Consider the following 72,089-nt stretch of genomic DNA (forward strand, 5'->3'; position numbering starts at 1 on the left):
ACACGCACACCACGGCAGGAAAGATACACGGGTACATACAGAACGAATTACAACACTGCACTACGAGCGAGGACAAGCTTGCAGGAGTGCAGACCGCCGCTGTTCGACACCAAGGACACCGACCGGAGGCACGGCGAGGCACTGCCCGGAGCAGAATTGTAGTCTTGATTCCGAGGAGAACAGCCAGGACTCCGAGCACCAGAAGCACCAACCTGTTCTCATGCCGAAGAGGGCCCCTGCCCACTCGCCTAGTTCGAAGGCGTCGGACCATCGGACATGAGAGAGGCTCACCCTAGAGCCGCAGAGGTGTTGGGCTCCGGACCCGACGCCACCCTGGAGAAGACTACCTTGACAAGGATCACACCATACCGGCCGCACTGCCGAGCACTTGGACATCCACCAACGACGAGAAATCCGCCAGGAGCACCTGCAGAGGATGGGGCAGACTGCCCACGACGCACGCATACGGGCTAGAGATCACCGCAGCTGCACAGGACCGACATTGCCCAAAGCTGCAACCTTCAGCTCTGCCAACCTACCGAAACCTCCCCAGGCGGCGCCTCCAAGAAGGTCACGACGCCAACAGCGCGTCGCCGCCGCCCAATCAACAAGATTTGGACTTTCGTCCGGGAGGTGGGGGGAAGGTGAGCAGGAGCCCAGGATAGCAGCTACAACCTCAGAACCGACGTGAACCGTAGCTCAACGCCGCAGACGCTGCCCGCCGCCGCCTCACATCCCGAAGGAGTCGAGGACGCCGGACCGAGGCACCCACCACGATGCCCGCCGTAGGACATCGGGGGAGACGAACCAGCGCCCTCGCTGCTCGCCGACCAGGCGCATCGAGGCCGCCCACCCGAGGCAGCCCTGATGAGGCCCAGACCTAGGCCCGCTGGCCCAGATCTGGGCCCGCCGCCGCCACCCATGGCTACGGCGCGCCGTCGCAGGGCCGCGCCGGCCCGCCGAGGCCGAGCCGCGCCGCCACCCCGCCGGAGAATCGCCTTCACCACGCCGTGGTCAAGCCACCGCGCCGCCGCGCCGTACGCCAAGCACGGCGCCCCCACCGACCGCGCCGCCACCGCGCCACCGCAGCCACGCGGGGGAGAGAGAAGCCCCGCCGGCGCCGGCGCCCCGGGGCTTTGCCCGGCAACGCCCTCTGGCGGCGGCGAGGGAGGGACGGGGGGGAGGGGCTGGAGTTGGGGAGGGCTAGGGTTTCGCCCTGCGCTCGCGGGAGCGGCAGGACGAAACGGGGATGTGAGTTAATTAATTAGCGGAAATAAAATCTAGGGAGAGATAGTGCAAGTCAAAGCATATGTTATGGTTATAGATGGCAGGCAGGATTCTCACATAAAGGTTGAGGAGTACATCTTGTTCAAGCTGATATTTTGTGCGTGCCCGGATCGATCTGCCTAACTTTAGTCCATCATTTATTCTTCCCCAGAAAGGCCCCTTCAAATGTAGCAGTACGTTGCTGGTGGCCTAGCTCGTTTCTCTTCTCGCGCGACGGGGCCCTCGTGTTTATTTGCAGCGACGTACCACGAAAGCTACTGGCATCAGTACTAGCTGGCTAGTTGCCACACATTATTTGCAAAGTGTTGCCCACGTACGTAGCCACCGCTGCAGACAAACTTGTTTTTTTTTTCAGAGATTAATTGCAGGTATGACAAGGAAATAGTATAGTTTTGTTTGGTAACTTGGGTTAAAAGTTATATAACACATGAGATAAACCGGTCTCCATAATCTATTCCCGTCCCTTTCAAAAAATAATCTATTCTCGTCGGCAAAAATCCTTATCCCGAGCATGAAATGAGGAAAAAACTGAGTGTAGCTTTCAGAGGGGAAAAGCATGTGCGAGTTCTGTGTTCGCGTGTATCAATCACGTGTCAGGTGGAGAGAGATTGGCACAACTAGCAGCGCACCTATTTTATATTCATACAAACCATCCACATGTACATTTGTCTAACTTACTAAAAAATAGCAACATTTAGTAGACTAAATTAGTATCGCTAAATTTATCTTGTAATGTACTTTCATAATATACCATTTTTCGATAAAGTCAAAATATACCATTTGATATCATATATGTCGTTATTTTGTAAAATTGACCAAATTTAAGAAAATTTGACTTAATAAAAAATTAAAGTACACTTCTTTATTAATAAAGGGATTATTTCAAGAATTAATTCATCTAAACTAACAAATGCTTCTAGCAGAGTATTATCGTCAGACTGGTTCCAATTAGTCTTTACATGCAGCTGTGATTGAGCAACTACTTCCTATGAACCAAATTAATTAACGCAGCTTGAACATATATTTTTATAGGACATAGTCTATGGGTGCACCAATTAATTTAAGTCGAATGGAGTATATAGCTTCTACGAGTAGTGCGTGCATATATACCGCCTCACCAGTCACCACATGACATAACCATGCACATTGTACCTGTGATGAGTACTACTTTGAACAAGATTCGAGGCCCCATCAGTCGGCGTGCGAATCTCCAAGTGATAATTAAGCATATCTGCTAGCTGGTACTACTAGCGGCACTTGTTGGGCAGTTAATCAAGTGTGCATGTGCAAACTTAAGGACAACACTGACAGTATCGTTTAGGGCATCTTCAGGCGACAGACATATTTCAAACACACAATGTGTCTGTTTTGGTTTGTTTGGTTTTCATTCGCCTTTAATTTTGCCTCTTCTCCGAAATGGCTTGTGATGCCCTAGTGGGGACGCTCTTTTTTTTTTGTTTATAGTCAGTGACCGACAAGGTATTAACTTGTCAATGCCTACAAGTTGTAGACTAGGGTTTTCGTGGAAGTAGAGGGCAAGTAGATCTCGAAGGTTTCAGCCGGAAAAGTACTCGACTGGTAGAAAACTAGGGTTGTGTTGACAATGAAATCGATCCCCTCTTTCTCCCTCGGCTCCACTTTATATAGGAGGCGGAGCCGAGGGTTTCGTGATGTACAAGTTTACAAAGATCGGGAGACTCTTTGAGTTCGTCCCGTAATAGTTACAAGCTATTATTCCTAATACAACTCTATTTTTCCAAATCGATATTTAATTGGGTTTCCGGGCTTCATATTCTTCGAGCTATGGGCCTTCAGTAAACCCCGGGTACCTTCTTCGGCAGGTCCATTGGGATGCCTATGTCAGTAGCCCCCGAGATTTTGCTTGGATCGGAGAATCAAGCAAAATCTCCATTATTACAATTAACACATGACTTCTTCGAGTCACTAAATAATTGTCATAAAATAATCATATGTTGTACAGGGATAATGGTAGATGGGGCTGGTTCATCTGACGGATCAGGTACCAGTTAACTGCTCTCGTGGCAATCCCACAAAAACCTACTTCAAGATCAAGTCCCTGGACATGATCCCGGTATACTGGCGTAATTCGACATGTGCCGCTTAAGGTCTTACCATATGCCGAACTCCAGTCATATTTTATCGGGTACCTAACGTATCCGTTAGGATTTTTCTTCGCATCTGTTGATACGGAAAAAAGTAGCAGAGCGCATTCATGTGCGTTACCACGCCACACATGACGGATCCCGGGGTCTTACCTTCGTAAAGTATTACGGTATTCAGAGATTTAACCGCGACTGAGGCGCTCTGAGAATATATTGTCGAGTGCCTTTTTCGGCTGTTGGAATAGCACATTTATTCGAGTAATATGATACTTTTTTATCTTGACCTCTCGATGGGAGTATATGAAGAGTTATAGAATAACTCGAAATATACTCACTTTGACTCCTTCAGTTTCATCGGGTACGCGATCAGCGTTTTCGATGGGAGTAGCCCCCGAGGCTATAGCCAAGTGCTTGTACTTGGTTGTAGGCTCACCTTTTTATCATCTTGTCGCTATATTGTCAACTCTCCTACTTTTTCCATCTTTATCGGGTGCGCGACCAGCGCTCCCGATGGGAGTAGCCCCCGAGCGTTTGAACAAATATAATTATTTGATCAAAAGCTCTCGAGGTTTCTCTTATTTGAATCCTCAACAATTCTTCTGCCGCTGTTTCGAAATACTTATTCGAGGTTTTCCAATGATTACGTCAACACTGACGACAGCCACGAACTCTGTGTTGGGAAGGTGCGAGCCCTGTCACTTCGCTGACATATGGACCCGAAACTCTGCGTCGTTGGACACGTTATGCAAGTGGGGAACACACGTCCTCCGCTTTTTCCGGCACGCGCGCTGCGGCGCTTGTCCAGTAACTTCTCAGTAAATATACGATTATACCCTCTATAACACGTGTAAGGCATCGGATTTATTTCCTTTTAGCCAACGGTGCGACGGATCGCTTTCTTGGTATAAATACTCTCATTCCTCCTCAATCTTTCCCTTCGCTGCGCCGCTCAACTTTTCCCCCTCTCTGCGAAAACTCCATTGTCGTCCCCCAAGCTCGTTGCGCTTCTTCTCATCTCCACTTTCCTCCACCACTTGTTTGAATGTCACCGCGCACCAAACTCCTCAGACACACCGCTCCGGGAACCAATATGGCGACAGAAGATTTTGAGATCTCTGGATGGGAGAGATCCAAGATCTCAAACCAAGACGTGAGCATGCTCAAGAAACTTGGGCTGATGAAGAAGGAGGAAGGGCTGATCTTCCCTGAGGATGAAAGTTTCCCTACCCTTCGCATCGGATACCGGGTAACATTCATCGACCACCTCATCCGCGGCCTTTCCACCCCCATCCACGAATTCCTCCGTGGATTGCTTTTTGTCTATGGGCTTCAGCTACACCAGCTGAATCCCAACTCCATCCTCCACATCTCCATCTTTATCACCTTGTGTGAATGCTTTCTCGGGACCCATCCTAATTGGGGCCTGTGGAAACGCATCTTCTATCTTCGCCGCAACAGCTCCCGCAACATTGCCTACAATGTAGGTGGTGTTGTTATCTGTGTCCGACCCGAAGTTGACTACTTCGACGTCAAATTCCCTGACTCTATTCAAGGATGGCACCGGAGATGGTTATACATTCAAGAGGAGCATGTCGACTTGTAGTAATACAATATCGCTCCTTTCGATGGTGCCGCGAAAATCTTTCGGCACCGGTCGTGGGACGCCGAAGCTTCCGAGGAAGAAAAAACGGCGACAAATGCACTGATGAAGCGCATCCACGAGCTTCAGAACACCCGCGGTAAAGAACTGTCGGGTGTTCAAATCACTGTCCACTTCCTTAGGATTAGGGTGCAGCCTCTGCAGGCTCACAAAAACCCCCTCTGGATGTATGTTAGCGAAGAAGATGTCGACCGCGTATCCAAGGACCTTTCTATGAAGGACTTGGAGAAGCTTGTCCGACGTTTTTCGTCTCTAAGCAAGAAAGACAAGGTTCCAACCTCTTGTCGCGTGGAGCCATACAGCAGCACCAACGCCCTCCCCAAAGTAAGTAACTTGTCTATCGAGTTTCTATTTTTTCGACTGCTGTCTTTCTTAACTTTCCCTTGGTATTGATTTACCTTCTACAGAACCATCAAGTCCTGTCTTCTCTGCCTCCCCTACCTGAGGATAGAGAGGTCGACGAACGAGCCGTCGTCACCGTCGATTCGCAGGGAACTTCTCGACCTGAGAGTGAAGTCGCGGGATCTCACAAATCCGTGGCTTCCTCCGAAAAAGAGATGGAATCTGAAGCTTCTGAATTAGTGCGCTCTCCTCCTTCCGCTGTTTCTCCAAAGAACAAAAGGAAAAGGGATGAAGTCGAAGATTCTGGCGCCTCCAAACCCATTGGGTCACCTGCCGAGGAAACTTGTCCCGAGGAAGAGGGTGGCTTCTGCCCTTACGAAGATGTTATCATTAGCTCGTAAGTGTCGCTGTTTCTTTCTTATTTTTTTGTGCATATTTCTCATAAATATCCTCATGTTTCTTTCTTGACAGTGGCGAAGAAGAAGAAGAACCCGCTGCTAATGTGACGGCTCCAACGAGCACGTCGAATACCTTGGTTCTTTCGGAAGCACGTCGTGCTGCTGAGAAACCTTCGCCTTCTCGCCATCAAGATATGGAAACGTCGACTCCTGTCGCCAGCCCCCGAGTGCCTTCACCGAAAAGGCCAAGGGTTGAACTTGGTAAAAACTACGACTTGTTGGCTGGAAGTTCAACGACTCCTCCCTTGGATGACGTAAGTATTCCTTTTGGCTATCTTGATTTTGTCAATCTCATTTTGTACCATTTGTCGATTTTTTTCCTTCTGACCCTGTCTCTCGACTCTCTTTGTAGCCTCTGATGAAACATTTCATCAGTCTCGGTACCCAATTTATTGGGTATCGTGATACTATCGAAGATTTGAAAGGTAAACCTTGCTTTCTGCGGATATGATATTTTGTTTTTCCTTGACTGGATTACGTTGTATTTTGATTTCAAATTCCTGCAACATCTCCTTCCTCCAGAGGCTCTCGCCAAAGCCAACAAACGTGCTGATGATCTTGCTGTCAAGCTTGATCAAAGCGAGAAGGCTCGCAAAAAGGCTGAGCAAGACGATGCCTCTGTTGAAGATCTTCGGAAGAAGCTCCATCATGCTGAGAATGCTTTGAGCGAGAAGACGACTCAACAGATTGCGCGTGAAGAGGCCATCATAGGCCGCTTAGAGTCGCAAAATCGGCGCTTTGTCAGTAAGTTCTTTGATCACTTTTCTCAAGCTTCTTCTAGGATTGGCTCTCCGCATATTTCTTGATAAACCCGAATTTTGTTTCAGCAGGAAAAATGGGTGAAGATTTTGCCCTTTAGGAAGCTGAGGAAGATCGTCTTCTCGATGCCCTCTCCATCCTTGAACTTCATGGGGATCTGGCGCGCAGCAGTATTGTCGATGCGCGGACCGCGTTCACGCGCCTCTTCCCCTACTTCTTCCCCAAGCAAACACAACCAACTACCTTCTCTGAGCTTGCCAGGCGCTTCCTTCCCCAGGAAGATCTTGGATTGGCTTTTCGGCAGGAGAATTTGAAGGTTGGGGTCAAAGGAACCATAGCCCTGGTTGCCGAGAGTCATCAACATGTCGACTGGGTGAAGGCTGGTGAGACGAAGGGAATAAACAAAGAGAAGTGGAAGTCCTTGGTGAAGGCTGCCAAGCCACACTCTAAGAAGATCCTCTCCTTCCTGGGATACAAACCAGCTGCTTCCTCCAGTTCCGCCAAGCCGGAGGTCAAGTAGACCAACTTATTCCTCCATTCTTTTCTTTTTCTTTTGGTAGTTGTCGATATCTTCATGATGTACGACTACTTTTGTCGACTCACTAGGAGTCGACCTTTTGTAATGGATCCCGACTTATGTAAATATCCCAATTTATGAATGAAAAGGAGGGAATCCTTCTGTGGTAATTGATGTCGACTTTTTTCTTTTCTTTCAGTTGGTGTTTGATAATTACTCTAAGACCTCTAGACCGTCATCTGCTTCCCCTGCCACTTCTCGCTCTAAACGGATAGCTGACGATGTTTTGCTGGATGATTCCTCATCTTTGAACCTGGATCGACTAGAATTAGCTGAACTTCGACAACAACTCCAAGCCATGAGGAAGCAATCCATTATTGTCATGGACCAATCCCAGAAATCTTCCGAACGGGAGAAAATAGCTATTCAATAGGCTCAAGAAGCCTTAGACTTGAAAGAATCTGCGGTTGCCGAAGCTTTACTGGCTACTTCTCGAGAAAATTATATGCTTGAGCTGTTGAATGACGCAAGCCTGGATATGGCGGGTAAGTTTCATCTCTTGTATCCTTCTGTTTGTTATCTGAAACCACTTTTTTGCAAACCTAATTGTATCCTTTGACATGGTTAGGCTCCTTTTTGGATGCTGCTGCCGAAGATCAACGTGTTGATGCGAGGTCGAAGGTTCTTATTCAACTTGCTCTGCAGAACAACGCCAATTTTTGGGCTACCCCGGACTGAACCCGACAAATTGTGCGATTTCAGGATCGTGCTTCTCAGGTTCGGGAGTATCTGGACTTCTGCACAAAGACACTGGCCATGGTTTATAATGCCATGTTTCCTCGGAATCCTCAGCCTAAAACTCTTCCTGACTTGATGGACAAATTCAAGAATGTTCATCGAATCCATGGATTTGTGAAGGCGCAGTTAATGGCTGGTGCTAGGTTCTCTATGATCATGCTCCAAATCTACTACCCGAAATTGGATATGTCCAATGTTGTTGATCTTTGCCACGCCCGATTAAGAAAACGAAGGAGGAACGTCGACAAGATCAACGATGTGGTGACACCCGTAGCCAAAAAGATGATTGAAGATCTTCTTCGGATGGATACTGCGTACTTCACAGAGAACCATTATGCTGATTCCATGGGTGCTTCTGCGGAAGATGAAAGGGTCAATATAGATGACCTGATAAAAGATACTTGAAAACCTTTTCCCTGCTGTCGGATTTTTCCTGAAATCAAAGAGAGATCTTGTGTATATTGCGAGAACTATGTATAGTCAAAACTAGTTGTATTTATTTTTTCTCCTCCTTTAGCCCCCGAGTGTTTCGGTGGGCGTATGTATGTTATTTGCGAGGTGTTTAGACCAAAGCAAATAAATTGAGTTTATATTGTAAGGATCGAGTATATATTGTTCAATTTGCGGGTTGCAAGCCCCCGAGCCTGTCGAAGAAAAAGATGTATATCACCAATATCTTTACTATATTGCAGCATCGTGAGCCCGCCTCATTAAAAACCTTCCAGCCCCACTCGGTGCCCTGAAAGGAAAAGAGTGCGTCTGAAAACTCGCGAGCTTTTCAGTACATTGTATGTTTACATGCATATCTCTATTTTGACTTCTATGCGTAAAAACGCCGAAGCTGTGCCACGTTCCATGGATTTGGCTCTGCGACCCCTGTCTTCTTGTCCTTTATTCTATACGCTCCTCCTGCGATCACTTCTATGATGATGTATGGTCCTACCCATGGTGACTCGAATTTTTCGTGGCTGTCCTGGGTAAGTCGAAGAACGAGGTCGCCAACTTGAAAAGACCTTGGACGCAAACGTCGACTATGATAGTTTTTCAGGTCTTGCTGGTACTTGGTAACTCTTGACAGCACCTCATCTCTAGCTTCGTCAAGTGCATCGACGTTATCCTCTAGTGCCTTTCTTGAAGTTTCTTCATCATATTCCGCCACTCTCGGGAAATTGTGTTCTATTTCTATCGGGAGCACTGCCTCGGCCCCATGGACTAAAAAGAACGGAGTTTCCTGTGTTGCTGTATTGGGTGTTGTCCGTATACTCCACAACACGCTAGGCAACTCTCCTGGCCAAGTGTGTCGAGCTTTCTCCAAAGGTGTTAACAATCGTTTCTTGATATCATTGCAGATGATACCGTTTGCTTTCTCGACTTGACCATTGGTTTGCGGGTGCGCCACTGATGCAAAGTGTAGTTTGATGCATACTTCTGCGCAATATGCCTTGAATTCCTTGGAGGTGAAATTGCTGCCGTTGTCCGTGACAATGCTGTGAGGGGCACCAAATCGAAAGACGATGCCCTTAACGAAGCTTACCACCGATGCTGCATCTGGCGAAGTTATTGGTTTTGCCTCAATCTACTTAGTAAACTTGTCAACAGCCACGAGCATATATACGTATCTTCCTGGCCACGCCTTATGTAATTTTCCCACCATATCGAGACCCCATTGTGCGAAAGGCCACGACAAAGGTATTGGCATCAGCTCTGCTGCCGGAGAATGAGGTTTTGCCGCAAATCTTTGGCACGCATCACAAGTGCGCACTATGTCCTTCGCATCTTCTATTGTAGTTAACCAGTAGAATCCTGCCCTGAAGATCTTGGCTGCTATTGCTCGACTGCTTGCGTGGTGTCCGCACACTCCCTCGTGTACATCCTTCAGGATAACTCTTCCTTCTTCGGGTGTAACGCATCTCTTCAATACTCCCGATATACTTCGCTTGTACAGCTCTCCTTTGACCACAGTAAAAGCTTTGGATCGTCAAATAACTCGCCTTGCTGCTACCGGATCTTCGGGTATCTCTTTCCTTAGGATATATGCTACGTAAACCTGCATCCAAGGAACTTGCACCATCATCACCTCATGTGATTCCTCTTCCTCTCCCGATGTATTTGCTTCTGATTCTGCTAGAGCCCCTGAGTCTTTCTCAAGCTTCTTCTTCTTTGGCTGTTTCGATGTTTTCTTCGCCTTAGTTGATCTTTCGCTTATCTCCTCCCAAAATACGCCAGGTGGTATTGCTAAGCATTGCGATCCGATGTTTGCCAAAACATCGGCTTCATCGTTGCTGAGTCTACTAATATGGTTCACTTCACACCCATCAAAGAGTTTCTCGAGTTCATTGTATACTTCCTTGTATGCTATCATGCTATCATTGACTGCATCGCACTGATTCATCACCTGTTGAGCCACCAACTGGGAGTCACCGAAATTTTTTAGTCGAGTAGCTCCACACGCCTTCACCATCTTCATCCCATATATGAGCGCTTCATATTCTGCCTCATTATTAGATGCATTGGGGAACGTCATCCGCAGTACGTATTTTATCTTATCTCCTTGGGGTGACACTAATATCACGCCTGCTCCAGCTCCTTTTAATCTCTTGGACCCATCGAAGTTCATGGTCCAAGTACTCGACAAATCTGGGGGTCCCGTGTTTTCCAGCTCCATCCACTCTGCGACAAAGTCCGGCAGGATTTGCGACTTTATTGCCTTTCTTTTTTCATACGTGATGTCCCGAGGGGAAAGCTCTATTCCCCAAAGGGAGACACGGCCTGTAGCTTCTGGATTGTTTAAGATGTTTGATAAAGACGCCTCATTGACCACTATTATCGGATGCGCCGAAAAATAGTGTCGCAATTTTCTTGCGGTTGTAAACACTCCATACGCTAACTTCTGATACTGCGGGTACCGTTGTTTTGAAGGCGATAAAACTTCACTGATGAAATATACCGGCCTTTGGACTCCATGAAGTTTCCCTTCTTCTTCTCTTTCTACCACAAGTACCGTGCTGACCACCTGAGGTGTGGCCGCGATATATAACAGGAGAGGTTCCTTTTCCTTGGGCGCCACCAGTATTGGAGGTATCGAGATTGTGCGCTTGAGGTGCTCAAACGCCCTATCTGCTTCTTCGTTCCACTCGAACTTTTCTCCTTGTTTGATGAGCACATAAAAGGGCAGCGCTTTTTCTCCTAGCCTGGCGACAAATCTGCTCAGAGCCGCGACACGTCCTGTCAACTGCTGTATCTCCTTAAGCTTCGTCGGCTTTCTCATTGTCACAATTGCTTGTATCTTCTCAGGATTCACCTCAATTCCTCTGGCTGATACCAAGTATCCAAGGAGCTCTCCCACAGGAACGCCAAAGGAACACTTCGTCGGGTTTAGCTTGAGGCGAAACTTGTCGAGGTTGTCGAAAGTTTCTTTGAGATCATCGATTAAAGATAACCCCTGCTCTGTTGTAATTACGATATCATCGATATATACTTGAACGTTCCTGCCGATCGGTGTGGCAAGACACTTTTGCATCATCCTTTGATAAGTAGCTCCCGCGTTTTTCAACCCGAAAGGCATCGTTTTATAGCAGAACACACCGTAATGAAAGCTATGTTCATCTTCCTTCCTGGACGCGTATTCTGGTTACATCTAGATCCGCTTAAAAGAAGAGGATGAAAGCTGTTTTGACCTCATCCTCTTCTTTTAAGCGGATCTGGTTGTAACCAGAATACGCGTCCAAGAAGGAAAGATGTTCGCATCCCGCTGTGGAGTCGATAATTTGATCGATCCTCGGGAGGGGAAAGTGATCCTTTGGATAATGTTTATTGAGACACGTGAAGTCGACGCACATGCGAAGGATGTCAGTGTTTTTCTTCAGGACCAGGACTGGGTTAGCAAACCATGTGACTTCTGTATGCAGCTCCTTGATGAAGTTTGCCTCTCGAAGTCGATTAATTTCCGACAGCATAGCTTTGCGGTTTGGTTCCGAAAAATGCCGCAAAGGTTGTTTAATTGGCCTAGCCATTGGATCCACATTAAGAGGGTGCTCGGCAAGTTCCCTGGGTACTCCTGGCATGTCATCTGGACACCATGCGAAGATTTCCCAGCGCTCACGGAGGAACTCGACGAGCGCGCTTTCCTATGCGATATCCATGTTTGTTGCGATAGCTGTCGTCTTCTTGGGATCTGTCGGGTGAATCTGTACTTCCTTCGAGTTTTTGGTGGTATCAAAGGTTGGCTCCTTCAGTGGCCTCCCTCCGTCAGGTAGTACATCATAATCAGTTGTTAGCTTTGACGCCATATATTCTGCTTGCATCCCGAAAGTCTCTGACAGCCGATGAAAATCCTTGTCGCACTTATCTGCCAGCGCGAAACTGCCTTTTACTGTGATTGGGCCCTTGGGTCCAGGGAGCCTCCACAATAAGTATGTGTAATGTGGTACCGCCATAAATCTGGCATAAGCGGGTCGTCCTAGCAGAGCATGATACTGTGACGGGAAGTCCACAACTTCGAACTCTAGTTTCTCTCTTCTGTAATTCTCTCGTGTTCCAAACTGAACGTCGAGACTGATCTTTCCGAATGGATAACTTGGCTTCTCCGGGGTGATACCATGGAAACGCGTGTCAGTTGGTATTAAATTCGCCAAAGATATGTTCATCTTCCTCAATGTATCTGCATACATGAGGTTTAAGCTGCTGCCTCCATCTATGAACACCCGTGAAACGTCAAACCCTGCAATCACCGCCGGCAGGATCAAAGCTGATTGCCCTGGTCATGGAGCTTGCTGCGGGTGGTCCGCTATGGTGAAGCCGATGTCCTGCCCCGACCAATTCAGGTACTCAATCGTTGGTGGAGGCATCTTCTCTGCCATATAAACTTGCCGCGAAATCACCTTTTGGGTCCTATTCGAATGTCTACCCTTTTGAATCATCGACACTGCTCCCGTTGTGTCAATATAAGGGTCATTGTTGGCTGGGGTTACCGCCAATTGCAATTGATGTCTGTTTTCATCGGTAATTGCGGGTGGAGGTGGAAGGTGAATCTCACTCCTTGGCCCCTGAGGGTTCCTGCCTGCTGCCTGTGCATTGGCATGTCCCGCATATCTATGCAATGCTAGGAAAGTTCGGCAGTCCTTCTGAAGATGACCCGACTGTCTTTTCCCAGTATTATTGAGAAAGAAATGCATCTGGCACGGTCCATTCAAAAGGTCCTCGGGTGATACATATGGTCTTTGGAACCTTGGTCCACTATTTTGTATGTTAGAACGGGGAGCATCCCTGTAGTCGCTGCGCTATTCATTACCCCTTTGATAGTCATCTCGATGATTTTCTCCATTATTTCCTCGGAAGCCAGCCGATATTTGGCCAGAACCATCATAATCTGAGAACTGTCGAGAAAAGCGTCGTCTATTTTGATTATTTCGGTTGCGGTCATCCTCAGGCGACCTATGCCGTTTGTTTTGAACAACATCTTCTCTGTATGCCCAGCGATTCGCTATTTCCATGAGCGCTGCTATTGTTTTCGGATTGGTCCTTCCCAAATCCTCGATTAGGTCCTTCCTTCTGATACCAGCAACAAACACATCTATTGCTCTTTCGTCAGATATGTTCTCTGCCGAATTTTTGATGATGTTCCATCTCTGGATATACGTCCTCATTGGCTCATTGTACTTCTGTCTGCAGGCCCTTAACTGCTCTATTGATGCGGGTTTCTTGCATGTGGATATGAAGTTCTTCACAAACATGTCCTCGAAAGTTTCCCAGCTGTCGATGGATCCAGGTGGTAACTTTTTTATCCATAACCTCGCTGCTCCACCTAGGTGTACCTAAATACTCTGCATGGCAGTTGCTTTGGTTCCACCCGTCAATTTTACTGTCTCCAGGTAGTCGACAAACCAGTCCTCGGGATCTTGCAGACCATCGAACTTCTTGTAGTTGTCAGGTAATTTAAACCCAGATGGGACCCGAGTTTTACGAACTCGTCGAGTGAAGCAAGGGAGCCCGCACATATCTTCCTCATCTACTTCTGGTGAGTGCCGACATTCTCTCCTTTCTTGCCGCGCTCTATCGATCCACGCTTGTGTCGCTGTATTTCTCGCATCACCCGTTGACATAGGCATCCCCAATGGGCCTGCCGAAGATGGTACCCGGGGTTTACTGAAGGCCCACGACTCGATGAATATGAAGATTCGGAAGCCCAAGTTAGTATTAAGGAAAGCTAGAAAAACATACTTGTAATCTTACGGGATGAGTTAGAAACTTTCCCGGACTTTGTAATGTGTGTACTACGAATCCCTCGACTCCACCTCCTATATAAAGGGGAGTCGAGGGACAAAGAAAGGATCGATTCATTGTCTCGCGGAACCCTAGTTTTTACATCGTCGAGTACTTTTCGGCTGAAACCTTCGAGATCTACTTGCCCTCTACTTCCGCTAAAACCCTAGTCTACAATCCGTAGGCATTGACAAGTTAATCCCTTGTCAATTGGCGCCGTCTGTGGGAATTGGAGGTGTCAAGGATCTGATCTCGATGGCACGTTCAAGATCGTCGACTTCGTCAACTAAATTTTACCTCAAGCTAAATCCGACGAAGTGTTCTTTCGGCGTCCCTGCGGGAGAACTTCTCGGGTTCCTAGTCTCAGCAAGAGGGATTGAAGCCAATCCAGAGAAAATTCAAGCTATCGTAACAATGAGGAAGCCAACAAAGTTAAAAGAAGTACAACAGTTAACTGGGCGAGTTGCAGCTTTAAGCAGATTCGTCGCCAGACTAGGAGAAAAAGCGTTACCGTTCTATGCTCTAATCAAGCAAGGAGGGAAATTCCAGTGGAACGAAGAGGCCGACAGAGCTTTCGAGGATCTCAAACGCACAATGTCGACACCACCAATCTTGGTGGCACCCAAGGAGAAGGAACCCCTCTTGTTATACATTGCAGCCACGCCTCAGGTGGTCAGCACAGTACTTGTAGTTGAAAGAGAGGAAGAAGGAAAACTCCATCGAGTACAGAGGCCAGTATACTTCATCAGTGAAGTTTTATCTCCCTCAAAACAGCGATATCCGCAATACCAAAAGCTAGCATATGGAGTGTTTACCACCGCAAGAAAATTGCGGCACTATTTTTCGGCACACCCGATAATAGTAGTCAATGAGGCGCCCTTGTCCAATATACTAAACAATCCAGAAGCTACGGGTCGTGTCTCCCTTTGGGGAATAGAGCTTTCCCCTCGGGACATCACGTATGAAAAAAGAAAAGCAATAAAGTCGCAAATTCTACCAGACTTCATCGCAGAGTGGATGGAATTACAAAATACGGGACCCCCGGATTTATCGAGAACCTGGACTATGAATTTCGACGGGTCTAAGAGATTAGAGGGAGCTGGAGCAGGCGTGATACTAATATCACCTGAAGGCGACAAATTGAAGTATGTCTTACGAATGACGTTTCCAAACGCATCTAATAATGAGGCAGAGTACGAAGCCCTCATACACGGAATGAAGATGGCGAAGGCTTGTGGTGCAACTCGATTAAAAATCTTTGGCGACTCACGGTTGGTGGCTCAGCAAGTCATGAATCAATGTGATGCAGTCAACGATAGTATGATAGCATACAAGGAAGTTTACAACGAGCTGGAGAAGCTGTTTGATGGGTGCGAAGTAAAACACATCAGCAGATTAAGCAATGATGAAGCCGACGTTCTGGCAAACACTGGGTCGCAGTGTCTCGCGATTCCACCAGGCGTATTCTGGGAAGAGATAGCCGAGAGATCTACAAAGTCGAAGAAACCAAAGAAGAAGGAGAAGGATGAGAAACCCTCGGGGGCTATAAAAGCGACACTGGAAGAAGAGGAGGAACATGACCTAGTTATGATGGTACAAATTCCATGGATGCAAGTATACATATCATACATCCTAAGGAAACAAATACCCGACTATCCAGTTGAAGCAAGGCGAGTTATTAGGCGGTCCAAGGCCTTTACTGTGGTCAAAGGGGAGTTGTACAAGCGAAGTATTTCGGGAGTGTTACAAAGGTGCGTTACACCTGTAGAAGGAAGAATAATTTTGAAGGATGTACACGAAGGAATATGCGGTCATCATGCAAGCAGTCGAGCTATAGCAGCCAAGGTTTTCAGAGCAGGATTTTATTGGTTGACAGCAATAGAGGACGCGAAAGAAATAGTTCGTACTTGTGACGCGTGTCAGATATTTGCCGCAAAACCTCATTCTCCGGCAGCAGAGTTGATGCCAATACCGTTGTCTTGGCCCTTTGCTCAGTGGGGTCTCGATATGGTGGGAAAATTACACAAGGCTTCGCCAGGAGGATACGAGTATATGCTCGTCGCTGTCGATAAATTCACTAAGTGGATAGAAGCAAAGCCGATAAATTCGCCAGACGGAGCGTCAGCAATCAAGTTCGTGAAAAGCATCGTTTTTCGGTTTGGAGTACCTCATAGCATCGTCACAGGCAATGGTAGTAACTTTACATCAAAGGAATTCAAGGCATATTGTGCAGAGGTAGGTATCAAACTACACTTTGCATCAGTTGCGCACCCGCAGACCAATGGCCAAGTCGAAAAAGCCAATGGAATTATTTGCAATGGTATCAAGAAGCGTTTGCTAGCGCCATTGCAAAAAGCTCGACATACCTGGCCTGAAGAGTTGCCCAGTGTGTTATGGAGTATTCGAACAACACCAAATACGGCGACACAGGAAACCCCGTTTTTTCTGGTCCATGGAGCTGAAGCAGTATTGCCGATAGAAATAGAGCATGATTCTCCAAGAGTTACAGAGTACGACGAAGAGGCCTCAAGAAAAGCATTGGAGGATGATGTCGACGCACTAGATGAAGCTCGAGACGAAGTATTATCACGAGTCACTAAATACCAGCAAGACCTGAAAAACTACCACAGTCGACGTTTGCGCCCGAGATCCTTTCAGGTCGGTGACTTAGTTCTTCGGCTCACTCAAAAAAGCCATGAAAAACTCGAGTCGCCATGGCTTGGCCCTTACATCATCATAGAAGTAATCGAAGGAGGAGCATACAGGATAAAGGACAAGAAGACAGGGGTTGCAGAGCCAAATCCCTGGAACGTGGCGCAACTCAGGCGGTTTTACGCTTAGAGTCGAAATATAGTCCTCCTTTGTAAAAATACAATGTACTGAAACGCCCGCGAGCTTTCAGACGCACTCTTTTCCTTTTCAAGGCACCGAGTGGGGCTGGAAAGGTTTTTAATGAGGCGGACTCGCGGTGCTGCAATATAGAAAAGATATTGGTGATATACATCTTCTTTATTGACGCGCTCGGGGGCTTGCACCCAGCAGATACTATATATGAACTACCGACAAAATAGAACTTGCAGAACAATAAATTTCGCTTTGGTGCAACACACCTCGCAAAACAATATAGAGACACAGGAAGAACCAATAAAAGGCTCGGGGGCTCGTTGAAACAAAAATAGTTCGAAATATTTGACAACATATATGTTATTTAGAATATACAGGTGTTCTTCGACAGAGAAAAAACAACAAAGAAATTCTTCAATCAGCATTCAATATAGCGTCTATATTGATTCCCGCATTATCTGCATCACCAGTCTTATGTTCAGCATATCTACCCTTCACGAAGAATTCTGCGTCCATCCGAAGCAGTTCGTCCATCATCTTTTCTGCCACAGGGCGCACAACGTCGTCAATCTTGTCAACGTTCCTTCTCCGCTTCGCTTGCTTGGCCAGACACTTGGCGACAATTTGAGTCAGATCAAACTTTGGATAGCAGATTTGTATCATAATCATGGCGAATCTTGCCCCAGCTGCTAGTTGAGCTCGCACAAATTGATGAATACGAGGAGCATCTCGAAATTTCTCCATCAAAGCAGGAAGGGTGTCTGGGATTTCGTTGCGAGGAAACATGGTGCTATAGACTAAAGACAAAGTTTTCGTACAGAAGTCGAGAAAATCGCGGACCTGACTCGCGCGATCTTGAAATCTGACTATTTGGCGAGTTCGCTCAGGAGTGACCCAAAAATTGGCACCGTGCTCACGAGCAAGCCTGACAAGCACATTGGTTCGGGCTTCAACACGCTGATCTTCGGCAGCAGTATCCAAGAAAGAACCTGTTCCACCGAAAACTTCAGCAAGGAGTAAAAAATAGTAAGGTTAAACTAACATATGACCAAGTTTTGCGGAGCATACCCGCCATATCCAAGCTAGCATCATTCATCAGCTCAAGCATATGATTCTCTCGGCGTGTAGCTTCGGCAGCCTCAGCAACTGCAGTTTCCTTCAACGCCATGGCTTCTTGAGCTTGCTGAACAGCTCGTTTCTCATTCTCAGATGATCTTCGAGACTGTTCCATGATCACGAGAATTTGTTTTTTCTTCGACTATAGTTCTTGACGGAGTTCGTCCAAGTCCTCATTTTGTGCAGCACTCGATAAACCTCCAATATATTCGACAGCGGAGGACCTTTTAGAGCAAGACGCCGCAGGCAGGGCAGCCGAGGAATGAGGCCCAGTGGTATAGTTGTCAAAAATCAACTGGAGAGAAAATAATTCGACATCAATACCTCGGCAACATAGCTTTTTCATTAATAAGGACAGGTATTTACATGGCTATTACAAAGAAAGGTTCCTACTGAACTAATGGGGTAGTTGTCGCCAGAGCTACTATGGCGACAGCATCAAAAGAAAAGCACAGCGAAAAAAGAAAGACAAAGTGGTCTACTTGACCTCCGGCTTCGACGAACTAGGAGCCGGAGTTGGCTTGAATCCAAGGAAAGAAAGGATTTTCTTCGAGTTTGGCTTGGCGGCCTTGATCAAATATTGCCATTTCTTCGTCTCCATATCCTTCACATCGCCAACTTTGGCCCAGTCGACATCCTGATGGCTGTTAGCAACCAAAGCTATGGTGCCTTCAACTCCAATCTTCAGGCCTTCTTGTCGAAGACTGGGTCCAAGATCTTCTTTCGACTTGAAGTACTGGGCAAGGGCAGTAAAAGACTCGGGTTCTTCTTTCTTCGCGAAGTAGAAGGGAAAAAGCCGAGACAGAACTGTTCTCGCGTCAGTAAGACCTTGGCGTGCTTCGTCTCCATGGATCTCAAGAAGGGAGAGCGCGTCGAGGAGGCGATCACCTTCAGGATTCTCTAGATCGTAATCTTGCTGCGTTCTCCCTAATAAGGCAAAAATATAGCTCGTCAGAAAACAAGCAAAGGAATCATATGGTTACCCGAGGAAATCATGTTGATCCAAGTACTTACGGACAAAACGTCGACTCTGCGACTCCAAGCGAGTGACGATTTTTTCTTCACGAGCAGATTGCTGAGTAATGTGTTCGCTTAAGGAATTTTCCGCGTCATGAAGCCTTTTTCGAAGACCTTCGACAGCGGCAGCATCTGATTCAGCCTTCTCGCGAGCTTTTTCGCTTTGCTCCAATTTAAGAGCAAGAGCATCAGCACGTTTGTTAGCTTCCGCAAGATTGGCTGGCAAAACAATCGACAATAAACAAGTGTCATGACAAAAAATGAAGGATAATTTATTTAGCAGGAGAAGCAGTAAAAAAAAAAGAAAAAAAGTATAGTACCTTCAAGCTCTTTAGCATGGTCACGATACCCGACGAATTGGGTACCGAGACGAATAAACTCCTTCATCAAAGGCTGCAAAAGAAAAGTAGAGAAAGAAAAATCAATATAGGAACTGAAAAGTGCGACAGTAACAAGCAAAAGAAGCAAAAAAAAAAGGGGAGTCAACAGAAGTGAAAAACTTACATCATCCAGTGAAGGAGTTGTGGAACTACCAATTTGCAAGGTAGGCTCTTTGGCCGGTTCGACCCTAGCCCTCTTGGGTGAAGGGGCACGGGGGCTTGCAATTGGAGTTGGATGCTCAATGTCCTGCTGAGGAGGCGAAGTTTCCTCTCCATCAGGCTGAGCTTCGGAGACAACTAAAGTATGTGACGTACCCGTTCGAGCAGTCGCGTCAATGGGTGGATTTTCATCCTCGTCACCACTACAATAAAAGGCGACAAAATAAGAAACAACATAGACAAAATATCGAGAGTAAGCAACAAAGAGCAGCAAGAACTTACGAGCTGACAAGGGCATCCTCGTAAGGATTGAAAGTTGTTCTTCCTTCAGTAGGAACAACTTCTTCGGCAGGAGGTGCGCCGGCTTTGGAGGTGCCAGAATCGGCAACTTCGTCCCTTTTTCTCTTGTTCCTTGGAGAAACAGCGGAGGGGAGGGAGTGTGTCGATGCGGTAGCCTCAGAATCTTCTCTTTCAGAAGAAGCCACGGATTTCTGAGAACCCGCGACTTCACTCTCAGGGCGAGAAGTACCCTGGTTGTCGTCAGTGACAACAGCCTGTTCTTCGACTTCTCCATCTTCAGGAAGAGGAGGAAGAGAAGCTAGAACTGGATGATTCTACAAGTACAAAAAATGTCGACAAGAAAGTTATGCAGGGGAAATCAGCAAAAGTAACAGTCGACAAATAGTAAAATAATCGGGAAGACAAAAAAGTGGAGAGGACAAAACACTAGTTGGAGAAAATACCTTGGGGAGTGGGTTGGAGACACTATATGGCTCCACACGGCAAGAAGATGGAATAGGATCTTTCTTGCTGAGTGATGAAATTCTTCGGATAAGTTTCTCCAAGTCCTTTACAGAAAGGTCCTTGGAGAGCCTGTTAGCATCTTTTTCGCCAGCATACGTCCAAAGGGGATTTTTGCGAGCCTGTAGAGGCTGCACCCTAATCCTAAGGAAGTAAGCTGTGATTTGGATACCCGACAATTCCTTGCCGCGGGTATTCTGAAGCTCATGAATACGAGACATTAGCGCCTCTGTCGCTGATTTTTCTTCTTCGGTAGCTTCAGCGTCCCAGGAACGGCGGCGAAGAATCTTGGCGCTCCCATTAAAAGGAGCTATGTTGTACTCCACCGAGTTAGCGCTTTCTTCGCGCACATAGAGCCATCTTCTGCGCCACCCTTGGACGGAGTCGGGGAATTTGACGTCAAAGTACTCGACGTCAGGGCGAACGCAAATAACAACACCACCTATGTTGTAGGTGAAGTTGTGGGAGCCATTGCGGCGGAGGTAGAAGATGCGCTTCCACAGAGCCCAGTTAGGAGGGACTCCGAGGAAGCATTCACAAAGAGTAATGAAAATTGCGATATGGAGGATGGAGTTGGGAGTCAGCTGATGTAGCTGCACCCCATAAACAAAGAGAAGGCCACGGAGGAAATCATGAATGGGAGTAGATAGGCCGCGAATGAGGTGGTCGACGAAACTGACCCGATACTCGATTGGAGGCGAGGGATAGCTTTCGTCGCTGGGGAAGCGCAGCGCGTCCTTCGTCTTCATGAGCCCGAGCTTCTTCATCAAATTCAGGTCTTGGTGGGAGATTTTGGATCTCTCCCACTCCAGATCTTCCGCCGCCATCTTCGATTCGGGAGTGGTGTGGCGAGTGAGCCGCGCGCGTGGTGGCATCAACAATGGCGGAAGCGCAACGTGCGAGTGTGGCTGAGCTCAGGAAGTGCTGGGCGCAATGGGGATTTTTGCAGAGGAGAAGCAGAGGTGCGGCGCAAGCGAAAAGGCGAACGGAGGAAGAAGACGACCTTATATAGGGAATTGGCGAATCGACGCACCGTTGGATGGAATAATTTTGAGATGGATGCTGTACACGTGGCTAAGGGGTAAAAGTGTATTTTGACTGTGAAGGAACGGAACAGGCGTTACAGTGCGTGCGCCAGGAAAAGCGGAGGACGTGGGTCCCCCACTTGCACAACGTGTGAACTTGGTGAGGATTTTGGGCCCGCAAGACAGAGAAAGAGCAGTACTCGCGTTTTTCCGATACAGTGGTCGTGGCTATCGTCAGTAGTGACGACACTTTGACTAAAGGAAAATCTCGGCAGTGAGGAGTAAGGGAATTGGCCCACGACTCGATGAATATGAAGATTCGGAAGCCCAAGTTAGTATTAAGGAAAGCTAGAAAAACATACTTGTAATCTTACGGGATGAGTTAGAAACCTTCCCGGACTTTGTAATGTGTGTACTACGAATCCCTCGACTCCACCTCCTATATAAAGGGGAGTCGGGGGACAAAGAAAGGATCGATTCATTGTCTCGCGGAACCCTAGTTTTTACATCGTCGAGTACTTTTCGGCTGAAACCTTCGAGATCTACTTGCCCTCTACTTCCGCTAAAACCCTAGTCTACAATCCATAGGCATTGACAAGTTAATCCCTTGTCACCCGTTCTTGGAGGATCTTGCACTACCACCGTGGGTCGTGGACTATTTTGCCTTGGAGCACCTTCGGGAGGTGTACTTGTGCCCGCGAACGCTGTTCCCATGACTCCAACTCCTGCCATAGCCATATTGTACAACGCTTCTCTTGGATCTCCGGGAGGTGGCCTGGATGCCAGTATATAAGCCTGGGTCGCCATGTATCCGGCTTCCGGTGTTTTGGGAATAATGTTTCCTCTTGTGTCTATCGACATAAAGGACATGTCGAGGTTTTGGACCAGATGCTCCCTCTCACCCTCAGGTATATGCTGCAGCTGAGATCTTCGTCTATTACGAGCTGCCCTGTGACTATCTCCCGAAGTTCCTGATTATCGACTCAGCTCAGTTCTTCGCCTACTCGACGCGGAAGCTGCAGCTTTTCTCTGCTCAAGTATCACCCTTTGCTTCTCCAGTTCTTGACTAGCACGCGCGAGCCTATATTGGTGTGCTTGCAACTCCTCCACCGTAGCGGTGGCGGTCAACGGATTTGTACCGTTCAAGGCTGTTGTCGCTCTGTCCCAAGCTGCTTGCGGTAGTTGCAACCTCTGGCGTGGTGTAGTCCCGACATACTTGGTGTCTAAACCTCGCGTAAGATCAGCGGGATCGATGTATGGATTTCCCAAATCATCGAAAGCCTCTGATGTTTCATCCTCCGGGCAACTTGACTCGCCAATCACGTAGACTTGATGGTATGTTGGCCTTGAGTGATCATCCTCTGGGTTGGTGACACCATCATAACGATCGGCGAAGACCTCCCGAATAAGGGTACATTTGTCGATGAAGCTGAAGCTATCGACGCTTTCCGAGTCGCTGTCCAGATCGGAGTCCGTGAACGACTCGGATGACATCCCGCCGAAAAGATTGGCGAAATCTTCGCCGGCGGCGGGCTTGATGCTGCTTGTTGACTAAATTTTGCCGCCGCTCGACTTGGTTGACGATGATGATCTCGAGGAACCAGAACCAACCGCTAACGGCCCCGAACGGATCGGTGCCGCTAAACGATGTGATCCTTCTCTCCCGACGCAAAAGTAGAAGCTCCCGAACTTCATCTCCATTGGCTCTTCCAAATAGGCATATGCATCCAAACGGGCGGGAGGGTGAGGAACAAAATCAACGAGACCAGTTTCGATCTGTTTACCTCCGTCCATCGCATTGCTTGCCACCGAAGATGTCGATGATGTTGAACGTGCCATCGAGATCAGCTCCTTGTCGCCTCTAGTTCCCACAGACGGCGCCAATTGACAAGGTATTAACTTGTCAATGCCTACAAGTTGTAGACTAGGGTTTTCGTGGAAGTAGAGGGCAAGTAGATCTCGAGGTTTTCAGCCAGAAAAGTACTCGACTGGTAGAAAACTAGGGTTGTGTTGACAATGAAATCGATCCCCTCTTTCTCCCTCGGCTCCCCTTTATATAGGAGGCGGAGCCGAGGGTTTCGTGATGTACAAGTTTACAAAGATCGGGAGACTCTTTGATTTCGTCCCGTAATAGTTACAAGCTATTATTCCTAATACAACTCTATTTTTCCAAATCGACATTTAATTGGGCTTCCGGGCTTCATATTCTTCGAGCCATGGGCCTTCAGTAAACCCCGGGTACCTTCTTCGGCAGGCCCATTGGGGATGCCTATGTCAGTGACAAATATAACCACATATCATAAACTCTAAAATTTCTTTTACTCTTAAATAAGTACACACCCATAGTGGATGTCTATTATGTATAGCAAACAAAATTATGTAGCTAGCATTATTTGGAAAACACAAAAAAGCGGCCACTCTCTTTGACGATGCCCTTCACTTGTCTGGTCAGGTCCTTCCATCAATGTGCGACTACTTCTTTCGAGGCGTCAAGGGTGGACTGTACGGTTGGCACGTGCCATATTCGAGTTGGGGCTGTGTTTGTCTTGTTTCGGTTATGAAGCGGTCTAGTGGCTCTGTGTCCTGACCTCTCGCCATCCCGGTAAGATATGAAAATGCGAGTCCTTGTTTTTGTGCTTTTGGGTTGTGCATCGTAAGACGATGGGTGTCATCTACACGGCTTTGGGGCCCGGTTTTCCTCATAAATTGGATCTATCTTCCATCTATTCAATGTATTTAGCGGCTGCTAGCATTAAAAGAAGCGGCCACGAACTAGTATTAGAGATGCGAGACTTGACCATGGAATAGTAACAGCCTTCAGAGTCGTCGGCTTCAGGCAACGCCGAGGATTTGAACTTTGGCTTAATGAGCTTGAAGTTGGTGCAGAACCAGCCAAAGCACTAGATGAGGGGTCAGCGCTCTAGATGAGGAAGAACATGACGCACACGTCGGTGAGGAACGGGAGCAGCGGTGCAAGGTAGGCACACGGTGGGATGATGTATCAATGCGGCTGAGGATTCAAAGCGGTGGCGACAGGTCAGAAGAGGAGGCGGCGGTAAGTCGGAGCAGGAGGTAGCGGCAGGCCAAAGCGGGAGACATATATGGGGATTTCTCCTCGGGAGAGAGGAAGAAAAGAAAGAAAATGAGAGTAGGTTAGAGGAGAGAGGGATTTGTGTCACTGCATATGGGACAGGCCATGGATAGCAGTGGACCGCAAACCTTTATGCCTCGACCCAAAGTTGGACCAAATTTGGTCTCATGATGGGTCGTGCGTGGAAATTTTGACCATTTTGGTCAAGCCGCTCGGTTGGGTATTTTGTGTCCATCAGAGATATCCGTTTAGGTCACGCTGCTAGAGATGCTCCTACCCGTCGGATGAAAATGGATCCATGTGGGCCTACCTAGCTCATTAAAATTTCCTACTACTACATAGACTAAGTACACGGACAATTAACTAATAAATGAATAATATGCATACATGGTTCTGTTTTATTACTATTGGCAGTTTTAACCAAAGTTTTAAATAGCGGGCTATTTCTTCACTATAGCATCACTATAGCAGATTCACAAGACTCATGCTAAAGATAAGCACTTTTAGTATTAAATAGAATCTCTCGCTAATAGCTCACTCAATCACGCTAAATAGGGCCAAAAAATAGCGCTATTTCTCCAGCTAAGCCTAAATATTTTAACATTTAAATTTAAAATTTAGATCTAATTATGTAATATGCATTTATTCACTACTTTTATTACTAAATCATCATAATTGTTGAGTACATTTTTCGTATCATTGAATCATTGAATTTCTTGTCATATTTATAGATGATATGAATGTTTGATGCCTAATATTTTTTAGGAGTTTTCTTGTTTTTTACAAAAACGCTAAATGACTTAGCTCCGCTATAGCTTCCTTAGCGCCTAGAAAATACCGCCGCTAGGAAGCATAGCTCGCTATTTAAAACATTGGTTTTAACAATAATTTTAATGTATTTCTTAGTGACTAGTGTAAAGGTTTTCTTTCAGAGGTTGGAGTTGCCCATAAAAGTGTCGCTCGATCTCAATCTTCTTTTGATTGTCCACTATGTAAGTCATGACCGTGTTGTTACAAAGTACCGGTGGAGCGAGGAATATACCCACCATAAGTAAGCAAAAAATCAAGAGAATCAAGAATAAAAGGAGGAGGAACCAAATAATGGGTGGTGATGATAGGGGAAAGGCTGTCATGAGAGAATAACTACATGCTGCTGCTGCTACTACTACTACTACTAATACACGAAAGCTGATCATGTCCTTTCTAAAAAGCCCCTACCTTTGTCACCTCAGCTGCAGTCTCTACTTCATGGGGTGCGATCTGATGTGATGGGTTCTGATCTGGGATGCCACTGCAATCCATTGCACCTTCTAGGTCTTGAGCTTGCTTGCCATGCATGTTGTATATCAAGGAGAAGAATATTTTAGCTGTATACCAATCCTGCTTAGGGTTACAGTTATACTTTTGAGGTAGTAGCATGGTAGGTCAAGTGTACCAACAAATAGAGCAGCAAAGGATACTGGTAGCAGGCAATAACATGACAAAGTATAGCACTAAACGGCGGGGACGAGTGGCCGTGTAGTCCCCGCATGCCCAGACGAACTAATACTAGTACTACTATACTGCTCCACTTGTATTACTATCTGGGCTTTGAGATGAAGTACAATAATGTTTAGTCAGTAGACTATCAAAGTTTAAAATTATATTTGTACTTAGTTAAAGGAATGATTAGAGAAAACAAAATAAGTGGGCTTTCATGCAAGACCAAATCTAGCACATGCGGTAGACACTGTGAGAGTGAAAGGTGAAACATGTGTTGAGAAAATAATATTTTAGTACTTAACTATTGTACATACTAATTATAAGTTGCCTATAAATGAAATAGTATCTTCCATATAGCCAAATGTCAGCCCTGCTATTAAACCTGCTCTGAGATGAGGTTGAAAACATTCCGGCAAATGCTCACTTGTACGTGAGGTGAAAAATGTATATATAGAAGCTCGAATTTGATACTCCCGGTTCTAAATGTATGCCGCATCGTCAATAAATTTAGAGGTATTTTAGTTTGCTATATAAAACCTAGATCTATAATAAGTATCTAGTGCTCGATCTACCCCGATGGAACGTTTGATCGATCAGAGCGTACAGATCGATAACTCAAAATACTTCCAAGGAGACATACTCCAAGTCATAGTATATATGCAGATGGCAGGCAAGATTCTAACAAAAAGGTAAAGGGGTACATCTAGTTTATGCCGATATGTTTGTTTACCAGTTCATGTCCCGATCGATCTGCCTAACTTTAGTTCATTAGAGTTTCTTTTCCTGGCGGGGCCCCCGATTTTATTTTGCAGGGTCGTCGCAGTAGAGCTACCGGCATCGAGTACCAGCTAGCTAGCTAGGTGGGCGATTTACACAAAAATAACCCAAAAGTGAAACTATAGCACAGACTAACCTCTCGGGCAAACTATTTCATCCATCTAACCCTTTTGTGTGGCGCCCCTCTCATGGGCGCCACACAAGCCCGAGTGGCGCCCGTGCCTGCGGCGCCACTCTCCCAGCCGACGTGGCGTCGTCGACGCTGAGCTGTGCGCCGATCCGACGTGGCAGGATGTGTGGCGCCGCTCCCATCGGCGCCACACATTGAAAGTGTGGCGCCGCTCGGAAGGGCGCCACACATCCAGTTAAGTGTGGCGCCCGAGCCGCCCCCAGCCCGACCCAGCCATTCTCCTCTCTCTTTTCTTCTTCCCTCAGGAAAGGCGGCCGGCTCTCTCTCCCCCCTCCCCCCCCCCCCCCTCAAATCCCTACTCAAATCTCTTGGATTTCGTCAGATCTGTCCGTGGAGATCGTTCCCAACCCGTTCCTTGAGGTAATCTCCTCCGTTTCCTTTCTTTTCATCCATTGATTTTGTGTATTTGGTTGAATCTACATGTGAAACCCTAGATGTGGATTTTGTTGATTTGAGGGTGGAGATGGATTTGGTTGGATGTTAGGGTTGTTGAAGTAGGAGAAATGGTAGTGTGCTAGTTTGTATGGGTAGATTATGTTGATTATGGTAACTAATGAACACATGTGTGTATGTGTTGTTCCCATTATGCTAGGGGGATGGAAAGAATTGTTCATGTTCACCATGTGGACAAGGATGCTTTCTTGAAGGGGAACCTAGAGCCGGACCCGGAAGAGGTTGACTTGGTGTTTGACCTTAGCCCTAGCTTTGCGGAGGTGGTAGCACAAGTGAGGGTTGAGTTGAATTGGAATGAGCCAAATGATGGTGTTGAGCTAGAGGGAAGGCATAATGTTGGGTTTGGAATGCACACCCGTTGGAAGACAATGCGTATCAACTCCGAGCAACGTTGGTCCGTTTACAAGGAGACGGTGGCCGAGTCACAAGACAAGGCTTTGGAGTTGTTTGCAACCAAGACGGTTGATGCTCGTATCGAGCTTGACCTTAACCGGCGCTCCTCCCCCGTTCAAGCTAGGAGTCCGCCACCCATGAGCCAAGAAGAAGCCACCGAATCTCCCATTGTCCAATCTCCCATTGCCCAAGATGCACCGTTGGAGGAGGAGTATGACGAGCATGACGATGGTGATGATGGTTTCGAGATGAATTACAACAATGTCGGTGATTTGGATGCATATTTGACGCAAGAGGATATGGACCACTCCATTCCTTATTCCCGATGCTATGCCTCGGACTCGGATGATGATGGACCCGATGAAGAAGTTGATGAGGATGGCTTGACGGCTAAGGAAGCCGAAAGAGCCGAGATCTTCAAGAAGGTAACCGGATGGGATATTCGGATACCATTGTTCCGTGATGTTAGTCTTGCGGATGGAGCCGTGGTTGATGGTGGCAAAAGTTTACTTCTTGGAGCTAGGCCAATTTCCAAGAGAGATGTGGATGCTAGGACGGCTATGATCTTTAAAGGGCTCACGTTTGATACCTTCTTGGAATTGAAGGTATGGTTGAAGGAGTTCTCGATTAAGCATCATCACCCTTACACCATTGTTCACTCGGACTTGAAGACGCGGTACACTATTAAATGTGTAGATAAAAGGTGCCCATGGGTTGTCCGTGCAAGACCTTTCAAAAAAGGGCCCTCTTGGCACATAACAAGTTGTGTAGCCACTCACATGTGCCGGGGGCCGAAGCTTGATGGCAATGATGCGCAGCCGGACCACCGTCAACTCACATCCGAGTTCATTGCATACAAGCTCTTGGCGGAGATATCATCACTTCCAACCATGAGCATTAGGTCCGTGCAAGATACGGTGAAATCCCGGTTTGACTACGATGTCAAGTATGGGAAGGCATGGAAGGCCAAACAAGCCGCATTCAAGATGTTGTACGGTGATTGGGAGGAAGCATACAACCGAGTCCCTAGGTTGTTGTTAGCGATGGCCGCTACTAACCCGGGCATGGTTCATGTGGTGGAGCCTTCTAGTACCAAAATGACATTGCATGACGGTAAAAGAGTGAGGGTATTTCACCGTGCATTTTGGTCATTCAAGCAATGCACGAGGGCATTCGAACATTGTAGGCCGAACATGTTATGACAATGTTGACTGGGTGTATCAAGTGAATGAGCCGGGAGGCACCACACAAGGTGGTGTCCAACACGGAGGCCGTGCTTTCCGTGTGTCCCTAAAGACAAGTGAATGCACATGTAGGAGGCCATCTTTGCTTCATTTGGCTTGCTCCCACTTGCTCACAGCGGCACGCACTAGACGTGTGGACTATAATAACGTCCTCACCGTTCGGGAGTCCGAGTTCTCCATCGAAGCCACAAAAAGGACATGGGCTCCAAGGTTTTCTCCCTACTTGAACCAATCACAATGGCCGGAGTATCATGGAGTGCAAGTTTGGCCCGATCCAGAATGGAAGGTTGTGAAACGTGGAAGAAGAAAGACAAAGAGGTATCACGGAGATATGGATAGATGGGGTCATTCGGGAAACAAGTTATTCCAAGAGGCTCGCGAGCCAACTAATTGTGGATCATGCAATAGTAAGGGGCACAATAGAAGAAAATGTACATCCGGCAAAAAGTCAAAGGGCAATGATGCTAGCACAAGCCAACAATCAAGTAGCCAACAAGCTTCAAATCAACCTCAAAGCCAACATGCTCCTAGCCAACAAGCCCCAAGGCAACAAGCTCCAAGCCATGAAAGTCCAAGCCAACAAGCTCCTTCGCAACAAGCTCCTTCGCAACAAGCTCCAAGCCAACAAGGCCCAAGGCAACAAGCTCCAAGCCATGAAAGTCCAAGCCAACAAGCTCCTTCGCAACAAGCTCCAAGACAACAAGCTTCAAGCCAACAAGCCCCAAGGCAACAAGCTCCAAGGCAACAAGCTCCAAGGCATCAATCACAATGGCGACAACCTACAAGGCAACCAAGGATTCATGTAGGGCTTAGTAGAGGTCGCCATGGTGTACGTCGGGGTGCTAGTATGCTAAGATACCTAGCGGGGCCTTATCCGTATGTGTCTCCAATATATTAATTGTATTCTACTTTCTATTTTCCTATTCCGTGACTAACTTTGGTTTTTTCGATTTTGTTTTCAGATATGGCAACTCAACCCACCAAGGGGAAGGGGGCGTGGGAGGGCAATGACAAGGAGGACTTCGTTTGGGAGGAGGCTGTGAGGACGGTGCGGAAGAGGGAGAAGGAAGAAGTTGCGAGGAAGGAGAAGGAGGAGCACGAGAAGAAGATGGCCGAGCGTGCCCATATGCAAAGAGAGTATGAGGAATACCAGAGGCGCGAGAAGAAGAGGAATGAGAAGTTCAAGGCTGAACGGGACCGCTTGGCACGGGAAAAATTCCTGAGGAGCTGCCAACTTGAGGAAATAGCGCGGGCGAGGGCCAATAGGATGCACCTAGAGGAGGTGGCTAAGGAGGCTGAGCGCATCAAGGAGGAAAGAGCTCAAGCGGAAGCTTCAAAGACGGAGGAGCGCCACCATTTCTTCGACTCGGTGGTTCAGTTGGCTCGTGACATAAGGAAGAAGGAAGAACTGGCTGAAGAATCTAAGAAGAAGAAGGCGAGGGGGAGGGAGCCTTTGGCACGCAGTGATGTCCGTTTGGTTAGGTTCATGTTGTCGAACATTTATGTCATCGAACCTTGATGTTCTATGAACCTTGATCTTCTCGAACCTTCGTGTCATCGAACCATATTTTAATTGGAACCTTCATGTTGTGTCGTACCTTATCTGAACCACTATGTTGTGTCGTACATGTTGTGTGCATTGTTGTATTGAAAACTGTTAAAATAAGGTAGGAATTTGCATGGTCTAGCACAAGTCAATGTGTGGCGCCCTTGCCACGGGCGCCACACAGTGCAGTGTGGCGCCCATGTCATCGGCGCCACACATGTCAATTTATATGTCGAACACATCCAGGGGCTCCGGACGCTTAGTCCTTAGCCGTTTTGGCGACCCTGTTTGTGTGGCGCCGATGTCACGGGCGCCACACAGTGTGTGGCGCCGATGAGAGCGGCGCCACACATCCTGCCACGTCGGATCGGCGCACAGCTCAGCGTCGACGACGCCACGTCGGCTGGGAGAGTGGCGCCGCAGGCACGGGCGCCACTCGGGCTTGTGTGGCGCCCATGAGAGGGGCGCCACACAAAAGGGTTAGATGGGTGAAATAGTTTGCCCGATAGGTCAGTCTGTGCTATAGTTTCACTTTTGGGTTATTTTTGTGTAAATCGCCAGCTAGGTGCCGCACATTATTTGCATACTGTCGCCACGTAGCACTCACCGCACTAACCGCAGCATACTGTCTTGGCGCCTTTTTTTCCAGAAATTACACGATTTAATTACATACAGTACATGAGAAAGTAAGATACTGTACCAGTTTGTTGCTAACTTGGGTTAAGAGTTACTGTATACCCATAGTTTTTATAGGAAACTAGGTAGGCAAAATCCTTACCCCGAACGCGTGAAAGAAACGAAAGGAGGAAAGTGAGTGAACGTAGCTTTCATTAGGGGGAAAGCATGTGCATGTACTGTGTTTGCGTGTATCTCACATGTCAGATGGATACAGTGCCGCAACTATCAACGGCATATTGAGAGCGCATCGTTTATACACTACAAGCTCAATTAGGCATGAGACTTTATCTTGTTGTGGTTGTGCAGCTTCTGTACAATCACCTTCATGTTCTACCTCTCTCAAGAAAAATTAAGTCCTCTAGTTTAGTTCTATTTAGAAAGAACAAAACAAAATTAGGAAAACCAAAGGCAAGCTTACTCCGCTTCTTGGAGGAAGTTAACACCCGGGATCAGTTTTAATTTTTCGGAATTGATGGGTTAACACATTGTATAGGGCGCTTACCATTCCTAGTCAACCGGTTATCAATAATAAGTACATTTGAAAGATGAAGATACCACTGAAAACGAAAGTTTGTGCATGGTACCTTCGTCGCGGTATGATTTTAACCAAAGACAACCTTGTTAAACGCAACTGGCACGGTTGTAAGAAATATGTTTTCTGTCATCAAGATGAGACAATAAAACATCTTTTTTTCAACTGTAGGTTTGCTAGATCTATATGGTCAATCATTCAGATGGGTTCTACCTTACACCCGCCTCGTAGCGTTGCAAATATATTTGGCAATTAGCTAAATGGGGTAGATACTAGGTACAAAACGCTTATCAGAGTGGGCGCGATTACAATCGTATGGACGCTATGGCTATGTAGAAATGACAAGGTTTTCAATGACAAGAATTCTTCTCTCATGCAGGTCATTTACCGATGTACGGCTTTGCTCCGTTCATGGTCGCCACTTCAGCGCTTGGAGGACCGAGACCTCTTTATGGAGGTAGCTGCACGGTTGGAGAACGCGGCCAAGGAGTTTATTTCCCAACATGGGTGGCTGCATATTAGGCGGATTGAAGCCAATGTAGCATAGTCTAGTTTGGCTCTTTCGATCGATCTTTTATATTTTTGTTGAACGGCTGTATGCATCTTAGTTATGCAGAGGTTGGGTGTAATGTTTGAATTTTTTGAGTAATGAAGCACCCTTTATCGAAAAAAAACTTACTCATGCAGGACGGTCATGAGAAGCATGGCTCGCACGGAGCCACTGGCCACCGCCTGTTCCCCTCGGCTACCTTCCTCGGCTTGAGGTACTCCACCTCCACATAGACGATCAGCCGGCTGCCGCTTCTCAGCGGCGACCACGCCCGGCTCACGTAAAGGAGAGAAATGAAAATAAAAGACATCTCAGTCAAATCGGCATGACATGAGGGCAAAAGGGCGCCTATAAATATCGGCAAGCAGCGCGTAATGAGAGTCTTGAACGATAGGGACGACCAGAAGAGGGACGTGGCATCAAATTAGAAGGGTTAGATCGCATGAGAAAGAACACCTGACGTTACGCTAACAAATAGAGTTGAGGCCACACATAGAAAACCTATGGGCCTGGAAAAAATAAAGGAAAGGAGAGGCAACAGTAGAGATGGCACTGGTACCCATAACCGCGTACCCGTCCGGTAAAAAGCTAATATATGTATGGGTATATGACAACAAGTTACCCATGGGTATGAAAATTGAAAAATTGCATACCTATCGGGAATATAGGGTATGGGTATGGGATTATAGAACTCATACCCGCATACCCATTTTACCGTCCAACATTTTATAAGTAGCTAGGCCAATGTAATATTCTAACATACTTAATATTTCTCTGAGCACACATTCACGTAGCTAGTTTGTACCTCACGCTTCCCGGTCCCACAATTGTTGGTAGGTTAGTGAGGATTAGACACTATTTAGGATCGCTTCACCTCCTGTCATCTGATTTCCACGGTATCTTTACGTGATCTCACATCTTGGTGTTTTGCTATTTATGAGCAAAGATGATGTTTATGAGAATGTGTTGTTGTCTATAATATGCTCTTGTTCGTAATTATGCGTGTTTGCAATGTGTTTTTTATAAATTATGGTAACATGTTTTTATAAATTATGGTAACACCTGATTTTCACGCCAAAAAAGGAAAGAAAAAGGAGGAAGTTCGGATCTACAATAAAGATTTGTGGATTTACAGTGGCAAAAATGCATATGCGGCATTGCTAATCAATCAGCAGATCCGGACAAATTTTTTATAGGTTATAATTATATTTCTAAGAACATCCCTATACAATTAAGAAATTAACACGACAAACTTGCTTGTTCAAGGATTAGTTCGACCCATTGGCATGTATTTCTACGCCGTTCTAAACAAATTAATTTAACTTTGTCTATATAAGCATATACCTAAATATTTTTAAGTATTTAGATATATACGTTTCTAGATAAAACTGAACCAATTACCTTGTTAGATAGGAAGTGAGAGTGGATAAACGGAGACCGAGCTACTGTAACCTTCTTATTTCAAAACATTCAAAAATCCTATTTAAAAAAATCTGAAAAAGTCTTAGAGATAACCAATGATCTTTAAAACAAGTGTGTAAAATCTCTGTACGAACTATATTATATTCTATGCTACATAAAAAAAATATAAAAAATTATATATTATATATTAAAATGTGCACTATTCACTATGAAAATTGGCAGATTTTATCATTTCTGTGTAGTCTAGAATAGAAAGTGGTTTGCGTTGAGATTTTGCACATTTATAGTACACATTATTGGCTATCACTAAATATTTTTTCAATTTAACTTTAGAATACAAATTATAAGTATTTTAAAATAAAAAGCTATACGTAGCTTGGCGTCTGTTTTAAATTTCCTATAATGATTGATGTCGTGCATGCAGTTAGGGTTCAGCTAGCGAGCACTTTTTATATGGCTTTGAACCGTGATTGCACATGACATTTCCTTCCATGCACATTGTATATGATGATGGATACTTTGAATAAGATTCGTGGCCCCGTCACCTGATTGGGAATCTCGAAGTGATTAAGGAAAGCTAACGGTACTTGTTGTAGCAGTTTTTTTTGCGGGTAGCCGAGTATGGATGCATGTGGACAGTATCCATTACCCGACATGGCTGGTTTTCCTTTAGTATTACTGTTACTGTCCCTGTCACTGTCAGGCTTGGTCGGGGTATAGTTCGTGTATTGGATTAAGTACCCACAATTAAAACTTACTTTAGAACTTGCAATAGTAATCATGAAATTTCCAACTTAAATCGTTTCTTATTTTCGGCTTGCATAGCAAATGGTCATGTTAGTATTTGACGAAGTAAGTTCTAAAGCAGAGTATTTTTTTAAAAGGTGTCTTTGGTTGGTGCAAATGAAACAAATGTACGAATTCAGGGCGAGTGGTGAGTGATAGAAGTAAGTACATTTGGTCTTCACAGATGAAATAAAATGAGTTTTAGGTTAATGTTGAGATTCCTATGGAATGGAGGGTATATCAACACGTTGCATAGGAATTTGATGACCGCAATCCTCTGACTCAAACGAGTTCATAGGATTTTTTCAGATGGCTTAAAATCCTCCAAAATTATTATGAAATTTCTCCAATTCAAAGAGACCCTAAGATGTGTTCGGCCAGGATCATTTTTTCTAGATTGGTTGGGAGCATGCTAACACTAGGACTCACTAATATAGTGAGCAAATTGACGCTGACCAGGGCCTCTTTCTCTGCATGTTCTGACTTATCTCCTAGCTTTGCAAAAGATGTGATGTTGAATCGTTGCATGAGCTATCTATTTTCCATAACTTCCTAAATTTGATTAAATTGAATTGTCATATGAACTATAGTATTTATATGTTTGATTTTTTAATTAATTTGTGTGTTAATAATTACTATGCAATATAGTTGTTTCATTTTGTAAGTTTGGACAATTCGATGCAAAAATAGACAAAAATAAAAGATAAACAGGTCGGCCAGTTGGGGGTGACACTCTGGGCAACCGCTCCACGGTAGGGTTATGTGTCTTCATGTCTATAAACTAAACACAATTTGATCCAATCTAGACGCATATCATTGAATTCGGTAACAACATCTTCTTTCATCATTTGGTGGACGATGAACTCATCGTCGCTATCCGAGGGCTACCAAATCAAAGTATGAAACAATCAAACAATGAAACATTCAATCAACATTTTCCACAAAAAATTTAGAAGAAATATACTTATTCAGTCAAATGGCAACTCGTCCTCTTCTTTCCCCTCTGCCTGCTATGGTGCCAATTTTTTCCTTCTCTTTTGCAGCATTTTTCACACTGTTTTCTGGTAGAAAAGATCGGATTTTGGAATTTTTCTACTACAGTTCCATTTTTTTTACTATACTCAATACTTCTACTACTCTTAGTTCGGAAGATAAGTTTGTGCATAATTTTATCTAGACCATTTCTGCAAAAATAAGTCTTACTATCATGTTGTTCCTTGGTTGGGTCAGAGATAATACCAACCTTGAACCGGTGACACACTCTCTCTTGTCTATGAATGGATGAATATAAATAACGTACTAGTGTGGTGGAGTGTGTAGATTTGTGACTCTGCGCATGATACTTGTTTGTTTGCGTGTCAACTGTCGAGGAGGGTTGGGACAACGGATGGAATTGATCCCTGTCACCCTCGCTCATCTCATTACTTCCTACTGTACTTAAGCCAATTACTAACTGATAAATGCATATGCATGCATAATTCTTATTTAAAAACTATATGTGTTTCTTTTCCTAGGTGTATTTGTTTCTTTCTACACGTTTGAAATCGTTTTTACCATAAAGACATGGGAAGTTCCAAGCTTTTGTTTTTAGATGGAGCTTCCCATTGCAAGTGTCACTTTCATTTTCCTTTTGATTGTCCATTACAACATGTTACAATGACCGGTGGAACAAGACATATCCTCGGAGTCATAAATACATACAATAATTCATGGATATATGAGATGTAGAAAAAAGGAAAAGAACAAAATAGGAGGGAATAAATAATGAGTGATGATAGGAAAGGGGCATGGGGAAAGGCTGTCATGAGAGATTAACTACATGCTACTTGAAAGTTGTTGTCCCCTACCCAAGAAGTCCATATTACCTTTATCAGATGTGATGGGGTGCTAATCTGGGGTGCCACAGCACTCCATTGAATTTGTCTGGAGCAGATTTTGTGCTTGCTCGTGTTTTTGAAATGGAGCCATCTGTCCTGGCCTAATTTGGGCACCTTTTCGCCAAAAAATTACCAAAGAAAGTTGTATGAGTATTTTATTTATTTTCTGTATAAAATTCTCCCATAGCTAGGTTAGTTAGTTCCATTGGTAGTATTGTAGTATCATGGTACCGTGAAAAAAGTAGTATACAACAAAAAATGGAGAATTAGTACTAGTGCAAATGCTCAAAAGTCTTAGAGATGAAAATATATTCTAGCAAAGTGATCATTTTATTGCTGAGGTGAAACATGTATCGATGGACGTTGGATCGATAGGAGCATAATGCCAATTAGTTTGGAGAAAGAGATTTAGTTAGAAATACTAGAAGTCAATGTATATGTTATGTTATGGTTCAATGAAATGAAACGCAAAATCTCTTGCGTTTTCTCGAAAAAAAATGTATATGTTATAGTTCTAGATGTAGATGGCAGGCAAGAATTTCCAACAAAAAGGTAAAGGCATCTATTCATGCTGGTATTTTTGTTTATGCCCTGACTGATTCCCTGAAAGGCCCCTTCAAAATGTACCGCTAGTTGATATGTGGGTGTCCTAGCTTCGTTTTCTTTCCCAGTGGAGCTGTCTCGTGTTTATTTGGAGGGACGCGCTAGTAAAACTACCAGAATCTGCTATTCTCTTCAACTCTAAAATATAATAGTTATCGCAGGTTCAGTGAACCAAGATAAATTTTAGCCTATATTTTATCTAAATCCACGACAAATATTTAGAATCAGAGGAAAATATCTGATAGCAAATAAAATCAAAAGTTTCATACAAAAACAAACTTGAATTAAATGATATAGATAATTTAACGGTAGCAACACTTCGCCAGGAGATGACGACCCGTACTTGGGACTAACAAAAATCTAGGAAAGCGGCAGCTAGGTCACATGCATGCATGCACCACGTAGCGTAGTTGTAGCTACTAGTACTGTCGTCACATGATCCAACCGGTTCGATACATCAATTTGACTATTCGCTGCTGGTTAATTATTTTCATTCTCATTATTCATGTAGTACTAGTTTGGAAGAGAAACGCTCGCATCGCTCCAGGGCGGGGCGAAAGCTTGCTGGCTCACTCACTGAACGCAGTGGTGCAGGTACATCTGCGCGTTTAAAATGAGTCATAGGTCGGAATTGGCCTGTTTTTGTTTGGGCTGCATTGGCTGGGTCGAAAAGGTCTTTCTGTTTGTTTGCCTGCAGTCAACCCGAAATCTTGATAGAGATGAGATTAGGTCTGTTTGGTATCATCCAGGCATGCCTAAGGTTACATCTTCTCTACAACGGGTAGCCTTATCATGTTCTCACCTTTCATCACATATAAATCACAGTTCATGACAGTTGCAAACTTACGAAGCTAGCAATTCACGAAATTATCCCTAGCTAGTACGAATGGTAGTTCATAACACGATACTCCCTAGCTACTACAAATAGCAGTTTATCATAACGGGGCCGTTCAACATACGGGGATCGAATAGGGGTTCGAGAAACAGGGGATCATAGGGGTTCTTCTTCTTCTTCTTCACTTCTTCTTCACTTCTTCTTAAATGGTGGTGTTGTCTCTGGCTTCCCACATTGCGTCTGCCCACTCTTGCCTCTTCTCCTTCCAGGCATCATTGTCGCCTGCGTCCACGCCATGGCCGGTCTCTACTTCATCAAAGTGACAACCTCTTCGAAGAACTCATCCTCGCCCCAACCTAGGATTCAGTTGTGAAGAATGCATCAAGCAAGGACCAGCTTTACTTGAGTGTCAAAAGTGTGGAACGGTTTCTGGTCAAGGACCTTGAACCTGTTTTTCAATGCAGCAAAGGCCCTCTCAATGGTGACTCTAAGGCTTGAGTGTCTAAGATTGAACAACTCTTTCGCATTCTGGGGTCGGTGCTTCGTAGAGAACTCGTTGAGGTGGTACCTTGTTTTCCTGAAAGGAGGTAGAATACCAGGTCGGCATGCATATCCAGCATCTCCAAGGTAGAACTTACCCTCAGGGATTTGCAACCCATCGGGCCTTGACAAGCTGTCGGCCAGGATGCTCGCATCATGAGCTGAACCCTCCCACCCAGCAAGCACGCAGGTGAACCTCATATCGAAACCCACAGCTGCTAGCACGTTCTGGCTGGTGTAGTGCTTCCTCCCGCGGAATGCTGCAGACATCGATCTCGGTACCTTTGCGGTGACATGAGTACCATCAATAGCCCCAATGCAATCCTGTAAAAAAAATAGCACACAGTCATGTTTCTGACAGTACCACACATCTGATAGGTAGAAGGAACATGATTTTGTACTAACCCTGAAATAGGGGAACCACCTGTAGATGTTCTTGATCTTGGGTGGTCTGTTCGTTGATGCTGACTTGATCATTTCACCTCTGAGCTCCCAAATTGCGTACAACACCTGCTGGAAGTACCGAGAGATAGTCTCTGTGGATCGCCTGAATGTGCTATGGATGACTCTGAACCTCTGGTTATGACCAACGACATGAAGAAACATTGTGACTTGTTCTTCGACAGAGGTGTGGATGCTATCAGTCAGCAGTCCTCTAGTCCTGAACATTTTCACAAGTGCATAGAAAGGGGCTCTTCTCATCCGTAGCATCTGGATAGCCTCTACACCCGAGTCTCCATCCACGAAAAGTTCCGTCGTAGCTGCCATCGCAGACCCTAGCTCGGGAGGGTTCTGAAGCTCTTCCCGGCACCCTGCCGGAGGGGGGGATCATCACCGGAGGCCTCTACATCGCCATGCCTGCCTCCGAAGTGATGCGTAAGTAGTTCATCACTGGACGATGGGTCCATAGAAGTAGCTAGATGGTTGTCTTCTCCAATTGGTGCCTCATGTTTAGATCTTGTGAGCTGCCTATCATGATCAAGATCATCTTTATGTAATGCTACATGTTGTGTTTGCTGGGATCCGATGAATATTGAATACTATGTTGAGATCGATTATATACTTGTCATATGTTATTTGTGATCTTGCATGCTTTCCGTTGCTAGTAGATACTCTGGCCAAGTAAATGCTTGTGACTCCAAGAGGGAGTATTTATGTTCGATAGTGGGTTCATGCCTCTAGTTTTCTCGAAGAGTGCCAATAACTTCTAAGATTGTAGATGTGCTGTTGCTACTTGGGATAAAACAACAATATTTTGTCTAAGGATAATTCTATTGTTTACTTTACATATATTGCTTAATGCGATAATCTGTTGCTTGCAACTTAATACTGGAAGGGGTTCGGACGATAACCGGAAGGTGGATTATTAGTCATAGATGCAGTTAGGTTACGGTCTATGTATTATATTGTAATGCCCAAACGAATCTCATAGTAATCATCTTGTCATGTATGGTCTTTATTCTATCAATTGCCCAGCTATAATTTGTTCACCCAGCATGTTATTTATCTTTATGGAGAGACACCTCTAGTGAACTGTGGACCCCAGTCCTTTCTTTTATACTGATAAAATCATCATGTTCTGTTTACTTACTGCAAGCAAGGTTCTCTTTAATTCCACTGCAAACAATCATCATCTTTCCACACTATACATTTAATCCTTTGTGTTCGGCAAAACCGGTGAGATTGAAAACCTCACTGTAAGTTGGGGCAAAGTATTTTGGTTGTGTTGTGTGCAGGTTCCACGTTGTTGCTGGCGTCGGTAGTGCACCCTGCCAATAGTCAGCTAGCAACACCTTCAGAAGTCACGCATTTCTCCTACTGGTCGATTAAACCTTGGTTTCTTACTGAGGGAAAACTTTCTACTGATCGAGCGATACGCTTGATGAGCAACCCAAACCAACAAAAAAAAGGTCTACTGTGCTCATCATACCTTCCTCTTGGGGTTCCCCAACGGTGTGCAATCTGCGCTCATCAGTCCCAGGGGTGCTTTAAGACCCGTGCTATGCAAGAACGCGATTGAGCCCAGGGAACCAAACGGACCAAAAAATGTTGGGCCGATGCGAGCCAAGGGGCGCTCAGGCTACCAAACGCGCCCTTGGCTGCCCCCACCCCCATCCCTCTTCCTTCGCATCTCCGTGCCACCGTCGGAGAAAGTTCGCGTGCAAAGCTCCTCCCGCGTATAGCAGGTGGAGGGCTCTCATCTCTGAGCGCGACTAGCAGCAGCAAGGGCCTCCTCTTACTTGTGTGGTGGGATTTCGAGCTTCGTGGCGGTCTTGGACTGCGCGGCTCGTCCGGCGGAGATGGACGCCGGGGCGGAGTACCCGGACTTTTTGGGTGACCTTGGCGATCTCTGCGGTCGCAAGGGCGGCACGATGGCTGGCTCGAGGGACTCGGTACGACTCACCCCTTCATCTCCCCGTGGTGCCGGTGGTGGTGGTGGTGGTGGTGCCCGCTGGTATCTTCGGTCTGCTGTTGGGAGTCGGTGGGCGGCAGTGCAGGATGCTGCCGATCTGCCTAACGAAGGAGGCGGTCATTGTGTTCTTCTCACATCAAGACGGTGTTCTGCTTGATATGGCTGGTGAACTGTTCCGAAAGGATCCGCTAGCGACCTCCGTTGGACGCATGATGCCTGTAGATGTTGGATCGGATGGGATTCGGCGTGTGCACCCATAGTTATGGCCGTGCGACTTCGGGAGGGAGTGATGCGAAACTTCTCTATTTGATGCCATCATGGGACATGTTGGTTTTCGCCTTACATGGAGAAGATAGTGGTAGAGAATGTTATACCAGCTAAGCTCTGAGGTCTGGTAATCGCATACTGAGTCCTCGTGATGAAGAGGACATTGCTTGGTGTTTCTTGACTTGAAGTAGTGACATCAGCAAGCGGGGCCGGCAACACAGAAGGGAGTCTTGTCTTACAGGATCAAAAACCAAGGTCTGACATTAAATGGTTTTATGTGACAATAGCCTTATTGCAGACATTGTTTTGAGAAGTTGGACTTGATCTAAGGTAAAAGTTCAAGATCTGGCATTAATAGTGCCTGCCAAATGGCCTGTAGAAGGTATTGTTTTGAGAGCGCGAACTTCTAATGTTGTATTGGCAGTGATTTGTGTTGCAGTTACAAGATTTTGATCACTGCCGTGAGATTTTTTTTTTGTTTTTTTATCATTTATTTAGTAGGGTTGTGTGTAGTAGTGTCTTTAGAACGTTTTCTTGTAGCAGAGATTGGATGGAACTGGTATCTTAGCGGTATTAATATATTTCTTTTATCAAAAAATACTAGTTTGGAAGAATTTTGTTTGGAATTTTAACTGGATTTTCTGCAGAGATTAGGTATTGATTCTTGGATTGTTTCGTGTGAAATTCCTTGGTAGGATCGAAGATAATATCTATCTTGAGTTCGACCATGTGACAGACGCACTTTTACCTATGAATGTTGCGTGTCAACGGTAGAAGGGGCACTGGATGTAATGGATTCCTGTCGGCATCGCTCATCACCATTTCCCACTTGATTATATCTTTTTTTTTTTTTTTTTTTTTTTTTGCTAAGAAGGAAGACGACATTACAACTTCGAGCTTACAGCAAGATCCAGAAAAAGAGCAAAAAAAAGACCAGCCTGCTGGATCCCATCGGCGTCGATGCGCTGAAGCCGTCGGTGGCGCGCCGCTGCCGCTGCTCTGCAAATCCTTGGATCAGAGCCAGCCCCTTGGCAGCCGGGAAGTCGCCGATCGCCGGATCAGAAGATCCTACTCCAAGAACCATCGTCGACGACGCGAAGAAGAACATCAACTTGACCTTCATCTTGATCTGACGCCGGACCCGTCGCCTAATCGAATCCGGCCGGGGCACAAAGAACTCAGCAGATCCGTGGATCTCCGAGCTCGAGAACGACGACTGCTTGACGAAGAAGCTCCGAGGGGCGCCGTCGCCGGAGGGGAAGCACGCCGCCACCAAACTCCAAACCGGTGACCACCCCGCCTCCGAGACGCCGCCGGCCGGTACCAAACCTACCCCTACACTATGAACAAGCCTAGATCCGTGGTTTCCCCAACCTCCCGCCGCCGGAGCGGCCGCCGGAGGCGGAGGAAACCACGGATCGACGGCGAGCGAGGTGGAGAGACTCGGTGGTTTCACAAAGTCGCCTCTCTCGGCACTGTAGACGAGCGAGAGAGGAGACAGCCAAGTCTGTCTCACTTGATTATATCACACACTAATCAAGTCCCCACTAACTCATCACATGGCTCCGCTTCACTAACTATACGTTAGAGTATATTTTTCATTATACATGTACAGAAAAGATTATATGTTTATCTGTGAAATTACATAGTTTTAAAGATGGAGCTGCCCTACCATGGTTTGCGTCGCTTTCATTTTGCTTTTGATTGTCAACCGCTGGAACAAAGAATATCCTCCCCATGACCAAAAATTACCAAGAAAACCAATGGATATGAGAATGGTATATGAAAAAAAAAGGGTATGGAACAAATAATGGTTGGTGATAGGAAAAGGACAGGGGAAAGACTGTCAGGGGAGAATAACTAGATGCTACTAGTACTACATCAAAGCTGATCATGTCCTGCACAAAAGGACCCTATACCTTTGTCACCTCAGCTCCAGTCCCCTCTTCACGAGGTACAGCCATACGCTCATCTAATGTGATGGGGTTCTAATCTGGGGTCGTCAGCGCACTCCATTGCACTTTTCTTCTAGGTTTTGTGCTTGCTTGCTCATGTTGCTGAGAGCCATGTGATTTGGCCTACAAGCCTTTTTCTCAATAACATTATACCTTAGGAGCAATTCTTTGCGCCGGCAGCCTCCCCTAGCTAGTTAGTTCCATTGTTGGTATAGTACCATGGTAGGTCAAGTGTACCAAGAAGAGCAATAAAAGATAGCAAGCGAGAGAATGACAAATAAAGTCAGCGTTTCGTCCTTCGCACCGGCATCCAATGTCTCTTTTTAACATACCAGTCGCCGCCATTTCCTCCCACACTCTCATCTTCTCCCACCCCCCACCACCACCACATGCATCGTGGCAGCCATGGCTGGCGGCAAAAGGATCGAGGAGACGGCGTCTAGGACGGCCATCGGGCCTAGGGCGTGGCCGAGGTCGCCAAGGAAGACGTGGGGGGAGGCCAGATTCAACCACCGCCGTCCCAGTTGCCACCATCGTCACCTGAGTCCTCCCCTTCGACCCGTTTGGGTTTGAGTTTGGTGTCACCATCCACTTGGGCATGTACTGGGCAGTTGCGCCTCCCCCCGAAGTTCGCGTCGGTTATCGATGGGCAAGCGCCTCACGAGCTCGTATTGTGTGTGCCCGGCGGCTCGATCGGCCTGTGGTCCATGAAGGTGTTGTTCGACCCGATCGACCAAATGTACCTCCACAACGGTTGGAGACGGTTCGCAGTTGAAGTCAGGCACTTCATCTTCTCCAAGTTCGACGGTAACGGCGTGCTAACGGTCAAGGTCTTTACAACCACTCCGATGAGAATGACTAGGCGAGGGCAAGATGAGGACACTAGGGTCCCGTACCATGTTTTTATTAATTTCTAGTTTATTATATTAATTTGCTTTAAGCAATTGTGCCCAAACTAGGTATGCCAGCCATAGATATAGCAAGAAATTTCTAATATTTTTTAAAAATGGTTGAGGCGCGGAACAAATAGAACACGCCGCTAAGCGCACTGACGTGGCAGACCGGATCACAACCTAAATTCTATTCGTGGCGCAATCTAAACGGACAGAATCAAATCATTTGGATCCTAGCAAGAAATTTCTAATATTTTAAGAAAATTGGGTCACAACCTAAATATATTCGTGGCCTAAATTCTATTCGTGGCGCAGCGCAATCTAAACGGACAGACTTAGAGCATCTCGAGCCGTTGGGGCTCCCCAGGCCGAAATCCGGCGCTATTTAGCGCCGGATGGATGTACTTTTTGGCCTGGGGAGGCCCATTTTCCCAGCGGCGAGCCCATGGTCGCCTGCTGACGCTCACCCACCGCGTGCATATCGACGGTGCAGTCGCCGGGAAGGGGAACCGTCGGAGTGGCCTCGACGCATTGAACCGCCGTAATGGTCCGCGAAGTGGTCTGGGGAACCCAAACGCCTCGTCGGGAACGGTCGCAGTGGCCTCGACGCGAGAACCGCCCCCGTAATGGAGCACGAACTCCACGGAAGAGCAACCGCCGCTCTCTTCGTCGATAGACCTACATATACGGTTTCCGACGGCCGACGCCATTCATCTCTTCTCTCATCACCATCCTCTGTCAGCATGAGCAATCTCTCTTTGCCATCGGACACCGACAGCGAGGGGAAATCGCCTGGATGGCGCCATTGGTGGGACCGAGCTGCATCGTCTAGCAGCCACGATTCCCGCTGCCGGCCAGCGAGGAGGAATGGGATGCCGACGAGGAGGAGGACGAAGAGGCCGAGGAGCGGGCCGAGGAAGAGGCTGAGGAGGAGTAGGAGGAGGAGGAGGAGGAGGAAGAGGCTGAGGACGCGGCGGCCCGGGCGAAGGCGCAGCCGGCGAGCACCTTCGACGACGAGGAGGACTCAACTTCCTCCGACACGTCGAAGGACACCGGCTCTTCGGAGGAGGTGACGAGCCGTAAGCATCACCGTCAGGACAATGAGGCGGGGCCATCTAGGAAGAAGAAGTAGTTTAAGTTTGTTTCAAAGTTTTTATATGTATTTTATATGTTTTTTCGAAGTTTTATATGTAATTTGTCTATGTTGCACCACTTAGTTTGTTCAAAGCTTTCGTTCGACGAACGTATTGCCGTAGAACTACAAATCCCCCCCCCCCCCCCCCCCACCCCAAACGCACGCGTGCCGTATCTCGGGAAGACGATGCGATGACGATCGGCCTTTGTCGCCGACAAATCGGGGCCACCAGACGGTTCCCGCGCTTTTCTCTCGTCCGGAGTCTTTTCTCTCGTCCGGAGTCCCCGAGCGCTCCCCGGGGACCCGGGGATGGCCTGGATTCGCCGGATGAATGAAAGGCCTAATCAGAACGAAAACGAGGATCCGGGGACACGACTGGACCGTTTTCGTCTATCCGGATGAAAAAAAAGGTCCTGGGGGCTTCCCAGGGAGATGGCTGGAGATGCTCTTACATTTGGATCACGCCGCTAGACATGCTGCCCTGCAGAGGAACTACCGTCTGCCGATGCACCACCGGCAGAGCAGAGCCTGGGGATCCGGTGCCTCAACTTTGCCTGCGCTGTGCTGCTCACGCTCACGCTCATCCTCGTATCCAGCATCACCCTTTGCGGTGATTCTTTTTCTATCCATGATGTTCACTAAAAGGTTAAATCAATAATCACAGCTTCAACGACATGAGAATGATCAGGACCGATTGTCTGCACGAAGCACAAGCCAAATATCAATACAGCATCTCCTGACACAACACCGATGCTAATGTGTCACCAACGGTTTGTCTGCACGAAGCATAAGCCAAATATCAATACAGCATCTCCTGACACAACACAAATGCTTATGTGTTAGACACTAACGTATCAGAAGATACTAAAAGATCTTTAGCCACACAAGTACATGCAATAGTTGTTTCTTGCCAAGCACGCGCTACTGATTCTGTCAAACTGAACAAATTTTGAGAAAAACTGCGGCAGTCATTTCCACATGCCCCAGATTTCGCTTGGGACCAAACAGATTACATATAGTAGCTAAATGGTGAATCCCTATACTAACCAGTAGCACCTATTTAGTTTTCCTCGAGTCTCCTCAACACAGATTCGGCAAACATGCGCTGCCTGAAAATTGAAAAAGATTGTAAGAAATCATGTAAACTTTAAAATGGTTAACAGGCTAGGTTGACCAAATAAGCATCCTCTATTTTCAAGAGAGAGATGACGCACTTCTCCTCGGTGTGTTTTGGGCTAGGCCGATTATGTTTCAGATAGCCATCCCATGGAACCTTCTTAAGACCAGCTCGAGCAGCTATCATGTCCCTTACTCTGTACACAGCATTGCATTAAGTATAAAAAATTACTTTCGGGTCCTGTTATGTTCGCAGAAAATAGAATATTATCCAAACTTATGTTACCTTTCAGTAAATTCTATCGATGTCTCTCCTTCCCTGAGATACTGAGGTTCCAAGAACCAGACATCACAAACAACAGCCCACGATGTCATAAGACGACCCAAGTGCTTTGTAAAAGATTGCCTAGTAAACATTTAAAGTGGAGTAATACGTGAAAAAAAAACGAAGGTAAAGTGTGAACAAAACAAATTCATATAGCTGCTTTGCATTCCTTACTTCTTACTATTCCAGAAGGCATCAACAAATATTTTATTATATTTGATAGCTATTGGACATACAGCAGAGCCAAGCTCGAAAGCACCCTGAAAAATAAAAACGAAGAAACAATCCAATTTCATGCTTAGCATGCGTGAACAATAAAAAATATCAACACATGACTGATTTCCCACATCTGCTTTAACCACAGAGTGAAAAAAAAGTTGGTTCTTTCATTTCTTTTTTTTTCTGAATACAGTGATAAACCTTGATCATTTGCATTACATTCAGAGAACTCTAATATCATATAAATATACAGCTAAAAAAGGATGGTATATTGATACCATATGAATGATCAATTAGTCTCTGCAAAAAATGGAATTCTGGATTCTCTCTTGAATAAACTTTCCATATTATAGACTATTCAAAGCCATTTATATGGCCACTAAAAAAAATCAGGTCAGCCACTATACCTTCTTGAACATCACGGTGTACTGATTATTGACACAAGTTCCTTCTGGGAAAATCAAGAGCGGATTGTTGTCCGGATGTTGGACATGGTCACGTAACCTGATTTAAAAGTCAATTAATAAACAGATTTTCTAAAATAGAGAGTTGCAAAGCAAATAACTTACTTTCTTCCAACTACTTCACGATCGTTGTGATCATTACGGTTAAACCAGATGCAACCCACACTTTCCAATATAGTCTTCTGAATAAATCCTGCAAATTAGAGAGAGAGAGAGAGAGAGAGAGAGAGAGAGAGGGGGGGGGGCTATTAAATAAATAAACATTCTAGATTGAAAACTAAAATAAAACTAGAACAGATGTTTCTGAAATAGGAGCTAACCAACCCATCCGGGGTGCTTTTGCATGATGACAGCAAATGCTGTCATCTGCTCCAGAATGATGAAATCTATCATTGATGTATGGTTTGCAACAAATACCTGTTGAATTACCAAATTGTTGCAAGGGTATCAATTAAATTATGAATTTTATAGTAAGATAAAGGAAGCAATGGTACTTATATACAAGAACAATGTCGACATACAGATATGGTTCTAAAAAAAATCGTGTATACATTCAGAAGACTGTAACCCATCTAACGTAAAAAAAATCAAGATAATAGTAATATGTAACAGAGCACGCATATCATAATCAGAAAAATGTGATGGAAATGATATCTTGTGGCCTTGTGTTAACTTTCCATGGGAAATTTCATGGGAACTAGCCTTTAGTCTAACAGCTATTATGTTTTGCACCTCAAAAGTGTGAGTGGTTACACTTCTCCGTAGTGTTTGTACCTAGGCACAACCATACTACTAGCTCAGACATGAGTAAAGAAGTAACCTGATAAGGTCGTGAGCTTGGGCGTGGTCCATGGTACTTAATAACTCCAGTCCAAGAAACAACAAAAACACTGCACATCATTTCAACCAGCTTTCTCTGCACAAAGTTCAAAACAAATTTATTCAACTCAAAACAGAAGAAGTTTTTAACAAACATCACACTAAGAGAATTGGCCAAGAAAAACTATCAGGGAACTAGAGAACTGAGTAAGTTATGATAATTGCATAGCACCATAAAAGTTAATGAAGAGATGTTAGTTACTACAAGAAGGTACAGTTGGCTAGAGGACTAACAGTTTCAGGCAGGGCCTGACAACTGAGTCCAAAGCATGGTTTTTATGGCGTAATGCGTTTTATGGTGACCGACCCCCTTCATAACATTATAACGCCTGTGGCGGATGGCGTGGCGACATTATAGACACAACCTTATGGCGAATGATAGCAAATTAAATCAGCACTAAATGAGTTGTACATGGCCACTACATAGAGCAGCAGTGAACACTAACAAAACAAGTTGTAACACTATATCGCAGCAGGCAGTACAGCCTACAGGTACATTAGAAATTCAGAAAACAGAAGAGAGAAGAAAGAAATCAGAACAGAGAAGGGCAGGGGGAGGAAGAGCATGGAGAAAGAAAGAGGGGAGGACAGAGGTGGCATGCCTTGCTCATCTGATTCCCTGATGAATGTAGCAGCAAGTTGTGGACGGATTGAAGCTTAGTCTGCCAGGGTGGCCTGCTCTGCAGCTCGTGGATCTAGAGTTCGAGCACGAGCGGAAGCTGGAGAGAAAGGGGGCTGACGGGAGGAGGAAAATGGGGTCGCGGGAGGAGGGATCGTGATGGGGGCGGAGGGGAGGTGGTGCGGAGGCGGAGCTGATGCAGTTGGGTGGTCGCCGGAGAGGACAAGCTCGAGGTACACAGCTAATTTCCCCCACCATGGCCACTCTATCTTTCTTTCCCGCTTACTCAATCACTCTCTCTCTCCTGATCCCCTTTCCCTCCCCGCCATGGCTGCTGGCTTCCGCGCTCCGATTTACGGAGTCCCAGGCGCGGGAGACCAAGGTCATCTATTCCTGTCGTCGTGATTCAGGCATGGCAACAAATATTGTGTCGCATGGATGGTATGGGAATTCCACGTGGTATGGCCGACGCCACAGGCCAAAAGTATTGTGAGCATGGACGCCTAGAGCTGGGACTGCGCCACCGCGTTATATCGTCACTATAGCAACGGCCGGCGGTATAGCGACACCATAAAACCCACGGTCCAAAGCATAGTTAAAGTTAACTCATTTTTTTAAAGATGAACTCACAAGTTAGTTTTACCTTCACTAGGCTTCTAATATATAACCACACTAAGCTGACTTATAAAAGCATAAGACAGATCCATATTTATTACTTGTAGGAGCTAAACCCCTACAAGACATCGAGAAAAGGATTAACTGATGGAGTGCTAATTATTGTTATGCTTATGTATTTGCTAGGGAAAGAGAACAGTCTCAATCCCAACAATTCATTACCGAAATGCTGGATAAAATTTGTGATCGTTCTTATTCACTAGGGAGAGAGAACCATGGACATGAATGCACAGACACACAGAGAAAGCCATAAGATCACCATTGTTAACCAATAGTCCAGTTAAAGCTCCGTCCCAGAACAGTCAGGGGTATTATACAAAAAATATGCACATCAAAATAAAATAACTCACCTCTATTTTACGTTTTAGTTTACTTTGCCCTTTCATGAGGAAATGCACTGGGAAAAAGGCAGCGAAGAAGGCCAGCCATCCTAATAGAAGTGTTAAGGCCCTGGTGCATAATTGAGTTATCAGATGACAGATTTGATGTTCACAAAGAAATCAATGAAGTCAGGAGATACAGTGGATGAACTAATTGTTAGTAGTAAGCTACTAGAATATATACAAAAGTATAGAGAACAACAACGTTTCTCTGCTCAATTGTGCATAAAATCAAATTATTATTTCAAATAAATAGCTCGTATTGAAGTATTTTAGAAGTGTTGGAGAAGAAAAAATTATAGCCTCAAAGGGAACATGAAAAAGTTATAGGCATCAAAAGAACAAATGTGATTACACAAAAACCACGGCAATCATATAGACCAACAGGTTTGTCGGACAAAAAATAACCTTGTAGAAGGGTTCAAACTTCAAAATGTGTAAAGCCTAGTGGTTTAGTGCAGATTATATGATCCACACCGCGAAAAGAAAATGCAAACCCTGAAACATCAATATTAAGAGCTACACCATGTCAACCCAACAGAAGGACATCACATCTTTTTAGTACAAAGTGGTTTTTTTGGGGTGGGGCTACTGATTTGCAAATATATGACAAGCCATTGTGGGAATGGTTCAACGCAGCTACAGTTAAGCACGCAATGGGAACATTCTTTCCATGACCATCTAAAATTCTACAAGTGATGTCATTTTGGGCAGCGCATTCAAGGGCTTTCCAACCTATGTTGACAACAAATCAACAGAGCAGAATAACCCAACTGCTCATATTAAAAGAGGAAAAAGGATACTGAACATTTCAGATAATAATTAGCAATATCTTGAAGCTTGATGTGAAGTTCAGACCATAAGACTAAATCACCTCAGCGGAAACAGTAGTCCGTATCTTATGACAACTCCCAAGCACCATAATGGGAACAAATAAATATTCCAGTTCCATGGCTCTGGAGAATTTGACTTAAAGCAACGTGTGAATGAATCCTGCAGAAGTGCAAACACAAGCAATGTCATAACTAGACACTTCAACATTTCATGATATTTTTCTTCATTTTTCCCTATAGTCCCTTTATGTACAGCAGGGTACTAGAATTTGATGAATGATAAGCAAATGAAATGTAGGGCTAGTTCGTTTGACATATCACATTCAGCTGGAAAAGGACAAACAGTAATCCCTTCCTTTGCAATTTTAAGCTATGGCTGCCTTATGTGAACCAGAGATTCTAACTGTAGAACATCAATAGTCTAAAGTATATGTATTGCTGCTCAAAGACTGTGAGATAAACATGTAGTGATTACTTTTAAACTTTCATCATTTAACCTTAAATCTTGCATGCCAAACATACACGGGCTTCTTGCTTGGGAATTTTTATGTATCTGTTTGTCATCTTATAGTGCCGACTTAATGAAACATATATCCAGAGATATGTGTTATGGTGAAAACAAGTATTCATGATATATTTTTTTATCAAAAAGTCCAACTATGTGAAGCCGCTTGAACCTTTTGCAATAAGAAAGATGTGCTCTACCTTTATCTTGCTTGATAATAGTTGTTATTTTATTCAACCTAGAAAACACTGCATCGAATAAATCTCCATGGGAAAACATTACTTTGGTGATGCTACATATTGTTGGATTGCTGCTTTCTATGCATATGATGTTTACGGAAAGGAAAATCTAGGTGTTTTTGGAATATTAAGTGCTATACAAGGATTACGAGTCGACGAGTCGCTAGGGTACCAACTCATGGACTAGTCGGTCACGACTTGTCGAGGTTTTTGGTTGGAGCAAGAGACTAGTATATAAGGCTTACCAAATAGGAAAAAGGCGAAATAGTCTCGTTTCCTCCTTATTATGCAAAACCTTGCAGATCATAAGCCTAGAAACGACTAGTGAACATGAACATCATGTACTAACCCGAAAGATGCATACAAGAGAGGAGGACTCCAGGGACGGAGCCAGAAATTGGAGATAGGGGGGGCGAGAAATCGAGCATCGGGACAACGAGACCCACGCGCCTGCCCGCAAGACGGTCTCCTCATAGACAATTTCACCATGACAAGAGGATTATGGGAAGAGGTAGACTGCGACATAAATTTCAAAGATAAAAATTTAAATCATAGAAGACATATCTATGTGGACTGATAAAGTTCGAGTTGATCCCATTCTATTTTTTTAATAATGTTACAAGCATATGTAGACAATCCAATAGTCTGTTATAATTTTAGGTATTTGTAATTAATTTTCACAGTTCTACCAAGTTTTGAAGGCATAGAAATTTTTAGATCCAATAGTAGGAGATAGGGACTGAATTGATAATAGAATTTAGAAACTGCCGCAAAAACAAAAACAGAAGGGGATTAGAGCTAGGAGGAAACTAGCCTTTCCTTGCCTCGTTGCCCAGCGCTCATGGTGGGCATGCGGCCGGCCGGCCGTGCGCCTACGCACTGTTCTTCAATCAATTGAAAGATGCAAACTGCAGCAGAAACTGGCCAAGAGTGCTAGACCTAGGCGGCAGGAGGCGAATACAGAAAGAGGGGAGTAAGGAGGACGATCTATCTGCAGCAAATTAGGCTTTCTCGTCCTTTGGTCTTCTAAATTACGGCGCTGGATTTGGGCCAGCTATAGATAATTTAGATGGGCTTAGTTAGTTAAACAGCTGGGCTTCACCTGATTAGGGGGGGCGAAGTTACTCATTCACGTACGAAACGCTTGGTTTCCTGATCGCTACCAAGCAAAATCACGATCGATAGGGGGGGCGTCGCCCCCGCTCGTCCCCCCTTGAATCCGTCCCTGGAGGACTCACATCGACGATGGCACCCGCCGCCTGGGTGAGCACCGGCGAGATGTCCAGCAGATCGCGCCTGCAGAAGAGCAGGAAACGCCTCAAAAATCTAGGCAGAATCGAGAATTAAGCCACACACACACACACACACACACACACACACACACACACACACACACACACACACACACACACACTAGGGTTACGAGATGGGAAAGCAAGCAAGAGGCAGAGACAGACAGGGGCTATGGCTGTTATATTACAGGTTGAGACTCCTGGGGGGTTCCTGCGGTGGCGAGTCCGACTCCGAGGGGAGGTAGTCTTCGAGGTTGGGCGCGTACAGCGACGACGCCATCTCCTCCCAGCGGCCGACGCCGGCGAGGAGAAGGCTTCGCGATGGGGCGAGAGAGATGAGATTGGCGTTGTGACCTGGGTGAGATTTGAGATGTTGGATAATTTCAGCGAGAGGTCGGAGAGCGGCGGCCTCCTTCTCCACTCGTTATTCCTGCAGAGAAGAGGGAGATCGAGGATGAGTGGCGGTGGTTCCTGGAGAGAAAACGGTCGAGACGCCCACCTCCGGCAGCTCCCTCCGCCCACCTCCGGCAGCTCGCTCCGCTCCACCCCACCGACGGATCCCTTCTACGGTTCTCCGACGCTCCCTTCCGCCCTTCCTTGCCGCTGGTAGCCAGGAGCCCGACAGAGATTGCACAGCACAATGTTGTTCAGTCGGACAGCACCAGCAGAAGCAGAACAAGCACATTCAGTTAACTGCATTGGCAATACATAAATTTGGCTCACAGGTCCAGCACAATGACAGCAGAAAATTGAACAAATACATAATGTTACCTCTAATCGACTTGTGTTAATCCTTGAGCCGATTAATTAGTTTGATAGCCCGATTACTAGAAATGTTTCCGATTAATTAGTCCACTTTGTTCAATAAAGTTTTGCAAAATTTTCATCGCAGATCGCCCGTCCAACTGCTACCCCGCCCAAATCAAGTAAGTGTGCGAAGATCCAACTCGATTCTCGCCTCCAGAAACTCGATTCCCATCGTCTCACCGTTGGCAACCAGACCTTGGATACAGGATCGCGATCGCATTGAGGATCTTGTCGAAGAGCTCCAGGACACCTTCAAATAGTGGCAGGTGGTTGAGGTGCAAGAGGGGCAGTACCCTAGATAGTTGGTGGGAGAAGAGAAACTCCAGAGGGCATTGGAGGAGAAGCGAAAGAAAGGAACATGGTGGCGGCTGGTGGCTCCTTTGTCGCTCATGACCTAGAATATTACGTCATCGAGGAGGAGCTTACATATTTTAATGAGATTTTCAGTTCTAGAGAAGTAGGCCATGCATATAAAGATCCATATGCTATTAGTTTCTTTCTTATATAGACATGTTTTGAGTGCTAATTTGTGTAGGTTGCACCGATTAATAGCGAGGGTCCCACCCTTGTAAAGTTGTAGGTAGGCGGAGTAGCTAGGGTTAGGTCTAGTTTGGTCTTCCCATGGTGCAGTTTGGCGCCATGCCGGTATACCGCGTCTTTCTCATGCCTGCGAGCAGCACGGGAGGTGCTCTGGTCCACGCCTTTGGTCTTCTTTCGAGGTGGAACGTGAGTGGGGGCGGTGGATCTCAGGGTTGCGGCCTGAATAAGCTCGTCTTTGTCCTTGTTGGTACCCCATATCGGGAGGGGATTGGGGTGCCTGGTGCTGTTCTATGCTACTCGAGGTCACCGTGGTGGTGGAAAAGAGAAGAAAGAGAAGCAGCTTCTGAGCAGATCTGAAGAAAATCGGGTGGAACTCCAAGTTCCAGGACCGGTGCTTTCCAGTTTCGAGTTTGATTCCTAGCCTGATGTTGAGTCTGCAATTAGAAGGGCTCATCAGCAACGGTGATTCATGGGAAGCGACGCCGCCCATGGTGGTGGTCGAAGGGCGGTTTCCTTTGGGAGCTACGCCGCCCACCCTTTTGGTCGATTGGCGGTCTTCCTACCGTCATTGCTTCTTCTGGTTGAATGCAGCCTTTTTTCCTCCGGGCCAATGAGCCTAAAGGGAGGTAGCGGTCCTTCCTCATAGCGTCTCTGGTGCTCTGCCGTGGAAGCTTCACCGTCCCAAGTGGCATATTACCCGGTGGCGGTGAGGTGCTCGTGTAAGAATGGCTTTGGACCCGATTGCGTACTCCATCAGGTGCTCGGGGTCTTCTCTACAAAAGACAGGAACCAGATTGTATTTTCATGTTTTCTTTGGATCAGTTTGTAAGGTGTACTCTTCTTAATTAATATAAGTGGTTGTGTCGGGGTCCTTCGAGACCCTTCCTGTGTTAAAAAGAACTCACCTAGATTACCTGGCAAAGTATTTCCGCGCGGACCAATATAGACATCTTCGATCTATTTGGTTGAGGATAACTGGAAATATCCTTAAATAAAAGAAAAAGATTTTGTGGCGAGGGATAAGATGAAAGCGATGCGGTTGTTTTCTTTTTGAGAGAATAACCACGCCTTCATTAATCACATGTCAGCTTACAGGACAGAAGCGTGGAAACTACCACATACATCGACATGAGACGTCTGTTGTAACATCCTAGGTTTAGAGGCTACAAAAAGAGAGAATAGAGATGTGTGCATTGCATTTATGCATAAAAAATCCGGGGAATATTCGCGCTTTCAAATAAAACTTGTCACGGTAACTGAAGTTTCACTTGACTTGATGGAATTGAAGTAGATCATCAAGTCAAGCGCTATAAACTTCAATGTGATCTTTGCTAAAACCTTGTTTTAGGTAGAGATGATTTGATCTAGGGGTTAGATCAAAGAGGATTAGTTTTACAATAACAACACTCTAAGTGAGGAACAAATACCAGATCTTATAAAAGATTCCAACATGGTATTCCTTACAACAACACATGAATGTTTATTCAACTACAAACCATAGAATAGAAAGAATTGAGAAACTATTATTTACTTATCTTTTCCATGTCCTTCTTACATAATCAATGTTTCTACCATGAGTCACGTGGTATATTCTCAACTACAATATTGAACTCATGTCAAAGACATTCACACAAGTTTGTCATCAAACCTTGACTATTCCAATCTTGTCTATCCAAACCTATTTCTACTAAACCTCAGAGAAGGGAGAGGCTTATCCATATATATTTACATCATCTCTTGAGTATAACCCTTGGTTATCATTCAAGTCATATCCAAGTGAGATAAGTCATTGATAATAACTATTGTATTTGGAATGCAAGATAAAGTACTTAGCCCTACTTGATCAAGCCAACACTTGATGTGAAGTGAGAAACCTACTTCACTAGTAATTCATTAGGAGACCAATGCCATGATCATCACAACTTGATAATGATCATAAACCCTAAGAGTCTAGAATGAGTGTGATGAGAGGAAGCTAATAAAGAGAGATTAGTGAGTATTAAGTTGATCATGTCTAATGCATGACCATGCTTTGTAGATTTGGATGATAAGTTAAAATTTATGTGTGATAAGCAGATATCATCCATCACATGAAATGATAGATATACCACTAGTAATCAACCTTAGACCATTCTCAATATTTGAAGGATAGAAACAAATGAGTGACAACAAGACTTTGGTTATCCAAGCACTTGAGACAACCCTAGTAATATTCGGATACAAGTATCCTATCAATGGCGAGGAAGAGCAACCCTAGCCAATTAAACATGGTGTCAACTCACACCCATAACTTATGCTCATGTCTCAACCCTAGTTTGTGAATCACTTGGGATTATAAGTAGAACCCTACCACACCTCATTTCAACTTATGCTTCAATTAATGAAACATAAGCAAAACCCTAGACCATTCAACATGAGATCAATTCAACATAGAATATTGTTCCCTAACTTGTGTATTATGGATTACAAATACAAATCCAAGCTATATATACCATAAGTTTAAATACCATTTAAGTGATTAGTGTTAAACCAATATTGAACTCTATTTTGCTATCCAAGTGTATTGATTAGTTGACCAAATAAAGTAGTGTCTTATAATTTGGACCACCATCTTAGCAAATGCATTAACTATGATTAGCATAGGATCTATCCTAAGTATTTCAAGCTAAAGTTTACTAAAACAAGATTAGTGATTATAGAATAGACCTAACATTTTCTAAATCCCTAGAAAATATTAGCACATAAAATCATGCCATGAGATCATACTCTTAAATAAAGGGACCAATTAACAAGCATTCATTTGTTAAATTAGTTATTTGCAAATGTGTACAAGACCAAAAACCATAACTATCACTTGGTAGTTAAGAGAACCTTCTGAAAAATAATTTGAATACTCCTAGGTTAATATTTTAAAATCATATTGATTGAAAAATAAGTCCCAAAACTCAAATAGCAATTAATAATCTAATATGTTAACCTCATATAAAATTATCCTAATATTTTACTATTGTATTTGGAATCACTTGATCACTTTTAGAAGGATTCCAAATAACAAAAACCTACAAAACAAAACAGAATTCAAATTTGAATTCAAACAACAAATGCAAAAAAAGAAAACAGAAAAAGTAAAGGAAATAAAAGACTTACCCTCGCAGGCCAGCAGCAGCAGCCCACGAAGCCAACCCAGCAGCAGCCCACGACGCGACCCAGCCTACCAAAAAAATGGTCCATACCGTTTCGGTAATAAAGAGGAAGGCCAACGCCTTCATCTTCTTCTCCGGTGGTGACAGCGCGCAGGAGAGCCTAGCCACGTCCCTCGTCGGCGATAGTGATGGCCTCGGACGTCGCCAACCATCTCAGAGCGTCGCCTTATAATTTCCGCGTCCGGGCCTATCCAAAGGTGCCAAGATTCGTGCCCAAATCAAGCTCATCGTCGTCACCACATCCGCGCCGTCTCCTGTGAACTGTCGTCGTTCCTGACCTCGCCGCGTCATATAAAGCACGAGGAGGATCTCCTGGAAACCCTAATCCTCCTCCACCCCTCCATTTCCCCTCAGATCCTCTCTATCTCTCATAACCATCCATGACCTGCCACCGGTGTCGATCAAGAACTCGATGGTGGAGGCCACCCCAAGCTCCGTAGAGTAGTCGAGGAGAAGCGCCTGACGTCGTAGACCATCTGGGAGCAAGGAATCGAGCTAGAGCTTCCTCAAGCTGAAGAATTTCATCGATCTCTGTCACCGATCATCGTCAGAATCGGCGAGTTTGAGCACGTTCCCCACCATCACTGCTTCCATCGACCACACCAGCATCCTCAGGGTGAGCATGCGCATCTCCAGCACCCTCCATTTCTTCCTCGCATACATTCTAGCCTTGTTCAGAGGTTCGCCGGAGTTGCGCCGCCGCAGTACATGGTTGCCAGTGATGGCCCGGTGGATTTTTTGGTAATCCGTCCCCACCAGCATGCTCAGTAGGTCGAGGGGGTCCAGAAAAGTATATTAGCACATCCCGAGGGGCCTTAAATCGATGGCTCCACCATGTACTGGCCGCCGGCGTTTAAGCGCCGGCGATGCCGACGTGGCAGGTGGGGCCCTATGGTGTCATTGACTGGTCTTTGCCCGCGTGGCATTTGACCCAGTCAATGGACCCACTCGTCAGTCTCTGCGGGTAAAAATGAATCGGTGTGTTTAGTATTTTCCATTTAATTCAAAATCCAGAAAAATGTTGAGACTTTGCAAATGCATATAAAATTCATTTCAACTCAGAAAAATACAAATGAGATATCAAAATGCTCACAAAAAACTCTATCCAATAAAAATATAATATGAATTTTTTTATTAAAATGAAATTGTAATTATTTAACCTTTATTATTTATGCCTTTTCTTTTATCAAAAATACAATTAAAATTCCATAATTAGTTAAATTTAAGAAATGAATAATAACTATTTAGTAAGTAAAGAAAACACTAAGATTAATTTTCTTTTATCATATTATCATTAACTTAAATATTAGTGGCATTTAAAAAAAACCCTAAATAAGAAAGTAAGAAAAATGTTAAAAACTAATATTACTTTGTAGTCAAAAGTTATTTATTCACTTCAACCTTTTTAGTCAACAAGTTATTATTTTAAAATTTAATAACAACTATAAAACCCTAATTTCCTGAATTAAACTCTAAATAGTATTTATCTTAATTATTAAATCTTTAAAAATGATAAAATGCTAAGTCCATCATTATTTTTATTTCAAAGTTATTAATAAATTCAATTTTATTACCAAATTATTATCTTAAGAATTGTATCACAATTTAGAAACCCTAGTTCCAATATGAGTAAAAACTATAACCTTATTATTTTATGTGCGAACCCTAAATTGTTTTCAACTCTGAAACCCTAGGAATTTATAACATGTGATTATGTGAACTTAACCTTGGTAATAGATCTAGACTAAGCAAATAAAAACATGCTCATATTTTAGTAAGATATTATCAACTCAAATGCAAATGAAGTTATCATTTCATGCTTTCATTTTTGACTAATACTTTATATGACCAACTAGTACCACTTAAGTGTAAACCCTAACTTGTTACTTTCATGTTAGCACCATTGATCACCATTCATTGATACAATATTATTGGGATCAAACCTAAAGTAGCAAACCTAGATAGTAATTCACTTTATATGCTCATGTTTAACTAAACCATGTAAATACTAGATGATTATGAAACCCTCTTGTTTCAGATCCATCTAATACCTATCCAAGGAACTAATCTAGGAATCCTAGTAAACTCTAGAAGCACATAGCTCCTATTTCTAATAGTTCTTGTTCATTAATAAACATGTTCTTCAAAAGTTATTCTTTTGAAGCAAATAACAGGCAAACCATATAAGCAAATAGTTCTTACTTGAAATACTTATTATTTCTTAATTAACATGTTCTTAAAAAGTTATTCTTTTGAAGTATATAATAAGTAATCATCAACCATGCACTATAAGACTTAAAACTGACAATTGCTCTTTACATATTATGCAACTATAATTCTTTTGTGTGTATGATTGTTATGATGCATTACACCACTTGTTTATGATACTAAGATCACCAAACCCTAATAAGAACCTTGTTTGTGGAACCACTCTAAAAGTGCAACACACCCTAAAGAAATCTTTACAACTCACCCAATCCTAAATCATCGGGGTTAGCTTACGCCTAGAGCGATTGCATCTCATACTTATGCATTATAGCATCTTTGCCAGTTCTTTAAACATTGTCCTTACCAGACAATGATGGTATTTCAGAATTTAGAGTTATATCATTTCGAAGCTCTTGTCTGCATAATATTGCAGTCAAGAAAGGCAAGTTCATCACTTGCTCATGTCATTTGATTATTTTTATCAAATTATATGCAAAGTACTATACTTATCACTCATGCATTGAAAAGCAAAAGATTACTTTACAGTTATGAATATGACTATGTGGTGATCAATGGAACCATGGTTTGAGATGATGGTGAAGGTTCCATTGCAGCTGGGAAAGTATTCACATAGGATTAACAATGAATGTCGTCTAGTGATTCTAGCGCCGTATATTACGTGTTAACCATAAGATCTATAATGGCTCTGGGGAAGTGTTATCACCAGAATTTGACCAAGTCAGAGGTGGACCGCGATCAAGATGGGCTTGAAGAATATACATGGAAGAATATACGTGAATCGGCCTTATATGCAAAGTTTGGGCTAGTTTGCCCGTGTATCTGTAATATAGTAGGATACGTGTCGATTAGTTAGAGTTTGTCTCATGCACGGTTGGGATTATTCCCACGTTAGAAAGTCTACGGACTATAAATATGTATCTAGGGTTTATGAAATAAACAACAATCACGTTCACCACAAACCAATCTAGGCGCATCGCCAACTCCCTTGTCTCGAGGGTTTCTTCTGGGTAAGCATCATGCTGCCTAGATCGCTTGCGATCTAGGCAGTACAAGTTTATTCGTCGTTCATGCGTTGCTCGTACTGAAGCCTTTTTGATGGCGAGCAACGTAGTTATCTTAGATGTGTTAGGGTTAGCATTGTTCTTCGTATCATATGCTATCGTCGTGCAACCCTTAGACATCTAGCCGCCCTTACGCCTATCTTAGGCGTAGGGGCGGCACCCCGCTTGATCATTATTTAGTAGATCCGATCCGTTATGGTTGCTCCTTGTTCTTCAAGGATTAGTTTAATATCTGCATAGTTAGGCCTTACAAAGGGTTGGAGGATCCAGCGGCGTGTAGGGTGTAGTTTGCTAGTCCTAGACAGGATGTTCCGGGGATCAACCTCGCGTTGGTTTTTAGGCCTTGTCTAGGATCGGCTTACGATCACCGTGCGCGGCCGCGAGGCCCAATCACGAGTAGGATGTTCCGATTATGCGGTGAAAACCCTAAATCGTCGTAGATCGTGTTAGCTTTATCTTGATCAAGCAGGACCACCATATATTCGTACACCTCGTGCGAATAATGGGTGGATCGGCTCTTTGAGCCGATTCACAGGACAACCTGAGAGCCGATCGAGGCTCGTATTTAATGTTTACGTGTATGCCATGCAGGAAACTAAGCGAGGCATCTCCATCACCTTCCTGACCAGGTATAGGTCAGGTGGCACGCCCTTGCACCAGCATCGGACGTGCGTGCCGGAGTCTTTGCGGGCCGTCGCTCGGAGGGACCAGGGCCAGCCGGAGCCCTAAGTTGCTCCCGGCTCTCCTGTGTTGCCCGTCGTTGCTCGCCGGTGGGTTTCTGACCGCAACACATTCTGGCACGCCCGGTGGGACAATCTTCTACATCAACCACATCGCCGTCTACATCTGAGATGGCGGACGGCACCCCAGTCACGTACGAGGATCTGACCGAGGAGCTCAAGAAGAAGTATGACGAGGTCAAAGCGATCCTCGAAGCCGACCTCATCGGCTCCTTTCACAGAACCCGCTCACATGGCGTCAGGTGGAAGGGGTTCTCACCAGAAGGCGCGCTCGATGGAGTGGACCTGTCCGCCCCATCAGAAGAACGCACCAGGTCCCTGCGTCAGGAGATTAGCTACATGGTGGCTCACTCGCTGCACCACCATTCTGAGAGCCTGGTGAACACGTTGGAGCGTGTCGCTTTTCGGATGATCCAGGAAATCATGAGGCATCAGTACTCCCCTTCAGGACCAGCTCTCGGGACTTACCAAGGAGAGATGCCACTCCAATCCCGTCCACCGCTGCCATTCCCGTTGACAACACCAGAAGTGCCGAATTCGCCGGCATACGCCGTCGACATGGTGGAATGCACATACCCCGGGAGGTACCAGCCAAGATTCTCATTTAGCATCAACATGGTGGGACTTGGGCGCCACCCTGGTAAGGACAGAGACGAGGGCAGTTGCTCTCATAGCGAGGACAAGGAGGGAGCCGTTCCACGCGATCGGTCCCGACACTTCCAAAAAATCCTGGTTACGATCAAGACGAAGGCCGATTCCAGCAATCAGCCCGTATTATCCGTGCCACACGCTCTCCCTGCATTTGGTGTCGACCTCACGGGTGACGGGAAGTTAGGGTATGGGTTTACATCGGCTGATGAGCTAGAGGAAGTCGACATCGGTCCTGGGGATAAGCCGCGACCAACTTTTATCAGCAAGAAGTTAGATCCACAGCTCAGGGGTCAGATGATAGCTCTGTTAAAAGAATATCCAGATTGCTTTGCATGGGATTACACAGAGATGCCTGGGTTAGACAGGAGCATCATTGAACATCGGCTCCCCCTTAAGAAAGGATTTCGGCCGTTCCAACAACGAGCACGTCAGATGAGGGCCGAAATTCTGGAAGAAGTCAAGAAAGAGATCGAGAAGATGTTGGCCGCCGGGTTCATCAGGCCATGCAGGTATCTGAGTGGATCTCCGATGCTCGTTCTGTAGAGAAGAAGGACGGCCGATGGCGTGTGGCCATCGATTTCCGAGATCTCAACAGAGCCACTCCAAAAGATGAGTATTCGATGCACGTGGCAGAAACATTGATCAATGCAGCTGCTGGCCACAAGGTGTTGAGCTTCATGGATGGCAACGCCGGCTATAACCAAATCTTCATGGCTCCAGAAGATATACACAAGACCGCATTCAGAGTACCAGGGGTAGTAGGCTTGTTTGAATATGTAGTCATGACCTTTGGGTTGAAGAATGCTGGTGCAACGTACCAACGAGCCATGAACTATATATTTCACGATCTGATCGGCAAGTTGGTGGAAATCTACATCGACGACGTGGTAGTCAAATCTGTCTCCATGGAGGGACACTTGGATGATTTACGGCGCGTCCTAGACCGAACTCGGAAGTTCGGACTGAGAATGAATCCGAAGAAGTGTGCTTTTGGTGTGACGGCTGGTCAGTTCCTAGGTTTTCTGGTTCATGAACGGGGAATTGAGATCGGCCTGAAAAGTCAAGAGGCGGTGCGTACCATGCAGCCGCCCACCACGAAGAAGGAACTCCAACGTCTCATCGGCAAGATCATTTTTGTCCGACGATTCATCTCTAATCTGTCAGGACGAATCGAGCCGTTCATGGCACTGGTGAAAACTAAATCTGACGACGTGTTTCACTGGGGGGCAGAACAGCAGCAGGCGTTTGATGAGATTAAGCGGTATCTGACGACGCCGCCTGTGCTAGTTCCGCCCCAACAAGACATGCCGTTCTACATCTACTTGTCAGTAACTGACACGTCCATCGCTTCGGTGGTGGTGCAACTCTACGAGGGTGCTGAAAAGGTCGTTTTCTACCTCAGCAGAAGGATGTTGGACGCGGAGACAAGGTATCCTGAGGTCGAGAAGCTTTGCCTCTGCCTGTTCTTCACCTGCACCAAGCTTCATCACATCCTTTTGACGGCAGAGATCATCGTCATATGCAAGTCAGACGTTGTCAAGCACATGCTGTCGGCCCCTGTTTTGAAAGGCCGACTTGGTAAGTGGATGTTTGCGTTGTCAGAGTTCGATCTTCGGTATCAGCCTGCGAAAGCAGTCAAGGGGCAAGCGTTGGCCGATCTTATAGCTGAACGGATCAGTACCAATATAGTAGCGCTGTCTATACGTGCATGGGCTATGTTCTTCGATGGATCGGCTTGCGACGATGGTTGTGGCATCGGCATTCTGCTCGTGTCGCCTCGGGGGGCAGCATACTCCTTTTCCATCAGACTATCTACCCCTTGCACCAACAATGTCGCGGAATATGAGGCAGTGCGTAAGGGAATGGAGTTATTCTCGAAGCCGGGCAGAAGCGATGAGAGCTTTTGGAGACTCCAAGTTGGTGATTAACAAGCTCACGGATGAATATAAGTGCGAGAGTGAATCGCTTTTCCCATATTGGATGGAATGCCGTGAGTTGATGACACAGTTTCGGTACATCAACTTTAATTGGGTCCCAAGATCCCAAAACACCGAGGCCAACAATCTCGCACAAATGGCGTCAGGCTATATAGACATATCTGACGGGTCAGAAGTTCAGGTGCAGTTCCTGGAACAGGATGATTGGAGAGCCGAAATCTTCAATTACTTAAAAGATTCGGCTCGGGGGGTGATACGTCTCCGACGTATCGATAATTTCTTATGTTCCATGCCACATTATTGATGTTATCTACATGTTTTATGCACACTTTATGTCATATTCATGCATTTTCTGGAACTAACCTATTAACAAGATGCCGAAGTGCCAGTTCCTGTTTTCTGCTGTTTTTGGTTTCAGAAATCCTAGTAACGAAATATTCTCGGAATCGGACGAAATCAACGCCTAGGTTCCTATTTTTCCCGGAACCATCCAGAACACCCGAGAGCCGCCAGAGGGAGCCACGGGGCCCCACACCACACTGCGGCGCGGCCAGAGGGGGCCGCGCCGCCCTATGGTGTGGGCCCCCCGAAGCCCTCTGCGCCGCCTCTTCGCCTATATAAAGCCCCTGGATCGAAAACCACGATGCGTTCGACGAAAACCACGAAACCTTCCGGAGCCGCCGCCATCGCGAGGCCAAGATCCTGGGGGGACAGAGTCTCTGTTCCGCACGCTGCCGGAGCGGGAAGTGCCCCGGAAGGCTTCTCCATCGACACCGCTGCCATCTCCACCGCCATCATTATCACCGCTGCTGCTCCCATGAGGAGGAGTAGTTCTCCATCGAGGCTCGGGGCTGTACATCTGGGGTAGCTATGTGGTTCATCTCTCCCATGTACCTCAATACAATAATCTCATGAGCTGCTTTACATGATTGAGATTCATATGAGTTTGTATCACAATTTATCTATGTGCTACTCTAGCAATGTTATTAAAGTAGTTCTATTCCTCCTGCACGCGTGTAAAGGTGACAGTGTGTGCACCGTGTTAGTACTTGGTTTATGCTATGATCATGATCTCCTGTAGATTATGAAGTTAACTATTGCTATGATAATATTGATGTGATCTATTCCTCCTACATATGCATGAAGGTGACAGTGTGCATGCTATGTTAGTACTTGGTTTAGTCTTTTGATCTATCTTACACTATAAGGTTACTTAAATATGAACAAATTGTGGAGCTTGTTAACTCGGCATTGAGGGTTCGTGTAATCCTACGCAATGCGTTCATCATCCAACAAGAGTGTAGAGTATGCATTTATACTGCTACATTATGTGATCAATGTTGAGAGTGTCCACTAGTGAAAGTCTAATCCCTAGGCCTTATTCCTAAATATCGCTATCGCTGCTTGTTTCTTGTTTCTTTGCGTTACTACTGCTGCAATACTACCACCATCAACTACACGCCGGCAAGCTATTTTCCGCCTTTGTTGCTACTGCTCATATATATTCATACCACCTGTATTTCACTATCTCTTCGCCGAACTAGTGCACCTATTTGGTGTGTTGGGGACACAAGAGACTTCTTGCTTTGTGGTTGCAGGGTTGCATGAGAGGGATATCTTTGACCTCTTCCTCCTGAGTTCGATAAACCTTGGGTGATCCACTTAAGGGAAAACTTGTTTCTGCTGTTCTACAAACCTCTGCTCTTGGAGGCCCAACACTGTCTACAGAAAGGAGGGGGAACGTAGACATCAAGCACTTTTAAGGCGCCGTTGCGGGAGGAAAGGTAAAAGGCACTCATACTCCGGTTCCAGGTAAAGTACTTTTCTGGCGCCATTGTGTTTGTGCTCGAAGCTATTTCCTTTAGATCCTGCAATTGCATCTTTTTGTTTCTTGTTTACACTAGTAAGGCATAATGGACAACATCTGTGAGCTCTTTGTACTATTTCCTGAGTCAAGACATGAATGGTTTAATGCGAAAATTAAAAAACCCATGGAACATGTTAGCATGAATACTTTGAACACCATTGTTGCTAATGATATGGAAAATTCTAAGCTTGGGGAAGCTGGTTTTGATGAGCATGATCTTTTTAGTCCACCAAGCATTGAGGAGAAAATTTTCTTTGATGATACTTTGCCTCCTATTTATGATGATTATAATGATAGTGGTCTTTTGGTGCCACCTACTATGGAGAGTAAATTTTGTTGTGATTATACTATGCCTCTTACACTTGATGAGAATAATAATGATAGCTACTTTGTTGAATTTGCTCCCACAACTACTAATAAAATTGATTATGCTTATGTGGAGAGTAATAATTTTATGCATGAGACTCATGATAAGAATGCTTTATGTGATAGTTATATTGTTGAGTTTGCTCATGATGCTACTGGATATTATTATGAGAGAGGAAAATATGGTTGTAGAAATTTTCATGTTACTAAAACACCTCTCTATGTGCTGAAATTTTTCAAGCTACATTTGTTTTATCTTCCTATGCTTGTTACTTTGCTCTTCATGAACTTGTTTATTTACAAGATTCCTTTGCATAGGAAGCATGTTAGACTTAAATATGTTTTGAATTTGCCTCTTGATGCTCTCTTTTGCTTCAAATACTATTTCTTGCGAGTGCATCATTAAAACTGCTGAGCCCATCTTAATGGCTATAAAGAAAAGAACTTCTTGGGAGATAACCCATGTGTTATTTTGCTACAGTACTTTGTTTTTATTTTGTGTCTTGGAAGTTGTTTACTACTGTAGCAACCTCTCCTTATCTTAGTTTTGTGTTTTGTTGTGCCAAGTAAAGCCGTTGATAGAAAAGTAAGTACTAGATTTGGATTACTGCACAGTTCCAGATTTCTTTGCTGTCACGAATCTGGGTCCACCTCCCTGTAGGTAGCTCAGAAAATTAAGCCAATTTACGTGCATGATCCTCAGATATGTACGCAACTTTCATTCAATTTGAGCATTTTCATTTGAGCAAGTCTGGTGCCATTTTAAAATTCGTCAATATGAACTGTTCTGTTTTGACAGATTCTGCCTTTTATTTCGCATTGCCTCTTTTGCTATGTTGGATGAATTTCTTTGATCCACTAATGTCCAGTAGCATTATGCAATGTCCAGAAGTGTTAAGAATGATTGTGTCACCTCTGAATATGTTAATTTTTATTGTGCACTAACCCTCTAATGAGTTGTTTCGAGTTTGGTGTGGAGGAAGTTTTCAAGGGTCAAGAGAGGAGGATGATATACTATGATCAAGAAGAGTGAAGAGTTTAAGCTTGGGGATGCCCCGGTGGTTCATCCCTGCATATTTCAAGAAGACTCAAGCATCTAAGCTTGGGGATGCCCAAGGCATCCCCTTCTTCATCGACAAATTATCAGGTTCCTCCCCTGAAACTATATTTTTATTCCATCACATCTTATGTGCTTTTCTTGGAGCGTCTGTTTGTTTGTTTCTATTTTTGTTTTTGTTTGAATAAATGCTTGTGTGGGAGAGAGACACGCTCCGCTGGTTCGTATGAACACATGTGTTCTTAGCTCGTAATATACATGGCGAAGTTTTCTTCTTCGTTAAATTGTTATATGGTTGGATTTGGAAAATGATACATGTAGTAATTGCTATTAATGTCTTGGGTAATGTGATACTTGGCAATTGTTGTGCTCATGATTAAGCTCTTGCATCATATGCTTTGCACCCATTAATGAAGAAATATATAGAGCATGCTAAAATTTAGTTTGCATATTTGGTCTCTCTAAGGTCTAGATAATTTCTAGTATTGAGTTTGAACAACAAGGAAGACGGTGTAGAGTCTTATAATGTTTACAATATGTCATTTATGTTAGTTTTGCTGCACCGGTTCATCCTTGTGTTTGTTTCAAATAAGCCTTGCTAGCCTAAACCTTGTATCGAGAGGGAATACTTCTCATGCATCCAAAATACTTGAGCCAACCACTATGCCATTTGTGTCCACCATACCTACCTACTACATGGTATTTCTCCGCCATTCCAAAGTAAATTGCTTGAGTGCTACCTTTAAATTTCCATTCTTCACCTTTACAATATATAGCTCATGGGACAAATAGCTTAAAAACTATTGTGGTATTGAATATGTAATTATGCACTTTATCTCTTATTAAGTTGCTTGTTGTGCGGTAACCATGTTTTCTGGGGACGCCATCAACTACTCTTTGTTGAATATCATGTGAGTTGCTATGCATGTTCGTCTTGTCTGAAGTAAGAGCGATCTACCACCATATGGTTAAGCATGCATATGTTAGAGAAGAACATCGGGCCGCTAACTAAAGCCATGCTCCATGGTGGAAGTTTCAGTTTTGGACAACAATCCTCAAATCTCAAATGAGAAAATTATTAATTGTTGGTATATGCTTATGCATAAAAGAGGAGTCCATTATCTGTTGTCTATGTTGTCCCGGTATGGATGTCTAAGTTGAAGAATAATCAATAGCGAGAAATCCAATGCGAGCTTTCTCCTTAGACCTTTGTACAGGCGGCATAGAGGTACCCCTTTGTGACACTTGGTAAAAACAATGCATTGTGATGACCCGGTAGTCCAAGCTAATTAGGACAAGGTGCGGGCACTATTAGTACGCTATGCATGAGGCTTGCAACTTATAAGATATAATTTACATGATGCATATGCTTTATTACTACCGTTGACAAAATTGTTTCATGTTTTCAAAATCAAAGCTCTAGCACAAATATAGCAATCGATGCTTTTCCTCTATGGAGGACCATTCTTCTACTTTTCAATGTTGAGTCAGTTCACCTATTTCTCTCCACCTCAAGAAGCAAACACTTGTGTGAACTGTGCATTGATTCCTACATACTTGCTTATTGCACTTATTATGTTACTCTATGTTGACAATATCCATGAGATATACATGTTACAAGTTGAAAGCAACCGCTGAAACTTAATCTTCTTTTGTGTTGCTTCAATGCCTTTACTTTGAATTATTGCTTTATGAGTTAACTCTTATGCAAGACTTATTGATGCTTGTCTTGAAGTGCTATTCATGAAAAGTCTTTGCTTTATGATTCAGTTGTTTACTCATGTCATTACCATTGTCTTGGATTGCTGCATTCACTACATATGCTTTACAAATAGTATGATCAAGGTTATGATGGCATGTCACTCCAGAAATTATCTGTGTTATCGTTTTACCTGCTCGGGACGAGCAGAACTAAGCTTGGGGATGCTGATACGTCTCCGACGTATCGATAATTTCTTATGTTCCATGCCACATTATTGATGTTATCTACATGTTTTATGCACACTTTATGTCATATTCGTGCATTTTCTGGAACTAACCTATTAACAAGATGCCGAAGTGCCGTTCTGTTTCTGCTGTTTTTGGTTTCAGAAATCCTAGTAACGAAATATTCTCGGAATCGGACGAAATCAACGCCTAGGTTCCTATTTTTCCCGGAACCATCCAGAACACCCGAGAGCCGCCAGAGGGGAGCCCTGGGGGCCCCACACCACACCCTGGCGCGGCCAGAGGGGGGGCCGCGCCGCCCTATGGTGTGGGCCCCCCAGAAGCCCTCCTGCGCCGCCTCTTCGCCTATATAAAGCCCCTGGATCGAAAACCCTGATGCGTTCGACGAAAACCACAGAAACCTTCCAGAGCCGCCGCCATCGCGAGGCCAAGATCTGGGGGACAGGAGTCTCTGTTCCGGCACGCTGCCGGAGCGGGGAAGTGCCCCCGGAAGGCTTCTCCATCGACACCGCTGCCATCTCCACCGCCATCATTATCACCGCTGCTGCTCCCATGAGGAGGGAGTAGTTCTCCATCGAGGCTCGGGGCTGTACCGGTAGCTATGTGGTTCATCTCTCCCATGTACCTCAATACAATAATCTCATGAGCTGCTTTACATGATTGAGATTCATATGAGTTTGTATCACAATTTATCTATGTGCTACTCTAGCAATGTTATTAAAGTAGTTCTATTCCTCCTGCACGCGTGTAAAGGTGACAGTGTGTGCACCGTGTTAGTACTTGGTTTATGCTATGATCATGATCTCCTGTAGATTATGAAGTTAACTATTGCTATGATAATATTGATGTGATCTATTCCTCCTACATATGCATGAAGGTGACAGTGTGCATGCTATGTTAGTACTTGGTTTAGTCTTTTGATCTATCTTACACTATAAGGTTACTTAAATATGAACAAATTGTGGAGCTTGTTAACTCCGGCATTGAGGGTTCGTGTAATCCTACGCAATGCGTTCATCATCCAACAAGAGTGTAGAGTATGCATTTATCTGTTCTGTTATGTGATCAATGTTGAGAGTGTCCACTAGTGAAAGTCTAATCCCTAGGCCTTATTCCTAAATACTGCTATCGCTGCTTGTTTACTGTTTTACTGCGTTACTACTGCTGCAATACTACCACCATCAACTACACGCCAGCAAGCTATTTTCTGGCACCGTTGCTACTGCTCATATATATTCATACCACCTGTATTTCACTATCTCTTCGCCGAACTAGTGCACCTATTTGGTGTGTTGGGGACACAAGAGACTTCTTGCTTTGTGGTTGCAGGGTTGCATGAGAGGGATATCTTTGACCTCTTCCTCCCTGAGTTCGATAAACCTTGGGTGATCCACTTAAGGGAAAACTTGCTGCTGTTCTACAAACCTCTGCTCTTGGAGGCCCAACACTGTCTACAGGAAAGGAGGGGGAACGTAGACATCAGGGGGCACCTAAACGGATAAGATACAAAGCCATGAAGTATGTCCTCATAGGAGACGACATGTTCTACATGACGTTGGAAGGGTTACTACTCAAGTGCCTGGGACCAACTGAGTCTAATCGGCTCTTACATGAGGTGCATGAAGGCGCCTGTGGAACTCATCAGTCGGCTCATAAGATGAAGTGGCTAATTAGGCGATCAGGGTTTTATTGGCCCACCATGCTTGAAGATTGCTTCAAGTACTACAAGGGGTGCCAAGCGTGCCAGATGTTCGGGAAGATTCAGATGGTACCCGCATCAGCAATGAACCCTATCATCAAGCCTTGGCCGTTTCGAGGGTGGGGCATGGATATGATCGGCAAAATCCATCCGGCGTCGAGTAAAAAACATGAATGGATTTTGGTTATCATAGATTACTTCACCAAGTGGGTGGAGGCCGTCCCTATGAAGAAGGTGAAATCAGAAGATGTGATCAAGTTTGTGAAAGAACACGTCATTCATAGGTTCGGGATTCCCCAAACTATCACGACCGATGGAGGTTCGGTCTTTATTTCTAAAGAATTCAGAAAGTTCTGCGATTACATGGGGATTAAGCTGATCCGATCATCTCCATACTATGCTCAAGCCAATGGGCAAGCTGAAGCGTCCAATCAGAGCCTGATCAAGCTGATCAAGAGAAAAATTGACGAGAACCCTAGGGATTGGCATGAAAAGTTATCAGAAGCTTTGTGGGCCTACCGCATGTCGTGCCATGGAGCTGTAAAAACTTCGCCGTACCAGCTCGTCTATGGACAGGAAGCCGTATTACCTTGGGAAATTACGGCTGGGTCAAGACGTGTCACGTTTTAGAATGATCTAACAGCTGAAGAATATGCAGCTTTGATGAGTGACACTATTGAGGACGCAACAGAGCTTAGGCTTTGGTCGTTGGAGAAGATTAAAGAGAACAAAGCCAGGGTAGCTCGTGCCTACAATAAGAAGGTTAGACCAAAGGAGTTTCAAGTTGGTGATCTAGTATGGGAAGCTGTGTTGTCGTTAGGAACTAGGGACAAGGCATATGGCAAATGGTCTCCTAATTGGCACGGTCCGTACAAAGTCGTCCAGTCCTTGAAGGGTAATGCATACATGCTGGAGCAGTTGGACGGCGTTAAGTTCCCAGTAGCCGTCAATGGTCAACACCTCAAGAAGTATTTCCCAAGCATGTGGGATGATGGGCAGTAAGGTATGGAGGCCGATTTTAAATCGGCCAGTAAAAAAAAATCACAGCCGATGCGCAGACATCGACTTGAGAAAACATACGGAGACAACAGTATGCGAGTACAGCCGATGCACGGGCATCGACTTCAGAATAATAAAGCCGATACATTGCTATCGACTCTAGAGGAATAAGCTCAATTAAGCAGGTTAACGGAATGGGTTCAGACCAGAAATCATGATATTTGGGATGAA

The 72,089-nt window shown here is 45.0% G+C and overlaps 2 protein-coding genes across 4 annotated transcripts; both read right to left on the reverse strand.

Moving 5' to 3' along the window:
• Positions 1-38,387: 38,387 nt before the first annotated feature.
• LOC139830426 (protein ALP1-like) lies at positions 38,388-42,349 on the reverse strand. The gene is made up of 3 exons (XM_071818425.1): positions 42,161-42,349; positions 38,952-39,122; positions 38,388-38,870 (listed from the first exon to the last, which is right to left on the reverse strand). Exons 1-3 carry the CDS (start codon positions 42,347-42,349, stop codon positions 38,388-38,390), a joined length of 843 nt encoding a protein of 280 aa, XP_071674526.1.
• A 3,712-nt stretch (positions 42,350-46,061) lies between these two features.
• LOC127297440 (glycerol-3-phosphate acyltransferase 9) lies at positions 46,062-53,430 on the reverse strand. 3 transcript variants are annotated; one of them, XM_051327742.2, is made up of 13 exons: positions 53,278-53,430; positions 52,944-53,185; positions 52,702-52,759; positions 50,761-50,879; positions 49,857-49,956; positions 48,154-48,249; positions 47,654-47,750; positions 47,439-47,526; positions 47,277-47,373; positions 46,825-46,910; positions 46,612-46,731; positions 46,424-46,522; positions 46,062-46,318 (listed from the first exon to the last, which is right to left on the reverse strand). In XM_051327742.2, the coding sequence occupies exons 2-13, from the start codon at positions 53,033-53,035 to the stop codon at positions 46,270-46,272; spliced, it is 1,101 nt and encodes a 366-aa protein (XP_051183702.1). In that variant the 5' UTR covers positions 53,036-53,185; positions 53,278-53,430; the 3' UTR covers positions 46,062-46,269. The 3 variants fall into 3 exon arrangements, with proteins under 3 accessions (XP_051183702.1, XP_051183701.1, XP_051183703.1); XM_051327741.2 differs by having other exon boundaries at positions 53,255-53,421; XM_051327743.2 differs by lacking the exons at positions 52,702-52,759; positions 52,944-53,185; positions 53,278-53,430 and adding an exon at positions 52,566-52,663.
• Positions 53,431-72,089: the final 18,659 nt, after the last annotated feature.

This window comes from Lolium perenne, chromosome 4, assembly GCF_019359855.2.
Source record: "Lolium perenne isolate Kyuss_39 chromosome 4, Kyuss_2.0, whole genome shotgun sequence".
NCBI lineage: Eukaryota > Viridiplantae > Streptophyta > Magnoliopsida > Poales > Poaceae > Lolium > Lolium perenne.

Coding starts and splice junctions, on each gene's coding strand:
- LOC139830426 (XM_071818425.1), bottom strand. CDS start 42,349: ATGAAGGTCAAGTTGATGTTCTTCTTCGCGTCGTCGACGATGGTTCTT. Junction 39,123..42,160: donor CGATGGGATCCAGCAGGCTG/GTCTTTTTTTTG, acceptor GGTCATAACCAG/AGGTTCAGAGTCATCCATAG. Junction 38,871..38,951: donor GGTGGTTCCCCTATTTCAGG/GTTAGTACAAAA, acceptor TTTTTTTTACAG/GATTGCATTGGGGCTATTGA.
- LOC127297440 (XM_051327742.2), bottom strand. CDS start 53,035: ATGGCGTCGTCGCTGTACGCGCCCAACCTCGAAGACTACCTCCCCTCG. Junction 49,957..50,760: donor GGACTACTGTTTCCGCTGAG/GTGATTTAGTCT, acceptor ATTATGCACCAG/GGCCTTAACACTTCTATTAG. Junction 46,732..46,824: donor GCCTTCTGGAATAGTAAGAA/GTAAGGAATGCA, acceptor AATGTTTACTAG/GCAATCTTTTACAAAGCACT.